General features: G+C 32.4%; 2 protein-coding genes across 3 annotated transcripts in view; one reads left to right on the top strand and one right to left on the bottom strand.

Annotated features, from left to right (window-relative positions):
• Positions 1 to 36,273: 36,273 nt before the first annotated feature.
• On the bottom strand, positions 36,274 to 53,379 carry LOC128174205 (uncharacterized). Its single transcript, XM_052839816.1, has 5 exons — positions 53,279 to 53,379; positions 44,185 to 44,374; positions 43,330 to 43,440; positions 36,589 to 36,646; positions 36,274 to 36,295 (listed from the first exon to the last, which is right to left on the bottom strand). Exons 1-5 carry the CDS (start codon positions 53,357 to 53,359, stop codon positions 36,274 to 36,276), a joined length of 462 nt encoding a protein of 153 aa, XP_052695776.1. The 5' UTR covers positions 53,360 to 53,379.
• Positions 53,380 to 65,520: 12,141 nt separating this feature from the next.
• The window catches only part of LOC128170404 (uncharacterized), a 12,410-nt gene continuing 5,841 nt past the window's right edge, over positions 65,521 to 72,089 (top strand). Inside the window, exon 1 of one of the 2 annotated variants that reach the window (XM_052836179.1) lies at positions 65,521 to 66,080. In XM_052836179.1, coding sequence (XP_052692139.1) covers positions 65,684 to 66,080 — 397 coding nt within the window. In that variant the 5' untranslated portion in view covers positions 65,521 to 65,683. Of the gene's footprint in view, positions 66,081 to 70,152; positions 70,762 to 72,089 lie in introns of those variants that run through there. The other variant, XM_052836178.1, reaches the window with a different exon arrangement.

Genomic DNA, 72,089 nt, shown 5'->3' with positions numbered 1-72,089 from the left:
AGTAGTGTATATGACCCATTTGGATGTATGGTTCCATTTGTACTAAAGGCTAAATGTATCCTTCAAGAACTTTGCAAGATGCAATTTGGATGGGATGGTAGCATTCCAGATGGGCTCGTAATTCAGTGGAATCATTGGTAGCAGGACCCCTAGAAACTCCAAAGTGTACAAGTGCATCAAGCCGTTTGGATTCGATGTTACTGACTGAATTCGACATGCCCATCGATCGTGTTGTATTCTGGATCGACATTATGGCAGTATTACGTTATATTCAGAACAGAAAGGCAAGATTTCACACTTTTGTAGCTAACAGACTAACAGTGATACAGTAAAGATCACAGCCAAGCAATTGGAGGTATATTAACACGAAAATCAAACTAGCTGATATCGGCCAACAGCCAATACTGGAAGAAAACTGGATCAAGGCCCCAAGTTTCTTTGGAACCAGAGGATCAGTGGCCCAAACATCCAATGGAGATCGCTGATACAGAATTATTGGACAATGACCCAGAGGTGAAAATATTTACTGTCAGAGCAGTCATTGCAGAACAACAGCATTCGGACAATTGCACAGAGTGTGTTAGCAAATTGATTCAACATTATTCTTTGTGGTATTGAATCAAAGAGTGGCATGGATTCTGAAAGTGTGGAAAGAATTGTTAAGGCGTTTGAACATAAAAAAGACTCAATTCTAGTACAGTATTACAAGAATCATATAATAAGAGTGTTCTTACGCACCAAGACCTTAAAGAGGCAAAAGTGTCTAAACTGAAATAAACTCTATTACTGAAAACAACAAGAATATGACACAGAATTCAATGCTCTTGCTTCGTTAAACTATCATGTGAATCGTAGAGGTCGAATCAGGAACCTGGATCCTTTTTTTGATGATGGAATTTTACGTGTCGGTGGACGATTACAAGTATCCCAGCAGAGATGAAACACCCAGTTATTCTACCCAAAGATCTTCATGTGTTATCTATCATTCTTAGACAAATTCACCAAGAGCTGATACATAGTAGTAGAAACAATATGTTGGCAAAGTTAAGAGAACAGTATTGGATTATTCATGCTCCGTCAGCCATCTGAAAGTTGATATCAAGGTGTCATACATGTAGTTGATTTAAGTCGAAAGTTGAAGACCAGAAAATGGCAAATCGTATCGTTCCAGATGAACCACCATTTAGCAGAGTAGGAGTCGGTTACTTGGGACCGTTTAAAGTAAAACGAAAAAAAAGTCGTGTGAAAAGTTATGGCGTAACATTCAACTGCTTGGCAAAACGAGCTGTACATTTGGAAGTATCAGCTTCATTGGACACCGATTCTTACATAAATGCTTTAGGTCGCTTTATTGCCAGAAGGGGGCACGTTACGAAGATACATTCTGAACAAATTTTGTTGGTTGTTCGATCCATACATGAATGAAATCAACACCAGATTCAAAAGTCAATGTAACAGAAGAATGTAGACTTGCAGTTTCACCCACCAGCTGGATCATATCATGGTGGAGTGTGGGAAAGAATAATTGGAATTATTCGTAAGGACATGAACACTGTTATGAAGGAAGAGACCTTGGACGACGAAGGACTTAATACTGACCCCCCCCCCTCCCTCCCCGGTTTATAAACTCTGCCGGAATCTAGAAGAAGATTGTTAGAACTGTTTGATTATTCCGAACTCATGTAAATTTCTGTATCATTATTTGTGTTCATTGAATGTTTGTTCATTGTTGACATTTTCTAGGAACAATTGCTAGTCAAGACACAAAATTGTTAAAAATTAGGTTGTTTGTAACTTAATGATGTAGAATATTTTCGACGTAATTGTGTCATATTTATTTTACAATTAGAGGGCTGGGTTGTTACTGCCAATACTAAAATTAACCATATTTATGCTAGTTCTGCAATTAATCATATCTATGTTGTGATATCATCAGTTTTTGAGCTCAGTATTTTTGTGTGTAGAGCCCGTGAACTGGTGTGAGGCGGGCTCATGTCTAAGATCACTTTGTACTGAGTTTTCACTAAAGGAAACTACTTAATTGGTGATTGTTGATAGGGCATTTCAGATTTGCATAACTATATGCATATCTTATTATGATTAATTGAATTAGGTTATACTGATATATCTGATAGTCATACATGTACATTTCATCATTGTTAACATATATTTGCTAGGATGAATTAGTGTGTGTGTGTGTTTTTGATTTAGTTTATTTACAATATTTTTTCTCAATTTTTTGTAGTAAATTGTCTTACGCCTTAAGTCTGTCATATTATACCTTACATCTATCATCTAGAGTCTATCAACATATTATCGTATACCATGTATTCATTGGTCATCAGTCTTGTCACCCTCCAAAATAAAGACGCATTTGCAAGAGTACCATACAGTTTCCTTATTTCACTAACCAGTACAAATATTGAAGCGAATTGTCATCAGCAAACATTCTACATATTGTTAACATTGACAGCCACATCATTTACATATATAAAAATTTTAAGTGGTCCAAACACAGATCCATGGGTTAAACAAGAAGATATTTCGGGTTAACTTGACGAAATATGTTTATGCATATCTTTCTGAGACCTTTGACAAATGTGACCACTTAAGAATATCAACAGATACTCCATAGTTTTGTAAGTTGAATAAAAGGCCGCTATGCCATTTTTCGTCAAGTGCTTTTGACAAATCACAAAAAAACATACATGAAAATTTACTTTTGTCATTATTTTAAACAATGCTGTGATAAGTTTTATATAGTCGATAAACTGTAGAATGTCTGTTAAGAATCCGGCTTGGTATCGTTAAAATAAATTGTTTGTATAAAAATAGTTGTACACATCTTTAAAAATGATTCTTACCATAATTTTACTAACACAAGACAACAAAGATACTGGTCTATATAGACTTTTACCTTAAGTGTTGGGGAAAATCGTTATCATTTATAATTATTAGTTTGTCTTTATTATCATTCAACATGGTAAAGAAAAGAGAAAGGGCTATTGTATTTTTTTGAAACAGTAACAAAAGTCGAAAAACTATAGAATAGTTTTTTTTCATTCAAGGTACACATTCTACAGAGAATGATGTAAACAAAATTTGATCAGTGTGGGAGTTTGAAATTATTATTAACCCAAAGAAGTGGCTTATTTAATATGTTAGTCTAATGAACAATACTCTACGGCAGTTTTCTTTCCCCCTTTTTTCGTATTTTTTTTGAGGTGATTTTGTTATTGTTTGTTTTTTGATTAATTGTGTCTTTTTGATGACTAAAATTACACGTTTACTAGAATTTATATTTCTAAATGTAATATGAGGAGATCAACGTATCATCTAACAACTTTACATGTTATTGATGATGTGTAAGAATGATATATCCTTTAATCGGCTTTTGCATTAATTCATTTGTTCGTGTATTGTGTAACATGTTAATACTTATATTTACATTCTACTGTGTTTTCCATAAAATTATGTGATCTTTAAATGCCTCTAAATGCAACAACTAATCACTGGGTACTCAAAGGTCAAAATGACGAGTTTTATCATGACAAACAAACGTTGAACGCTGTTAACTGAAACGTCACAAGCAAAAATCCATGCATGTGGCTGTTATTGTGGCTCTTCCATTAATATTAACTTACCCTTAGGATAAGATATCAATTTTAAGGTAAAAATCACATTTGCAGACAAGGCAAGATGTTACAAAGAATGTAAATATAAGCAATAAATCATGATTTTTTGAAGTATACAGTATCATAACTGCAGCGACGTGTGCATACAAATTTTCATAACGCACTAACTCGCGTCACTCAATTTGTATGCACAGACGTTGCCGTTATGAGACTGTATACTTCAAAAAATGCTGAATCAATGCTATAGTACATATCAAAATGTAAGCTAAAATTAAAAATTTGGGTTTGTGTTTTGCATCCATACTTTGGACTGTCATAGCCTTGTCTCGTGTACGTATTTTTTTCTTCATGCATTTCTGAACCCCCCCTATGATTTGTCATTATTATACCTGCACTTTCTAAAAAAAGCTCGGGTATATTGTTGTCACCCTGTTCTGTTCGTCTGTCCGTCCGTCCCTCTGTCCGTCTGCCCGTCTGTCACGTTTTACTTTCTCAAACTGCTCTTACATCTTATAAACCAGCAAACAGACCTCTTGGAGTTTGATTTGAGGTGTCATGTTGTTTTGTAAAAAGGTTTCAAAATGTTCTGGTAGTCCTAGGGGTCTAATAATTTGTTAAAACATGAAGTTTTTTCACAAAAAACCTTCTTCCTCGAACCCCTCCAACATTTTCAACAGGAGACAAATCATCTATTGGAATATGTTTTAGGATATCCTATAAATGTGCAATAAAGTTTCGGAATTTTTAATTTTGACCTGGGAGTCACTTAATGGCTAAAAAATAGCCTTATAGAATATGATTGGGGTGTCATATTAAAGTGTGTTCAGGTTCCAGAGTATTTTTTTTATTAAGGGGATCAGTGGGCAGCAATAAATGACGTTTTTTTGCAAAAAAGTATGGTTCCCAGAACTCCTCTTACAACTTTTGGAGTAGCTACGTCATCTCTTTCGGTATAATTTGGGCTGTCCAATAGTTGTGCCAAAAAGTTTTTAAAATTTAAATTTCATCCAGGGAGTGAAATAGTAGCAGAAAATTGACGTTTATCACTAACAAAAAAATCCAGAGATCCTAGAGCTCCTCTTTAGATGTGCATTACGGTTATTAATTAAATCTAACCCTGAGGCCTACATACCTACATACCGTCTGATGCCCTTTAAGGATCAAGAATATATATGGCTAACTTACCATCTACAATAGAGTTCATGATTCTTCCAATATGGTTCAATGTTAGACCCACATCTTTTTAACACCCCCCCCCCCCCCCCGAAAAGTGGTTTTCTAACCCTAAATGAGAAAAATAAAACTAGGGTGCACAACTAGATACGCAGGCCTATCGTATCCTAGAGGTTTGTACAATTCTGTTCAGCCATCTCTGAGAAACAAGTTCAGAGCGGGAGAGAAGAAGAAGAAGAAGAAGAAGAAGAAGAAGAAGAAGAAGAAGAAGAAGAAGAATGTAATAAGAACCGTACAAAAACAATAAGTCTCCAAATTTTATTTGGGAGACTTAATAATAAAGATTAAATAGAGATAGGATCATCAAACATCAATAACTGAAATTTAAAGATAATTGACAACTTCTGATTCTAAGGGTGTCAGGATGACTCTTTAGGGTCATGAATTACATACCATAATGATCTGATGCACCATGACCAAAGGAGGAATTATATCTTTGTATTAAGGTGGGAATCTCAATGGTTTTTATGTTATTTGATAATTTCAGAAAGAGCATTTAGGATCATGACCTACATACCATCTGATTGCCTTGAACAAAGAAACAATAATATACGTTCATGACATATGATTCAATTTAAGAACCCAGATATAGATCTATCATCTATGTTTTGTAATACTTCCTTTGTAGACATATATCTAGCTATATATCTATCCATCTATCCATCTATATATATATATCTATCTATCTATCTATCTATCTATCTATCTATCTATCTATCTATCTATCTATATTAGTTTGTGTTTTGTTCTATACTATTCAAGTTCAAGACTGTAGTATGGCTTAATCTTATTTCAAATTACATCAAAAAATTGTTAAATATATGACTTGGAACCCCCACCCCCAAACAAACTCAAATATAAACTGCCCCTGCCCCCTTTTCCCTTGGAAAGTTTTCTGGATCCGAGCATGTATTCCTCCTCAATCTATAGATAAAATGAAATTAAAAATCTTGCATTTATTTATGCTTGAAATGAAAAAAACCTAGCATTTACCCTTTTTTCATTATTGATTGATCTATAAAAATCAAAATATAATTTGGTTAACTGGTAAAAAATGTTATTCTTAAAACAAATCACATTACATCTTGCATAATTGGCAAATGATCTATTGAGATATGATCAGAAGTCATATTTCTATCTTGGGATCAATAACTAATATTCATCGACAAGTAAGAATTGATAACAATAAATGATTCAAATTATAAAATACTCCACATCCACTCACCACTCCCCCCATTAAACCTGGTTCTAAAGATTCAGTCCGTTTACATTCTTACATGTGTACAGTAGCAAATTTCAAATCATTTCTTAATTGCTTTTTCTCTCCTAATGCATAATTACGTTTTTGAAATTGCACAATTTAATTTTTGAGATTTATAAACAAAATGTTATATGCATGTGTAAACGCCTATTTGGGGCAATTGTAAAGTCTCTTAAATAAAGCAGTGTCATCCTTAGCTATGAAAAACCCACATGGATCAAACACTTCACATGGATAAGATAAAATACTTTATGATTTCTAGTTCTAGAATGTCAGGGTGTCTCCAAGGGGGCATAACCTATATACAATTTCATGCGCAATGACACAAAGAGCAAGAATAATTTATATGGTTTAGGGATGAGGATCTCAAAACATATCAAAATATACAGTGTATCATCATTTCCTCTTTCATAGGGGGGTGGTGTAAACACAACACATGGGGGTCATGTACACCATTTGATGCATCATAATGACATAAGAAGATATTTTGTATTTTCCTGTTTCATGGGGTCAGAACAATCCCATAGGGTCATGGCCTACATTGTATTTGATGCATTTTAATACATTATAAAAGAAAGACCCCTTCCTTCCTATTATAACTCATATAAAAATGATAAATCTCTACACATACTTATACATGTGTATGTAATGCACAAATTTAATACGAAATTGTTAAAGGGTCATTATGGGGTCAACTCAATAGTGTAAGTCTGACAAATTAAAAAAATAATTTTTGCAATTAAAATGATAGAAACTTTACGAATGCGATAGAAAAGGTAATGATGATAAGCTTATTTAAATATTAAAAGATGATGCTACCGTATGCTAGCAAAGGGAGATCACTTATTCAGAAAGTGAAAGTAATACTTAATATGTACATACCGGTGTCTCATAATATTGTGCTACTGTATGTGTATTATGCTTACCTATATTGGTCAACATCATAATGATAATCCAATTACAGCAATATAAATCACTTTAGCTGATCATCACAAAAGAAATGTTAATGCATGTTAACTAATCATTTTCTGCATATGAAAAACACATGTATGTATACATGTGTATTGGAATGAAACCAATTGTTCTGTCCATTGTTAAAGTTATCTTTTTTTAATTATTGATTTTTTCATTTTAGAACTCTCTTGTGTTTTTCGGTAAATTGTCATACGAAACCCGCCATTTGTTTATGCGGTTAAACACCGCGCTCTGTATATTTTGCTCAGTTTAGCCTACCACAGAGTAGGTAATGATTTAAAACTTGTTTATCATTCTGTATAGAGATGATTTCAACATGTTTATAGCTTTTACAGTAGCTATATTCAGTTTTATGTGTAATAATTGAAGCTTTCTTATTGGAGTGCTGTCGTCTGCAACTAATGTAAACATAGGCTCGTTTTGATTTGAACAACTTTCTGTGAATTATTTGCTAAACTTTATATTGATAATTGTACAAGTTCTTTTGAATGTGTTCTGATTGAGGTAATATTTGTGGTTAACTATATGTCCAAGTGTTATGCTGCAAATTTTATTTCTATGGAAGCCCATATGTGTCATAAGCTTTATGTATAGTGTTGTTACTGATAACTATATATTAGCATCACTTAATAACGGTGTGTAAATTTTTTTCGTATGAAATTCAAAGTGTTTTATTGTACCCTTTGTTTATATTTCAGTCTTTCACCCAATACACATTCACATTGACAATATTCCTGGGAGTTGTTGTTAATGTACATGTAAGAGCTCAAACATTCTGTGCAAGACCGGACCAGGGCGTCCTTAAGTGACAGAAAACCCATCAAATCGGAGAGCTGGGTAAAACTAGTACCTGTAGACCTGTGTTGCGTACGTAACTCCAGGCAAAGATCAGTTAGGTGTAATAGTCATGTATTTTTATGACATATTCTTCAAAACCCCTTGCACTATTTAATGAGGAAAATAACAGCTTTAAGGTGGTGCAGGGCACTTGCATATTGTGATGTATACTTCCTATTGAAATAAAAAATAACGTATAAATATAATATTTTCCCCAAAAATAATGTTTCCTTATATTGGAGCGCGATGGGTTGGAGCAATTACATGTCTGTAAAGGCATTGGAGTCTGAGGTGTATTTTTGGTAATTTAACTATTGATATAAATGAATTTTCATCGGGAAGGGGAGAGGGTCTGGACCCCTCACTCCCAATCATTTTTTTTAAATCCGTGCACACGATTATTTACACTTAGGCACACAGAAGCAAACCTAACGCGGCAACCGCCACGGAGAGATGGGCACAATTTAATTTTGTTTGTAATAATTATATCAACTATTATACTTTCCATGATATGAAATGTAAAGATTATTGATTAACTTAAAATTCACATGCAAACAGTTCAACCCCAGATTGCACATAAAGTACTGCTCATGTGTATTATCATATGGGAATGGATCTTATCCTTCAGTTATGTAAATTATAATTTTTAAACGCATTACTGGAACCTGCATGTGGCCTTCATTTTTAATTAAACTTGTACAAAACAGTGTTATTTAGGGGCAAACACTTGGTGCGGGTATTACTGTCTAATTACAGCATCTAGTTAGTCATAGCTTTTATTTCTTCGTTTTCACGATTATCTGTACCTTCAATAAAATGTCTAACATCATGGAGTAATGGTTTATTTTCTTCTTCTCTATACATATCTAAATCAGAGAGGATTTACTGTAAAAGAAAAAGTTTTACAAATCATAATGACTGTAATATAAAAGTACATACCTGTTTTGTTTTGAGGACTATTTATAGATTTATCGTTTGATTTGTTGGGTTGTTTCCGTCCAGAGCTTTTTACATCATCACACGTTCTGCATATTTGATATTCTAGTTACAGAGAGAAAAAAAACATTGTAGTATTGGCGTGTAACTTATTAATAACTTAGAAAAGTGAAAATTGGCAAGCGTGATGTAATCCAAATTTTTCAATTGTCATCATTTATAATCTGCCTTAAAATATCCTCGAATCACACTTGCTTAATCATTTGCTGTTTATTAATGTCAACATTTATTCCTTCAAACGTCCCTTAAGATGTCAGGTTTTAATACACAGCTATAATATAAAAATAAAATTCTACGAAGATTACGAAGTACAGCAGTACAACTATTTTTGCGGGGTGTCCCATGTACTACCGAGATGTAAACATTTCCAACTACACAGGTAGGTTAAGGCTTCCACAAACGATGTGTAGAGAGTAACTTGTCTGTACTTCATGCAAAATGACGCCATAATCAATTTTGACGTCACGATTTGCATTCCTTTCGATAAATCTCGTAACGTTATAAGTGAATTATATTAAAACTAATAAAACCGCTTGTTTCGTTTGCATAGATGCTGCCGTTTCTGCTAGATGTACAGAATTCATTTCTAAAAATAATTAGGATTAAAGAATCTGCTGATTTAAAGCTTCATTTAGAGTAAAAGACTATTTATTAATTAGTGCTTTTGATAGTCTCCCTCTAACATGTAAAAAACTGATTAAAGGATTTTAATTTTAGCGTGAAAACAAATAGCTTGGCGCAGGTGAAATATCAATACAGTTTTTGAATATTTTAGGTAAAATTGGTAAAGAAAACGGGTACCAAAGTGAATCATGCTTGATAATCCTAAAGATGTACTCCAAATTCATGTAAATCGCTTTTAATTAGTAAAAATGTGCCTTTTCGATGATTTGGCGAACTGTTTAAAAAATATCATTTATAAACAAAATATATATTTAAAGCTTAAACAAGAAATTAAAAGTGTATGGAATAACATAATAAATAACATAATAAAAAATGATTTTTTCTAATATTTCTGATTTAATGTTATTAATCACCTGCGCCGATGCAATTTAATCAGACAACAAGCAATGTTAGGAAAGGCACGTGACAACGAAGTAACAAAAAATGACGTCATAAAAATGCATCAAGTATTAAGTTTGACATCGTTGTCAATATATGATATAAAACTTTAAGAAATACTGGTCAAACTATTTCTTCGTTGATTTCCAGAATATCGTTCTTCAGACGTATTTTTACTCCAGGACACCTTAACATTGCTGCGTGTATAAATCTTTGTAACAAATTGTGGGTTTGTGTTTATCTCTATGAGTTAAAATTATTGTGTCAACAAAAGGTTTTCCAAATGTAACAATTTCATTAGTAAATGTACCTAACATAATAGACAAATTAGTGTATTCTGTTAAAATTTGTCAACATTGAAGAAAACAATAATCTGAGGCAATTTTTAACAAATATTATCACATACAACAATTACATCGGTTGTACTAATACAGCATCACTATTTGCACGTACATTTTAGATTTGGTTTTAAGCTACAAAGTAAAGCGTTTTGAGAAAAACATCGGTCAATTTAACTATAAAATTTAAAAGTGTTTCTATATATTTATACAGAGCTCTTTTTATCAATGAGTCTAAAATCATGCCCCCAAATATATAGAAACATTGCAAAGACTCTTTTATGTTTCAACGATTAACTAAGCATAAAATACATAATGCATTATGTCCATATTTGAAATCACAAATATCTCAAAGATCGAAGATACATAAACTGATCATGACAAATCTTCTTGTAATTTTGTTTTCAAATCCTGATATATTTTCAAGTTAAACTTCAAAATATTTTTCTTCGTTGATTTCCGGAATATCGTTCATCAAACGTATTTTTACTCCAGGACACCTTAATATTGCTGCGTGTATAAATCTTTGTAACAAATTTTGGGTTTGTGTTTATCTCCATGAGTTAAAATTATTGTGTCAACAAAAGGTTTTCCAAATGTAACAATTTCATTAGTAAATGTACCTTACATAGTAGACAAATTAGTGTATGTTGTTAAAATTTGTCAACATTGAAGAAAACAATAATCTGAGGCAATTTATAACGAATATCATAACACAAACAACAATTACATAAACAGATCATGACCAATCTTCTTGTAATTTTTTTTTTCAAATCCTGATATATTCCCAAGTTAAACTTCAAAATATTTTTTGGAACCTAATCGTTGTCTTGAAAACCACAGCTTAATTTATTACCAATATTCACCATATGAAGATTTTTCATTATTATATTGCAATTTGATACGTTGCAGTTTATATAAAAAACAGTTTTATTAAATCACTCTGTATTAATAATATGATATGCTGAAATGTGTTCCACTCCAAGAACCCTTAAGTCAAACTAAGATCACAAAACTTTAGAATCGTTAGTATGTGGTGGTGTTTGAATCATAAAATTACGAATTTAAAAATAAAGTTGAGTAAAAGATTGTAATAAGAATTTCCATTATATATGACCTTAGAAAATTCTTAATAACTGGCCGAAGATAATGGTTTGAAGAAGGAATTAAGGATTCATAATAACAAAAAATAATTATTGCTCATTTACATCAAGAATTGTATTGTTGTAGTTCTTGAGAAGATTTTGAAGGCTTTATTTCTATATATCTCTATATTAAATCTAAACGCCTCATTGGAACCTCTGTAAACCTATAGGGTTTGAGACAATTTTTTTAATTATTTTAATTTAATAATAATAAACATATTGATTATTTTTTTATAATATATTTACGATATAATATATTGACCTTTTACAATGTACTTACTATAAAGTACATTGACCTGGAATCTGATCAGGATGTGAACGTGCAAGACTTTTCCGAGACATTTCCGAAGAAGTAAACAAACTGTTAATCGGATTGAGGACAGTGTAAACAAAACCAGGATGTACATCTATTTAGAGGAGCCGATAAAGGAACAATAATTGAACATTACTAAAATTTATGTTAACATTATATTAATTTTTAAATAAGACTGTGACGTTCAATTAAAGACAGCAGAAATTTATATTATATTATAAATTATTTTGTGAGTTTTCAGGATGTTATCATGATCTATTATAGAACTTAATAGTACAAATAATTATGGAATTTGTTTACTTGAATATTAATTTGTTTATCTTGTACGTAAATGAGTGTTATGTATGTAATCATATAAAATATACTCGACGGCACTCTTGCGAGAGAGCCACTATACGATCCTCCATACGATCTGGACCTGTACCAAATAAACTATTGGAAAAGACTTTTGATTTGTCTTCTTGGCTTACATCTACTAAGTCAATTTGGCGAAGTGCTTTTTGACAGACCTTGTAGAAGCAAAAGGGTGAGAAACTGTTTTCTGTTCTACCTAGTTTATTTTAGCTGACCACTTTAGTTGAAATTCTAAATTTTTTTTTACAATTGAATTATAAAGTAAAAATTTGAATGGCGAAAGTACCATCTTTTGGGGATGAGTTATCAAAAGCAATAGATCATTTAACTAATCAAATGTCAAAAACTGAAATTTTGGATGATCAATGTAACGGAGGAATGAGTTCAAATTGTTTTCCGTCTACAAGTGGAAAAGGAAATGTAAGGAATGATGATGAGGATACAAATATTAAAGAATGGTTGAATTCTATTTTAAATCAGGTTAAATCAGTAACTGCTGCAATTGCTGTTCCTATTAATCAAGTTATTACAATATATGAGGAGGATCCAGGAAAATTTAAACAATGGATAAAAGATATAGAAAAATATGCAAAAATGTCTGATATGAATAATGAAGATATTCCAAAAATAGCATATGTAACTTGTAAAGGGTCTGTGGGAGATTTTATTAAAAGATATTTGACAGAAAAAAAAGCTTCGGGTGAATTACCTAGCTGGAATGATTTAAAACAGTTTTAAAAAAATAGATTTGCTGAAATAAAAGATTCACAGCATGCATTGGCAATCATGAGAAAGATGAGACAAAATTCCAATGAGAGTGTACAAATATTTGCTGAAAGAATTTTACAAGTTGCGGAAGATGCATACACGTCTGAAAATTTGGAACATGAAATTATTCAAAAACAGATGGTTGACATTTTTACTAATGGGTTATCATTTGATTTTTTGAGAATGAAAGTTTTGAGAGAAAATCCTAAAACATTAGAAAATGCGGTACAAGTGGCAATGAGAGAGCAAAATTTGCGCAAACGTTTCGCTTTAAGATCTCAAGATAACGGGGGTGACATATACTTTAATCAAAATTCCACCAGTACAGTAGGACATAATTTTTTATTTAAAATTCCTGAAATTAAATCAAACAATTTTCGAAGAGAAGAACCAATGGAAATTGATCATTTTCGAAATCAACGATGTCAAAGGTGTAGAAAAATTGGGCACAGAGCCAAATTTTGTCCTCTTCAAGTTTCAGCAAACAAATCAAATTCTAATCAGCAAAGACCCAGGGTACATGTAAGAGAAATTTCAAATGATTTAGAACGGGGAAGGTGTCATTTACAGTGTTGGCATTGTGAAAAATACGGTCATGTTCGTAGAAATTGTCCTGAAATGTATAAAGGGAGGAGGCCTTTTCGTTATCAAAATGCATGCAAAACTCCGTACAATTCGTGGCGACATTCTAAACATCAGGAAAACTAAGGGTCTCTCTTCATAATGAAGCCGATGAAGAGAGAATAAATAAATGTGATAATAAAATTGTATATAAAGTTAGTTTAACTGGGAATCCAAGTTCTTGCCTTGTTAAATTTGGGAAAAATAAATTTAGGGCTTTAATTGATACTGGGGCTGAAGTATCACTAATTAGAAGAAAAATGTACAACAGTTTAAGCTTTCCACCTAAAGTAAATAAAAATCAAAAACCTTATTTACAAGCGGCAAATGGTGAATCACTTTCAGTTGTAGGTAGAGTTAATCTTTCCTTCAAAATGAATGGGCTTCCACTGTCTCACAATTTTTATACAACGGAAGGGCTTAATAGATGTGTCATTTTAGGAAGAGATTGGTTAAGAATGAGTGGAGTCAGGATATACTTTGATTTGGGGTGTTTAAGAATTGGAAAAACATATGTTAAATTACAAGAAGATATTCATATTTCATCTTTGGTGAGAATAAATAAAAAACAGCAGTGGTCTGTCATGCAAAATTTAGCTCAGGTTTTCAAAGAAAATATGGTGATATAATCGAGATTCAAAACATTGATGAATGCATTAATGATGAAACAGGGTTATTTATAAAAGATTCAGTAGATAGAGTCAGGAAAACGCGTAAAGTTTCAATCTTAGTTGTAAATCGCTCTAACAAAGCGTACGCGTTGAAACGAGGATTTGTTATCGGAAAAGTAAAATCTGCGAACAAAAGCGAGATAAATAATATTAATTTATCCAACAATAATTCCAGTTATTCGGAAGATTTTAAAGAGATTGACGTGCCGGAAGAATATAAATCTTGCGTTTTGGACATAGTTCAAGCCAATAAAGTTTTATTTGCAAAGCATGATATTGAGTTGGGGCATACTGAATCTGTTAAAATGAAAATTGAAACTGGAAATCATCATCCTATTAAGAATAGACCGTATCGCACTCCGTTGAATAAAAGACAAACAATTGATAAAGCTATTGATGAAATGTTGGCTGCAAAAATAATCACCAGATCGCAGTCACCATGGTCATTTCCGTTAGTAGTTGTGGGAAAGAAAGATGGAACTCAGAGATTGTGTGTAGACTTCCGGTCATTAAATAAAATTGTTACACCTGCGTCATATCCGTTACCCCTCATTGATGATATTTTAAGTTTATTAGATAAATCTAAATATTTTACAACACTTGATTTAAAGAGTGGGTATTGGCAAGTTCAGTTAGATGAAGAGAGTAAAGAAAAGACGGCTTTTGCGTGTCATAAAGGTTTGTTTCAGTTTAATAGAATGCTTTTTGGTTTAAGTAATGCGCCAGCAGTATTTCAGGAGTTAATGAACATTGTTTTACAGGGATGTGAGAAATTTGCGACTGCGTATCTTGATGATGTTCTTATATTTTCAAAAACTGCCAGGGAACATCAAAAGCATATTCAGGAGATATTTCGTCGAATTCGTGAACATGGTCTCAAGTTAAAATTAAAGAAATGTAAGTTTTTCCAACAGAAAACAGAATATTTAGGTTTTGTAATAAGTTCCGAAGGTGTTAAACCAGATCAAAAGAAGGTACAAGCTATTCAAACACTACCAGCACCAGGTACAGTAAGAGAGGTTAGAGGTTTTATTGGTATGTGTAGTTATTATCGACGTTTTATACCAAACGTTTCTAAAATTGCCGAACCACTGATAGATCTTACACGTAAGTATTCTCGATTTAAATGGACAGAGCAATGTCAACTTGCTTTTGATTTTCTTAAAGAAAGTTTAATAGTAGTACCTTTACTCGCATACCCCGATGTCAACAAACCGTATGTTTTGTATACTGATGCTAGTGACAATTGAATTGGGGCTTGCTTAACACAGAAAACAGATGAGGGAGAGGAGACACCCATTTATTATCTTTCTCACAAACTTAGTAAGACACAAGAAAAATGGTCCAGAATAGAACGCAAAGCATATGCAATACACTATGCACTTCACAAACTTGATCGTTATTTGCATAATGCCACTTTTATTATTAAAACCGACCACAAACCCTTAAAATATCTATTGGATGCTCCTATGCAAAACAAGAAAATACAACTCTGGGCATTAAGTATTTCTGGGAACAATTGTAAGGTTGAGTATATTGAAGGTAGGTATAATTGTTGTGCAGACCTGCTTTCGAGAATTTTTGTATATTATTAACGTATTCTACTTTTCAGCTAACAATGAAGTGGTGGTTAAGACACATAATTTTGTTAAATATTATTGCTGTAATGAATACTACCATTATCGTAAATCAGAATGTAGTTTTTGAAAAAATTAAAAATATTGCTACAACTAGGTCTAAATGGATAGTGGCAACAGTTATTACCTTAGATCCTTATGACGAATTGTTAAATCAACTAAATCAAGGTTTAAATGTAATAGGAAAATCATTGAATAATATTATGAGCCAAGAAGCTAATCATGCAATTAAAAATGGATCATTGTTAGTGCAGTTCGGAAGAATGCTAACCATGCGTGATACTATAAGTAGAGACGTGAAACAGCTAAAAAATAGTTATCAGTTTATTCGACAAGAGTTTCAAGAACTTCGCTCTATATCCAATAATGAAAGTTTGGTAAGAGAAAAAAGAGCATTATTACCTATTGTAGGGAAAGCTTTATCATTTTTTTGTTGGTACCTTGGATGAAGATGATCTTACCGTTATTAGAAACAATATTCAAACTCTTGCTAATAATCAAATAAAAATAAAACATTTGATAAAACATAGCTTAACGATAACTGAAGCTATTCAACGTTATACTAAACAAAATCGAGATACTATTAATAAGGTAATTGAATCGTTAAATGCAACTTTAAAACATCAGCAAACCATTTCCAGGGAAATAAAAAGTATTCTTAAATACGAAGAAGTTTATGTTGAGTTTGATCGGGCGATTAGTGGAATTTCTGAAACAATAGGAATTGCTCGAGATCATTTACAATTTATTCGTTTACAATTGAATATGTTGTCTGTAGGACATTTGTCACCCTCGGTTATACCACCAGTAGATTTACGTCAATTATTAATGAATATTCAAAAACATTTACCTACTGAGTTTCGGTTACCTTTTCGTCCTGAGAAAGAATTGTGGTCTTTTTATAAAGTTTTACCTTGTACAACCTTGTTGGAATACGATCGTCTAGTCATTCTATTGTCAATTCCGTTATTAGATAGGGGAAAAACGTTTGAATTATATAAAATGCATACTCTTCCCATACCAAATCAAAATAATAATCAAACTAATTTATTGGCCAAATATGAGACGAGAGGTAACGCAATTGCAGTAGATGATATTTGCACAACTTTTGCTATTTTAAATAATAATGAATTGGAACAATGTACATGTATCAAACAAGACGGTGATTTATGTCCATTAGATAGTCCATTTTATCCTATCACCGCTAATAAAGAATGTATCATACAATTATTTTTAAGAAAAATGTCCCATGGATGTATCGTATGGATGTATCGTAGGATCCATGGGGCACGGAAACAACACCTACATGATGGAATAAGACAATATTACCTACGATACATCCATGGGACATGAAGAAAGTAAAACAGTGTATATCCGTATTTGAATGTATTATTAAAACTGTGTAATCCAAAAATGAATTTTATTCCTTCTCATCAGTAAGCACACTGAAAATTTACTACTAAGAAGAGGAAAACACAGAAACGCTAGTTACAACCGATGACCGTTATGAACATAATGCGATTATTTCAGTGAACCGTGTTTTAGTGATTTCCTATGTAGGAAGGATTAATATAATTGCTTCCTATTAGTGTAATTTATAATAATATAATTGTCTTATTTTCATTCAGAAATTTCTTTTCGAAATTTCTTATTACATGGGGACGAATGTAAACCTATAGGGTTTGAGACAATCATTTTAATTTAATAATAATAAACATATTGATTATTTTTTTTATAATATATTTACGATATAACATATTGACCTTTTACAATGTACTTACTATAAAGTACATTGACCTGGAATCTGATCAGGATGTGAAAGTGTATGACTTTTCCGAGACATTTCCGAAGTAGTAAACAAACTGTTAATCGGATTAAGGACAGTGTAAACAAAACCAGGATGTACATCTATTTAGAGGAGCCGATAAAGGAACAATAATTGAACATAACTAAAATTTATGTTAACATTATATTAATTTTTAAATAAGACTGTGACGTTCAATTAAAGACAGCAGAAATTTATATTATATTATAAATTATTTTGTGAGTTTTCAGGATGTTATCATGATCTATTATAGAACTTAATAGTACAAATAATTATGGAATTTGTTTACTTGAATATTAATTTGTTTATCTTGTACGTAAATGGGTGTTATGTATGTAATCATATAAAATATACTCGACGGCACTCTTGCGAGAGAGCCACTATACGATCCTCCATACGATCTGGACCTGTACCAAATAAACTATTGGAAAATACTTTTGATTTGTCTTATTGGCTTACATCTCATATTGGTCTAGGACTCGCGGTTTTTACAAATTTTAAATCTTGCTATACATAAAAATGTTACTTTGAATATCACCATTTGGATATAATTGGGTTTTTTTTTAATGAATATGTCAAAGAACAATAACACCTTTTCTAAAGTTACGACATGACTTCCTTTTAAAATGATTTGGCTCTTTAATAAAAAAAAAATGAGAGGACCATTCCCATCGACATGCTTTTTTAGACTGGGTCACGTGACCCCGTCTATTAATTTACTGTCAGCCGAAGTCTCAAACCGGAATGCACGCGTAGAACACATGAATTGAGTCTGCGCGTAAGAAAATAGTGCATACAGTTTCAATGTATTTCAGTAAATATATATTATAAAATCACGCATTAATTCTGTTTCAGTCCTCTGTATATGTTTTCTAGAAAATAAACAAATAGTTTTATTGATCAAAATATTCTTGCTCGGGTTCAAATGTGGAATGAGTTACGTAACTGAATGCACAACGCCGTTAACGATTCAGTTGGTGTACAAGCTCATTTATCAAAAGAAGAGGTTGAAGGTTGAATCAAAACTAAAGTTCCCAAATGCAAAGTGCCATTTTTGAAAAGTCGTGAATTTTATTTTGACAATCTTTCACCTGAATACTACCGAACTCCATGCACAAATCGAAGTTAAAATCAGGACGGGTTATACAAAGATGTCTTACATATTAAATAGGTGTTTTATCGGCTTTCAGTCTACCTGCGGTATGACTGCCGTTCGTCTCTAAAGGAATTTTATACATAGAAAATTAAAAAAGTCTGAATTTGCCTTTTTGTTCGTTGGATCTTTAATTAATTAAACTGGATTTAAATTTTGGACTGTTGGCAAAATCTATATACAATTAGATTATACATTTTGGGTGACCAATACATCAAATAATATATACAATCTTATCGATTGTAAAACCAAGTTAAGGTACTTCATTACACCGAGACTTATACTTTTAAAGACACTACGTCACAAGATGGCGATTTAAATGTTTTGTTGAACTATTTGTATTAATCGAATCAGATGTACCGTATAACAGGTAATTTTTACTGCTGTGAAGTTGTAACACACATACAAATCAGAAAATCGTTTTTCTGTTAGCTTCGTATCCCTGTCATATTTATTGACTGAGTGATTGAAATCTAGCTACTAACGTGGCATTATACGTAGTTTTAAAAAATACTCAAGACTGAATAGAAAGATCTGAACTGTTATCACCACGTGACCAAAAAAGCTCAAATATACCTACATGTACATGTACAGCCGACAGGGACTGAGCTGAAGGTCATCAGCATTTATCTCATACGTACGATGTAGAAAATTTACGTGCGGTGTTTTTCTTACTTTTGTCAAAATTTACGCGTTTAATTTTTACTGATTTACAAAACTCGTAAAAATTAGTAAAAATTAGCAACACGTAAAAAATACCCGTTATACGGTATATCGTCATAGCTCAGTGGTTAAAGTTTCAGGCTTGTGAACCGCAGGTCATGAGTTCGAATCCACCTGGGGATTGTGTTTATGTTTACTGAATGAATTTTTGAAAATATCATTTTTTATCTAAAATTGCACATTTTTTCGACTATTTAACATATATTCTTCTTATCCATCATAATTTTTATTATAATCCACAAATTTTCTGCTGATTTGAGAAACTATTTCAACTAGTGTTGTGAGGCACTTTAAATGTTAATGTTCATGTTGCCGGTTTAGATGGAATCAGGCTTGGGGAGAATGACATTGTAAATTAATGCATTACATTACCATTTTTCATGAATTAGGGCATTAAGTTACCATTATCATTACTTCATTTTCTTGAATTAATATATTACATTACCATTACATGAGTAAAGTAATGCATTACCATTACCATTACTTTGTGAAAAGTCAATAAAAAAGTAATATAAAAGCTAAATAAAGAGTTTTTGTAGTTGTTCCATAAATGAAACATGCTTAAACATATTGATATGTTCATGTTCAATATCAGGTTAAGATTTAATGACTTGTACAAGATTCATGTTGCACTTGTAGTGCTCAAAGTAAGGTTGGTCCCGTAACATTAACACCCTAATTGCGGGGTTGCCAATCTCTGTTTTTTATGTCTCTGATTTTCGGAGAATGCTTTTTAATGAACTGTAATGGCTGTATCATAATTCGTATAGGTGATTTACGCGATTACACAAAAAGTAGTAAGTGGCGAACGGATTTATCTTTACCTATTAATTTTGCATGAATCGCTGCAAGAAAATCGTGTCAGATAAGTCGGTCTAAAAAATCAAAATGGCGACCGTGACAAACCTTTTTATTGTTAAAGTACTTTGAAACTTATTGTCAAGAGAAATATTTCTAACGTCAGATGCCTGTGTTAGTTATCCGTATACAAATATTAACTGTGTTTGTTATTTCAGCAGTTTGAAATTTTTTGAGGTTTTAATAAACCTTGTATAACGGATACCGTCTGACTTGTGGATATTCTCTTGGATAACAAAATTGAAAAAAATATAATAGTCTTATGATGTAATGATAAAATTATCTTCCTGATATTGTTGTTTTGATCTTCCCGTTAGTAGTAAGTTTTTCCTGGGGGTCTTATTTTACATAAAATACCGTTGTGTCAATTTTCTACAATTACGAAGGCCAGGATTGAGTAGAATTAGGCAAAGTACAAAGTATCAGACAATTGCAAAAAGCCGAATTAACATAGATTGAAGTAACTAATTCAAACTCATAATTTTTGGAAGCATATTCGAGGAAATCAAGTACAATTACAAATTCAAGCTTTCAACACCCCGTCTTTCAGTACTCTCAGTATTTTGATTAACAAGTGTGGTTAAATTTGGCCCATCCAGATAGTAAGATTACATTCATCCAATGACATATGCTTGTAATTTTTGCAAGGTATAACAATTTAAAGAATGAAATTGGATCAACATCGGACCAATGTGATCACTGCTGGTGCATTGGCATTGTTCCAGTATAAGTCAAGCATAGTTTATCAAACATTGGTAGATAACCGTTGTACCAATGTTAGGCATGTATCAAATTAAAGGTCTACCGATCCTCTAGAACAGAAGAAAGTCACAACATTTTTAAATCTAAAGATGATTAAAACAACAATAAAGTCTGCCGTCGCAGGTGCTTTATACCCGTGACCTAATACAAAACTGATAACTGGCGAGATGCAATCAATACTAAAGTCATAAAAGTACTTTTCTGCAGTTATTGCCGAGATCAAAGAGATGCCGCGGACATTATTCTCCAATATACCACGAACGCCATCAGTAAATTATCAGATCAGAAATACCAACTTGTCTCGCACTGATCAGGGAAGTACAACTTCAAACCGTAAAAAGTTTTAAAACCATGTCAATTTCACGTGTTAGTTCCAGTCAAAACAATGTGTATTGCCTCAAATCTTTATTTTTAAGAGATCAAGGCGGCTGTTCCTAGGACCTCCCTAGCACATTTTCACTGCGTGTTTTTACATGAAATATATAACGTGTAGTAGTAATAATCGTATTAAATTGCCCTTAAAATATTAGGAATGTGATTCAAAGATATTTTATAAATAAATGAAGAGTATCAAAATCCTAAGAAAAAGTCTGTCGTCTGCATGTGATTCCTTTGATCGATACACATGTAAACATTACCAACAAAACCGTTGGGGTTACATGGAATAGCCGTCAAAATGACCTAGATCGTCTCTCTGTAGGAGAAACGACCTGTAGAAATACTGGGCTGTTAGTAGAATAGAAATAAAGTTCTTGTTTTCGTAAATGTTGCAGGATAACATCCTCGGTCTCGAAATGTTGTTTGAAATATAAAAGCCTCGGCTAACGCCTCGGCTTTTATATTTCAAAACAACATTTATCGACCTCGGAGGGTATTCTGTGAACATTCACAAAAACTCTTACTTTATTTCTTAAATATTCCCGTTTTTTACTGATAAACATTTACTGACAATGTACTGACATTACTGAAAAACTTGGAAAAGTAGTGACGTTTTAACTTACGGTACTGAGAAACTTAGAAAATTACTGACAAACGTAGACAGTACTGATAAACTTAGAGAATTACTGACAATGGTGTACAGTGTTGCTATCGTGAAAGTTGACAAAACTATCCTATCCTATCCTATATCCTGTATCCTGCATCCTATCCTGCAAATAAGCTCTATCCTATCCTATCCTATCCCATACCTTCAAAATATAGGAATGCAAGTTAAATGAAACGAAATTTAAGAATTAAATGATTTTATCAATTAATGCAGTACTCAAAATTAATAATTATATCTTAAAACCGAATATTCTTCGAGCAGGATAACTTACTTACCTGTGCAACGGTAAAATAAAATCGTACGCGGGATGGACACAATAACGTAAACAAACAGGTAAGCGATTCGATTTTTGATTTTATTATATTTATTGACAAAAAACAGATAAATAATTTCGATGCACTTATTGAGGAACTGTTGAGTCACATATTTTTATCAAATTATTTTCACATATAACTGAGCGTAATTATCATTATTCGAGCGATCCGTTCGGCGATAAATGTAAACACGATCTGGAAATGAATAATTTATTTGGAAAGTTTATATCGTTTATAGTTAAATCACTCTAAATCATTTTTAATGTATAAATTCTTAAGCATTTATAGCTAGCTAACATTTATTAATTCGATATGTTCAGGATAATATCGGACAGAAATATGACCACAACGCGGACTGTTTCCGAAGTATCATTTTCAAAAAAGGTAAATAAAGGTCAAACACCACAAATCCCTTTCAAATGGAATATCGTATTTTGTTGAAAAAAAAAAGTCATATTGATTATTGTTTTTAACCAAAAAATATTTGCATGTCTAAGATTAGTAACCATAAAAATTGGAAAGGAAATGAATTATTAATATGCTTTATAAAAGAGTTAGAATATTAAACTAAACTGTTAATGAAATTTGCGAGATAATATACATGTATGATTGAGCAAAAACGGTAACTTTTGATTTAAGATATGGTGAATATATCCAGTTAATTATAATAGAAACGGGTAGGCATTGAATGTCAATGTCAAGAAATTGTCTTAAAATGGAAGCGAGAGACCTGCGAGTCCAGGACTTGCAGTCAGGATAGCGATACTCGAGGGGAAGGCAATTTGACGAGAGCTTTCGTCTTTCTTTATTCAATGCTGTCATAGTAATCAATAAGTCGACTTGTCATTTCTAGACGGGGTCACGTGACCCCGTCTATTAGTTTACTGTCAGCCGAAGTCTCAAACCGGAAGGCGCGCGTAGAACACATGAATTGAGTCTACGCGTAAGAAAATAGTACAGGAACTTTTTATGCATTTCAGTAAATATATATTATAAAAACACGCATTCGTTTTAAGTTCTCTATGTATAAACCAAATTCTATAAAGAAAATAATCAAATAGCTTTATTGATCAAAATATTCTTGCTCGGGTTCAATAGTTGTAGTGATTTGTGGAATGAGTTACGTAACTGTATGCACAACGCCGCCGACGATTCAGTTCATTAATCAATAGAAGAGGTTGAAGGTTAAATCGAAAGTAAAGTTCCCAAACGCAATGTGCCATTTTTGAAAAGTTGTGAATTTTATTTTAGCAATCTATCACCTGAAAAATACCGAACTTCATGCGCGAGCCGAGGTTAACATCTGGACGGGTTAAACACAGATGTCTTACATATTAAATAGGTGTTTCATTGGCTTCCAGTCTACTTGCGGTATGACTGCTGGTCATCTCTAAAGGAATTTTGTATATAGAAAATAAAAACAAGTCTGAATTTGCCTTCTCGTTCATTGACTCTTCAGTTAATTAAACTGAATTTAGATTTTGAACAATGCATTGTACGCAAAATATATGTAGATTATACATTTGGGATGACCAATAGATCAAATAATATATACAATCTTATGGATTGAAGAACCAAGTTAAATGTTAATGTTCATGTTGTCCGGCTTAGTTGGAATATACAATCATGTAATTATTTTTAATGTTATGAGACATAGGTTTACACTTTTTTTTTATACTTTATCACGGACAAAACCAGTCATATTCATGATTTAAAAGAATTCTTCATCAATATCTTAATGTCTCTCATCAGAAACTCAGCTGATCTTTCTCCCATCGGTAAATATCTCGCACCAATATTAGACCTATGAATTCAGAGATAATGCATGGTTGTTATGTTTTAAATTTGTAATTTACCGTGTGGTAATATATGTAAATAAATAAAACTTCTCTCAATTTTAAGAAGATAAGTTTTAAGAAGTGTTTATCGTAGTTTTAAAATTTGATTAACAAATCCTTTAATGTACCTCGTAGTTCTTCGAAATAATTAAAATTCGAAACTTTCAAAATTTAAGTTCATTTTTTCAAAGACACGCATGAAAATGTGAGTTAATAGACGAAAGTGTATTAAAAGTTCCCTAAAACGACAATGTCCTACAACATTTGTTAATTTTGCTGTTAAAAGCGTTAACTTTGCACACATGTATATTAGAATTTTAAAATCAAATAATTATGAATTAATAGCTTAAATAAACAATTAACAATTATCATACAGTAATTATTGCTTGATCATTTGTCATTAAAACATATTACCGCCATGTGAATATTTTTTTTCCTAGACATGAAACCAACTCTCCTTCATTAGCACTAAGTAACTGATCTGGATATTTTTCTTATTTTTTTTTCTAACCAGTCCTTTAACTGACTTATCTCTGTACATTTATCAGTTAATTTCTTTATTATTCTGTTGCTTTATTTTTTAACGACATATATAACAGCCAATCAGGAAAGGTCTATCCCAAAATATGACGTGATTCATTCACTTTTGTTCTCCATTTTTTAGTTTTATCGATTTGAAAAAGAGTTGACTGAATTCGGAGTATGAGTTTTAATGAAAGAACTCTTCTATCGTAACTCGTGTAGATGATGCACGAGTTTACACAAAAAAGTAATTAATTTTATATTAATCGCTGCAAGAAAATAGTGACAGATAAGTCGGTTTAGAAAATCAAAATGGCTACCGTGGCAAACTTTTTTTTATTGTTTTTGTACATGAAATAGTCTTATTGTAAAAAGAAATATTTTTAACGTCAGGTGCCTTTGTTTGCTACGGTATACAAATTAATGTTAACTTTGTTCGGTAATTCAGCAGTTTGAGAGTTTTCTGAGTTTTCATAAACCTTGTATAGCAGATATTCGACTTGTTGATTTTCCCTTTGATCACAAAGTTAAATTAATCTAATGATTTAAATTATCTACCTTATTATATTTGTTTTGATTTTCCCGGTTAGTTGTAGTTTTTAAAACGTTTCCTTGGGGTTTTATTTTACATAAAATACTGTTTTGTCAATTCTTTTTACAATTATGAAGAACAGTCCCGACCGCGATTTAGTAAAATTTATACAAAGTATCAGGCAATTGCAAAAAGTCGAATTTTACATACTAGATTGAAACAACTAATTCAAACTCATAAATTTTGGAACATATTCGAGGAAAATGTGGACAATCACAAATTCAAACTTTCAAGACCCCGTCTTTCAGTACTCTCGGTACTTTGATTATGTTTACTTGTTAGAAAATGGTATCGGCAGGTTTGATATTAGAATGAGAGAGGAAATAAATCTTATTGTTAACCGCTAAGCAAACGTGTCAGATTTTTTTGTTATCTTGTCATAAATTTATATTCACTTGTAAGAAATTAAATGACATTTAGTGGATAAAAATAAATAGATGCTCGAATTCACATGTACTAGAATAATAATTGCCCTCATATAAGGTATCCCACGCCTCAATGTTCTTGCATGAAGAATTTCTGTAGAAGTATATAATTGAAATAAGAAGAAAAAAAAACAAACTTAAAAATTACAAAGAAAATGGGTGATCGGTGTTTATCCCTCTGACTTATGGTCAATATTTTACCCTTTGCACCTTAAATGCAATTTCAGCTTATTTAGGATTTGTTGTCAGTATTTTTTGTTCAATAAGCAAATTGTTTTCTTCAAATAATGTTTTTAAATTTGCACAATGGTCACAGTAAATAAAGAGATTACGAAACAAATTGTACAAAGCGGTGTTAATTTCTTTTGAACGTTTAGCAGTTAAAATAGACAATTTCAATAATTGTTGCAATTTGATTTGAAATAAAAAAAAATTGGAATATTAAGAATTTTATTAGATTAATCCAGTCTGCCTACATATGTATTCAGTATCATTTCGACATAATAAAACAATGGGGGGGAGGGGGGTTCAGTGATGTCAAATTTTAGATATATAGCTTCAAAGTTAAAATTCTCGCAAAATTTGGCTTTTAAAAATTCAGTCTTGTTCTATATATTTGCAAACTTTTATGTCAATCACTCTTTCAAGATTTGAGTATGTACATGTTAAACAGAACCTATAGAGTATATTACAAACCTATCAACTGTTGAAAAATGTGAAAAATTAATCAAGTATATAAAAGGAAAAGTATATTAAAAATTCATAAAATTGCTTGTTATTAATTTCGTATTAAAAATAAACCTTCCGCACAAAACATTCCCCCGAAAACTCGTTTGTTTCTCGAATTCAAATGGATTTTCAGTACAAAAGTTGTGTAATTATGAAATAGTATGTCCGTGATCATTTAATAATTAAAAATATATTCTTTTCCATTATAATGATCATCTGCGCAATGTTAGGAGTGAGATATCAAATAGATCAAAACGTTAGGAGTGAGATATCATAAGTATCTCTATGCATTTAAAAACCGTATGTTATTTGTTTTTATAAAAACAATCATGACTCTACTCTCGTATAGCCAGTTTTTAGTAATAATAATACGTTTCTGACCAGTCAACTTCAGATGGGTGGCAATTTAACATACAATTCATAGAAGTCACCTTTTAAAGCTGACACGTCTGCAAAAAATTCCAGAATTTGGCAAAATTTTGATATATGATAGTGATTGTGTGTTTTATAGGCGCAGCAGTCTACTATTCCTACTATCAGTTGCTAGTGGGTTTCTCCTTTAGCTCAGGCGGTAGAGTGCAGAATTTCAAACTTAAAAGCATTTGGTTCGAGCCTGAATGTGGACATTAGATTATTCTACTACAGGTTATTAGTTTCATACCTTCTGTAATTGATTCCATTCTATCAGGATGATTCTGTGGTATAAGTTGAGACGTCTCGTCTTCCAAATATTCTACACCATCATGTCGTTGGTGGGTTTGATTTTCTAGTATTATATAAGAAAATCCAGTGTTAAAAAAAATCAGATACAACTTTAATTCAAACATTATTTACTGGTGATTTTAGCATTTAGAATCATTTTTAGCACTCTATCAAATCCCATGGTACATTTGTGAGGTAAGAGTATTTAGACTTTGAGGTAAAGCAACTCAAAACATTTATAAGTAAAGATGCACACGACTAACTCAAGTATTTTAAACATCAAATACTATATAGATGAAGACATCCATGTTTAATACAAATGTTTATAAAAATGCGATATTTATCACTAGGCTGGTAATATCATCTTCTCTATTAGATTGTATAGCATATAATTTAAAAAGAATTCAGTTATAAAAATGTACATAGGTTTTTTCGGGGAGGGCGGGGGGGGGGGGGGTATTCATCGATTTTTTTTGTACATCAAAAACTACAAACAAGTGATATGTATGCAGTTTTTGCATTGAGTAAAATTAGATTTTTTTATTTATTTAAATAAATAAATGTATTTGTTGAAGTCAACCACAAAATCGTGATCTGAATAACCTAAAATTAATCGTAGACTATAAACAGGCTTACCTTTTCTATTAGAGACAAAGAGACATAAGGAAATAAAGATAAGCGGAAACACTCCAAAGATTGCTCCAGTTACGATCCATGCGATGTTCTCAATGCTGCTTTCTTGTGTTGTTTGTTGATCGTATGCTGGTGATGTGAGCCTTTTTAGGGAGAAAACATTATCTAATATAACACTTCATATTATATCATTCGATACCTTAAGCAGCAATGCATCATGATAAGTCTAATAAATGCATATATTGCGAAAAATCTAAACTTGTCTTATTACAAAGTAAAGAAGGTGCCTTAAATTTCAAATGTTGGCTAAATTGCATTTTTTTAGCAATGCATTAAAGCATTTTACATGTACAAGAATTCTAAGGAAATGATATGTCAAGAAAAAATATATATTGCATAGTAAATCCTTAACAATAATCTTAAACCCTTAAAACATTCAGTACTACTCGTCTAAAGAACCACGCAGAAGGCAATTTATTAAAAATATGAAATTTAGATAATTTATTTATAAACATGTTTAGATATAAACAGTGAATATCAATAAACCTCGTTTTGTTTTTAGACACTTTGTTGCTGGGATATACATGTTCCATTAAACATCTTATTTTCAGTGCTTAAACGCAATTCACTTTTTTTGCAATTAAGAATGCAAAGTAATATTCATAGATTGATAAATATTGAAAAGTAAAACCACAAGGTCATTTCAACATTTCTTTTTTAATTAAAAAATAACATTTTTTTCCATTAAACGAAACAATACCTATCTTTAATCATATTAATAAAATATTGCATAAAATCAAGAAAATATTTTTTCGACAATACCATTGAGAAATTACACCAGGTGCAGTTTTTAAACTGCAAAGAGATTAAAAAACACCGTATGAAAAAAAAAATGATATTGCATAACAATTTTGTGAAATGTTGCTCAAATTAATACAGACACATTTTCTAAATGTAAACATAAGAAATGCTTCATATCAATATTAATTTTGATTGTTAAGGGCATCGTTGCCATGGTAACATTGACTAAGAATAAATAAAAAATAAGAATTTATCTTCCATAATACCATTAATCATATTCCTAATAGAATGTTAGGCACCTATTTTTTATCAAGAGTCAAATTTTCTATTTAGTTATAATGTCAATTGACATATTTTAAACGAATGGTTTAGAAATATCTCAAATTTTGTTTATTTTTTTAAACGAAGCATGGGAATCTCTATGCTTAATAACCTCATTTTTGGTATAAATTTTATTGCATTTCAATTTGTTATGCTATTTTAATTTATATCAAAAACATTTTGTAGTTACCAATTTAATTTATATTCCTCCTATATTCATATTTCTTGAAATTTTGATTAAATTTGCGAAAAACAAGTTTTGTAAAGGACTATATTGGATACTATGCATTTCTCACCCCCCCCCCCCCCCCAAATTAAAGTTTTATTAGGAGCTTTTAAGATAATGTTGAAGTTACTTGAAAACAAATTCAAAGTGGATATGACACAGATTATTATCACAGTAATGTCATATTGTAGAAATGACGTCTTGAAGATTTTGATAAGTTGATTATTTGTCTCAAAATATTGGTGTTTTCTGATTGTTTTTTTTGACTGAAAAACATCAATGAAACTGCTTCTCAGAGTTAAGATAATGTGAAAGAGTTCCTAGATGGGGTTAACAATTAATGGAGTAATCTTCCTTTGCTTCTTCACAACAGAGTTATATTCCTTTGCTTGTCTATATTGAGTAATAACTAGTTGAATATAATTGTATTAAGAAAGTGTGTGATCAAAAGAGTTATGCAAGTATTTTTATCATGAAAATTGACAATAACAAACTGTAAACTATCTCAAAATCCCTTAAAAGAAATTAGTGATTATTGTAAATAATAACTTTTATGTGACGTGCTGCGTTTATTTGTTTGTTTATCTCACTTTACACTGTTCCATACTTTGTTTATGTAATCTCCTGAGGTCTATGTTTACCCTAACCCTTAATTTGTGCTTCTAGTCCAATCAGATGTGTTCAGTTTGTCACGTGACTCTTATTGATCTGTTTATTTTGAACAAGAAGCCACGCTATTGCTGTCAGTGAAATTTGTATCTTACTCAGTATACTAGCGAAGTTTTTTGTCCACCGTCTCACGAGGACTCTAAGAGAAACTTAGATGTTACGCTAACATCGTTGAGCCGAACACGGTGAGTGTTGGAGTAGTCATTTACGCTACATTGTTTTGGTTCGCCAGCTTAGTGCGCAATCTGGTTAGAACCGGATATGGAGATGGATCACAACATGGACAATTCGAGTTTCCTCAGTGTGTGCTTAATTGGGCATTCCTTCGTTACCCGTCTTCAACGTTATATGCAGACTAACTCGCAGTTGCGGAATTTAAAGTTAGACTCGGATTATTTTAATGTCTTCACATGTTCACGAGGAGGTTTACGAGTGGCGCAGCTACCAGCCTTTGTGAGTTTATCAACAACACCACACATGTGCTTTATTCAGATAGGAGAGAATGACTTATTGCGTTGTGATGTGAATAAACTGACCACTGATATTCTCTCCTTTGCGTCCTATTTACATGAAGGAGTGGGTATCCCAATCGTGATTGTTGGACAATTATTGCGCCGCCAGCCTTGGGCTTCATCAAGGGACTTCAATGTGAAAATTGTCGAGGCCAATCTTCTCCTCAAGGCACAATGTTCCAAGCACGAGGGAATTTATTTCTGGCATCACCGAGGTTTTTGGAGTGATCTGAATTTCCTCTGCCACGATGGAGTTCATTTACAATGCCCAAGATCATCCGTCCATGTTGTGACATCCTCTCCAATGCACAAATATTGGCGCAGCATACGCTCAGCAATACTGCACTTCAAACCAAAACTCAGGCCAGTATAAGATAACGTTTTCTGCTTTAATATACAAGTCTTAAGACTGGCTTAATGCGTAATCTTGTTTTTCTTGCACGATTATTTTAATTTGCAAAATGTGAATTATTTGACTTTACAGGACCATATGTATAGTCTTAAACTTTCAATATGTGTTAATAGAAATTCAAGAATTACAGCTTGCATATTTTTAACATTGTGGCATTTTTCATTATATATGCGGGACCATACGCAGAACAAAACATGAATTATGCTTTATAAGGCCTGTTATGATATCTTGTTCACTTATGCAGGACCACATGTATTATACAATTTTGTCTGTTCAATTGATTACTTCATAACTAATGCGGGACCATACGCAAAATACTCTGGTTATTGAACATGACTATATTTATTTTGTTATGCGGGACCATACGCATTTTACTTCAGATTTATGAGCAGTGTATTAACAGATCATATGTATTAAATTCTGTGTGGGACTATACACATGATTATATGACTATCATCTACTGCAGAATTCTTCATATCTGCAATGCTTTCGCATTTTCTAAAATTTTCTAATATTGTGTTACTAAATGGTTACTTCTGTAAGGTTGATGATGTGGAGCCATATGCAGGATACTCTGATTACTGATCAATGATTCCATATGTGTTCAATATGTCTGTTATTTCCTAGTGAATTAGAGGAAGTACTACATATGTTCACATCACACAGGAATTTGTAACCAATTGTTTTGTCAATTATGAAGAATTTATTTTTAAATTCTATGCATATAGTTAGGCTAAATGCTTCCTATGCATAACACTATGGTCTCAAGGTCTATTCGTACAATAGATACATGAATTACTATAACAAATCAATTTTTTCTAGGTCACCATCATGCCTCCAAAGCGCCAGTTAGCTGGTGATGCAATGAATCCATCGAGATCGAAAAGGAAAAGAAAAGTTCCTAACGCCACCGACAGTGCAGCCAATCCGGTTGAAGTTCACAGCCTTGACTCTTGTGACGTTCTTCCGCAGGCTGAAGCTTCCCCTGCAATAGACTATGACAAGTTGGCAGCTGCCATTTTGAAACAAACATCTCAGAAGCCTCCATCAGCAACTGAGCCTCAACAGGAGCTTCCTCCATCTGGACAACTGCAATCACCATTACTTCCATCAGACCAACCAGGACCCAGTACATCCGGCATTGGGTCCATTTTGGATCAAGTGTTTTTAGGTGAGCCAGCCAGGTCATCCACACATTCTCTAGACATTAAAGATGGCATTCCTTTGGGTGCCTCACTGTCCATTAAATTAAGACAGAACATTTGGTGTAATGAGTATATTGATTTAAAATCTTTACTAGACACCAAAGATGAACCCCTTTCTGTTACCATTTCAACAGGGGTTATCAATTTGCATCAGGGCCAAAAGTCCAAAGTTCCCATCTCACTCGGCCAGTGGACTGATGCTTTCCTCATTTTTTCAGCACTTTATTTGGAAAAATTTCCCACTGAAGCCCCCAACCTTCTCAAATACTGCCATATGATCCGGGAAATGCAATACTTACATGGGGATCAGGCATTTAGAATGTATGATGAAAATTTTCGAAAACTTAGGGAAACAGTTAATGCCCCTTGGCAAAATCCCGTTCAGGAATTACGCCTCAAAGCGGCAACTACAAAATTTCAATTTCAAAAGCCACAACAGAATCAGCCCTTTCGTACTAGATTTTGCTTTCAATTCAACAAAGGCGAACGTTGCAGCCGAAGTCCCTGCCCCTTTAAACACATCTGTATGCGGTGCAAATCAAATCACCCCAAGTCAAAATGCCCAGATGCCCAGAAATCAAACTATACTAAGCCTTCCTACACCAGTCAAGGCAGAAAGTCTGAGTAGAGTTTTAGAAGGTTATGACCCACAGAAACTGCAGTTTCTTATAGAAGGTTTTAGTCAAGGTTTTCGTCTAGGATGTGTAGGTCTACCCACTCAAACACTTTCAAGGAATCATAAAAGTACATCTGAATATCCATCAGTTATAGAAGACTTTATAGATCAAGGTTTAAATAAAGGTAGGATTGCAGGTCCATTTCCATCTCCCCCTTTTGAATTTTTTATTTCATCTCCCTTGGGAGTTGTACCAAAATCTGAAGCAGGAAAATTTAGAGTAATACATGATTTGTCTTTTCCAAAACACAATTCTGTGAATAGTCAAATCCCTCAAGAGTGTGCAACAGTTCAATATGATTCCATTGACAATGTAACATCCCTGTTAAGGCAGTTTGGTAAGGACTCTCTTATGGCAAAAACAGATATTCAGGACGCATTCCGCATTGTTCCTATAAACCCAGAAGATTACAAGCTTCTCGGTTTCTCCTGGCAGGGTCTTTATTATTATGATAAATGTCTGCCTAAGGGAGCTAGCAGTTCTTGTCAAATATTTGAATCCCTTAGCAAAGGTCTGCAGTGGGCTATGTGCACAAAATTTAATGCTGCAGGTATGTCTCATATGATAGATGATTTTTTCTTTATTGGTCCAAAAGATTCCGAAAGTCTTTTGCGAAGCGGATTATAAAAAAGCGTAAATTGCTCCAACCCAGGTTATACGAGTATAACTTGGGTAGATATTGAGTTCATTTCTTATAATTTAATTTTCTGGAATTTGCTGTACAAATTGAGTCCGTTTTACTTTTAAAAATGATATAAATCTGTTCAAAATTCAAACGTAACGTCAAGCGAATTAGTACGTTTTTGACGTTGGTGCATTGTGACGTGTCTTGTGACGTGCAAACCAGGTTATACAAATTTAACTTAATTTTTCTATCCAATCAAATGCCACGTTACAACCAGAATTAAATTATATACGTATAAATTCCTTCCGTTTTTAAGAAATATGGGTGATTATGTAAGCTTTCATCAGTATTGTACATGACAAGCCAACATTTGGCTGCTGCTGGAGTATCTAAAATATTGTGTGACGTACAGTTCAGAAGTTGTCTGCTGTCTTTTGATTCACAGTTCAGTAGTGGGCTGCTGTGAATTACAATTTTTTATTTACATTTACTTTTCATTAGGTACTCCTGTATATTACTAGTTGTCTTTCCCAATCGACCATTGTCAAAAGCCAAAAATTTGGTCTAATGTTTACTGCTGGTGGGTATTGACACCCAAATTATGTGCCCCTTTTACAATTTTCTGGCAATATTTATTTGTATATATGTGTCTGACCTTGCTGGTTTACCGGATATGTGACTGTCGTTCATGTAGCGTATGATGCTTTTAGTCGCTGTTCTGCTCTGTACAGAACACAGCTTTAATTTTGTCCTTTCAGGTACTGTGTAATTTTAATTTTGTGTTATTTACTGTTATTTGTAATTACCAATGTAAATCAAAGTAGACATCCTTAGTATGTATGGTCTATCTTTGTTGTTTTGGTTTGTAGGGCTGAATCAGTTCTATTGTGAATGTCTAAATGTATATTATTTTGCCCTCATATATTCTGAGTATTTGTATTATTTATTGAGAAGTCTCCAACTATCAATGTCAAAATGAAATTAGTCTGCCTTCATCGTTTGATTTTTGGTTTTTTTTTACAAATGTTATTCTGCAAATAGATTGTTATACTGGTTGTCTGTTTAGATCTATACTCCATCTTCACATCTTGTGTTCAAATTTTAATCTGGATTAATGTATATACATTTTCATTTTCATTTGCTGCTTTTGTTTTATTATAGTCCTTCATAGCAGCCTTTGGGTGGGTGGTTTGGTGGCCTAGTTTTTTGGTTTCTACCCACCTTTTTTGTGGGCAGGCAGTTTTTTGGATGCTTGTTTTTACTTATGTGTCTACAGTAGGGGGTCTGTCATGTATTCTTTGTACATGTGTTACATATTATTTCTAGTCCTTCGGCCCCCTATCTTGTGTTTTGTGTAGATATTTATTTTACATATGTGTGTATAATAGGGGGTCATGGTTGCATTCAGCACCACATGTTTTATTACTATGTAACATGTTTTTGAATGCCCCCTATTTTGTATATATCTTTTCGTCATTTACTAAATAAATGACAATTTTCATTCTTACACTTGTGTTCTGTCTTATGCCTGCTTAAGCAAAAAACAAGCTCAGTCTCCTTGGCTAGAACATAAAAGCTAAGGAACATAAATACGAATTTAAAGCAGAGCAACACGGAATTCTTTAAAGGTAGAAGTAGAATCAGCTGCCTAAAAGAACAAGCACCCCGCCGAGGGCTCTTTGTCATAATCGGGAAAAAACGAAAAAGTCCGTAGACAATTAGGCAATTTATTGTGATCTAACAATTAGCATGAAGAAGTCAGTCAGCATGCAACCTAGTGGAATATTGCATTTTAAATGAAAATAGTTGATAACTTTCTTCAAAAACATATGCACTTATTGATAGTTAAGTAATTATTGGCTGCTTAAAATCACTGATAAGCAGTATATGTAAAATGATTTTGATATCAATACCAGATTGGGCTGTAATGTCAATGAATGTTGAATAGCTTGAATAGAAGAGTGAGTAAACAATGATTGTTTTAAAAGTTTGTTGTTGTTGTTGTTGTTGTTGTTTAAATGACCACAGGGATAGTTTATATCTGCCCCTGACTGTTAGATGTTACATTCTCATCTGTTTTATAAACTAAACATCTTGCTTGCATAGTAATATAATGAATTGTAGCATTGTAGTTCTTGCGAGGAGGGAGATTTTTAAACATGTCCATTTATATATATTGTTATGTTAAACTTTAAACTCCTCTTGGGTCCCCAAATATCAGTACTGGGTCAGGATTTTAACAATTTAGAATTGAGAACACTGTGTTAGCATGATTGATTATTAATATCACAAACTGAAGCTGTTTTGTTCTCGAGAGGAAGATTTTTTAACATGTCCCCAATATGTATTTATGATACACTTTCAACACCTCCTAGGGCCACAGTATTATTTTGGGCTGGGGGCCACGGTTTCCACAATTTAGATCTACACTATCTTTGCACGTTTGTATCATAATCTTATAAAATGGCATTTAAGTAGTTATTAAAATATTTTACTTTTATAATTCTATGTTAAACTTTGCACCCTTTTTGGGGCCACAGTATTAGTCGAGGCGTCACGATTTTAACAATTAAGAATATTTACTATTTATACAAAAATTGATGCAAATATTGGTATTTCTGGTACAGTGGTTTTTGAGAAGATTTTTTAAGACACGCACCTCATTGTTACGGTTTTACAATTAGCTGCCTTTCGAGAGAAAAAGTTGTGGCTTTACTTTTGGATTTCAATTCTTATAAGGAATGCTTTGCACCAGGTTTAGTTAAATTTAGCCCAGTTGCTCTAGAGAGTAAGTAAAGAATGTGAACAGTTTCGAGACACACTGACGGACGGACGATCAGATGATCAGAAAAGTTCAGTCAAACCTTCGGTTTAGGTGAGCTAAAATGTCAAAAACATTATGAAAGACACTCAACATGTGCTTGGCATAACGCGCAACGACAAATGAAAACGGATATGTCACTCAAGTGACTGAGTTGACAAGAAAGGTATATTAGTTAGCATATATATTTATGCTGATCTAAAACGTTTAAAGTATCTTTTTTATAATCGAGTGCTATACAACATGTTTGAGTGTCTATATTTTATAAATCTAGTATCGTTTGCGTATTGATTAATATATAATCTATATAAAGTGAATCCAATTTACGGTATTTAAAATAAATTAATCTTACCTGTAACATGATGGTTCGGCTAAGAAACATCCATTTTTAATGGTCGTGCATTCTGGGTCTGTTAGAAAAAAGAAAAAGAAAAGTGTGAATATTTCATAGCTTGTGACAGTATGTTAATAAAACATTTAATTCATATTGTTAAATAATACTGCAATAAAAATGTTTTAAAAAATTGTAATGGGGGAGGTGGGTCGGGGGTTGACAAAAAATATTAAAATTCATCAAACTTTGCTATATATTTTGAGCATTACAAATATCAATTAATTCAATGGATTTTATCAGAAATAAGTGCAATGGATTTAATCAAAAATGGAAAAGAAACCCTGAGTACAACACAACTGTGTGTGTAACATTTTAAAGGCGTACACTTTTTTACTTTTTCTTTTGTGTTTTCTCTGATAACGTAGTCTTTAAAAATTTCATTTTATCGAAACGTCATTAAACAAAATGAAAAAGCTCCAGACAATAGAAAATCGTTAAAAACATTTTATTCTATAAATTTTTAATATTTTGAGCTGTATTTTGTTTACTTTCTTTTTTTCATAAATGGTATTTAAATGATTTGTTAAAAGGAATAAACACACAGTATTTTACTAGATTTTGCAAAAACATGCTCAATGAATACTAAAGTCGGCCACCGAAAAAAAGAAAATTTGCATAAAATGTGAGAGTTTCAAGCTATTCCTTAGTTAGGGAATATATACATTTTAAATGTGTCATACATACGCGGCTATGTTAAGGCTGCCCGATTAATTTCACAGCGCTATGTAGAAAGTCACTTGTCTGTACTTCATAAGATATGACGTCATAGTTAACTTTGACGTCACGATCTGCATTCCTTTCGATCGTTCTTAGGGAATGTATCGTAACGTAATAAGTGATATTCATTGTGCATAATAAAACCGCTTCATTCCTTTACATAGACACGGTTGTAAATACTCAGTAGTGATACTAAATTCAATATCACCGATATGGAGTATAAAAAAATCAACAGTTTTAAAGCTTCGTAATAGGTAAATAACTATTCATAAACTAATGGTTTTGAGACTCCCCCTGCTACGTGTAATCTAATGAATGGTGATATGTATGTGCATATAAAAAAACGGCTTGCCACAAATGAAAGATAAAAACAATCTTAGTATATTTTACGTGAGATCGGGAGAGAAAATAAGTACCACTGTGAATCTTGCTGGGGGAAACCTACCGATTGACCCGATTGTGTTTAAATCGAGCCTAAAAGGTAAAAATATGCCTAATTTCAATGGCGGTGCGAAATGTTTTGACAATATTTCAAATAAACGAAATATTTATATGAACCCCCAGCAAGAACTGCAAAATACATTACTTATCGAAGGATTTCTCATAAAAATAATTTTGATTTAATGTCAGTATTCACTTGTGCCGATGCGATTTTTATAGATTATTTACCGTGTTAGAATACACCCGTCACGCGCTTAAGAAAAATATATGACGTCACAAAAATACATCAGATATAGTGTTGGATGCCACTGTTAACTTATGTAATAAAAGTTTAAAGAAACTCACTCGGTTAAAGCATTTTTCGATATATAATTAAAATAGTATCATTTTTCGATATGTATTTAGCTTCGGACGGCCTTAACATAGCCGCGTAGATCACAGTGTGTAAATTGAAACTAAGAAGAGGTCCAAGGGAACCTGAGTAACATTGGTCAACATAACTTTACTTATCAAGCATCATCATTTGAGATTAAGGTGGCTCACTACACCTTGAAATATTTTCCAAAATCAGCAGAAAATTACTTGATTATGATAGATATTGTAACACAATTAGATACAACGAATTGTGCTATTATTATAATCGTTGTGTATGTTGCATTTATCTATTTTTGTACTCGTTTACTTAGACAGTATTTAAAACATGTGCTGGATTTATGGATGAGAGTACAAACACCCGATAACAACCGAGAATAATTTTCACCATGCCGTGATGGCCATAAATAAACATACCTTTTTTGCCGGATTAATTTGATAGCCAGGGAGACATCTAGACCATGGCGTGCTGATCATAAATGAACATTAAGTACTCAGTACCTCTTTTGGGTTTGATATGAATATCTTGACCATGGCGTGGTAATCATAAATGAACATGAAGTGCTTGATACCTCTTTTGTTTTTGATATGGACATAGACTACGTGAAACCCCATGGCATAAACATCAAACTAATAATGAATGTTCTTTCATCTATACATTTGTCCACTACGATATGAAGAGAAACCGCCCATTGTTTCCTCGGACGCATTTAATACCCGTACTTGGTCAAGAAGAGTCAGTCCTCAAACCACCATCAGTGAGGAATGTTCCTACGTGCAAAGACTCCCGGCTTACCCCGCAATCTGACAGTGACTTTAATTCCTTGATCATTTGCTTTGATTCCAAGGACAATGAATTATCAGTGAAGTATAATTGGATAGAACTGTGATATTATATCAGAACTATTAATCATAAGAAATATTATCTGTATTATTGGTTTTATAACCTTATTAAACTTATTTGCATAAGTACTCTGTTTTCTTTGTGCTGTGTTACAATATCATAATGGATAAGAAGCATTTAAGTCAATTAAGCAAAACAATCTGCAAATTTGGATGAAAAATTACATTTTCAAAAATGTCATTGCGTAAACATAAAAAAAATCTCCAGGCGGATTCGAACTCATGATATGCGGTTCAGAATCCCAATACTTTAACCACTGAGCTAGGACGATATACAACCCAATCGAACGATATAAACAGTTTATCAAAACATTTAAATCGCTATCTTGTGACGTAGTGTCTTAAAAAGTATGGGTGTAGTGAGGTACCTTAAAGGCATTATAATACAAACAATGGGATCTAAGTGTACAGTGTCAATCTATTTGTTTCAGCTAATAATAAGCCATCAAAAAAACTGTTTTACAATGTTATTTTAGCTCGTTCGTTCTAGTTTGATTCAATTCAATTAAATTAATCTACTTGTGTAAGTACCGAAAAGAAACATTCAATTTAAGGACAACAAATTTTGCAACATTAAAATGTTAATGATTTCCAAATATAAAAAAAAATAATAAACTCGATCCCTGTCATTTATTACAAGATGCTTGCACTTGTAATCAGTTACAGCGAATCAGCTAGCCATCTAGTCTTAATCAGAATATGTATGTGTACAATTTTATCCTGACCTCAATTGACTTCAGGTCAAGTTTTTTTTTTTTATCTCTAACCCATTAATGTATTTATTTGGAATAGATAATGCCACTAAAAACTCACCGTTACAAATCTAATCTACAAAAATCTTCAGATACTAGCTGTTTGCTTTAAAAGAATGTCGTCTACTAGTAGATGCAATCCCCTAATTCATCTCCAAACGGTTAACATTGAATTTGGTATTTCAGCTTTATTATTTTTTTTTTTTTTTAAATTATATTTTTTATGTTTCTGAAGACTTATACATGTGTTTTTTCTTATTTCTTTGTCAATTTGAATCAGTTAAAGCCATTTACCGACCTCTTGGGGCCATGACTTAAAATAATAAATCTACCATACATTAATAGGTAATAGACAAATTTGTTTATTACGGGATATATGATTTTGGATAAAAAAAAAAAATTAAAGTTTCTCATCGAATCTTCACTCTTTCTTAATTACCTTTCTTTTGAAAGGGGGCCTTCATATGAACAAACTAATAAGCCTTTCCCGAACGATACCCTGTGCCAAGTGTGGTTTGAATAACCACAGTAGTTCAATAGATGAAGAATATTTAGTAGACTATTTTATTTAGGTCGCCATTTACAAAGGACTAGCCCTTTCTTTAAACAAACATGAAACCTTTTACCACATGGATGCTTTGTCCTAAGTTTGACTAGTATTTGTCCAGTGGTTCTGGTGCAGAAGATGAAAATATGAAAAGTTTACGACAACAAGAACGACAGACAATGGACAAATTTTAACAGAAAAACTCACTTTATTCTTTTACTAAGGTAGGTTAAAAAGCCAAAGTAATGACAATAGTGGAGAAACCTGAATTTTGATAAGAATAAGCACACAAAATGATTAAAAGCTTAAAAAGAATGGACGCAAAACCAAACACAACGAAACAAATATAAACAATTATGGCATTTCATAAAATATGAACCTTCATGATCGATACGTACTTGAAAAAAACCTTGTTTTTAATAACTAGAAAGAGTATTTTCTAGCATAACAATACTTTTTAGATACTTTAAAGACATTTTATATGTTCTATTTGTCACTATCACAAGGATATTGATGGTAAAAAAAAATGTTATTACATGTAGTCTTAAAATAATCTAGAATTTAATTCTATGAGGCCGATTTTAGTTTTCATTCCGCATGTTTTTGCGCATTCCAGTAAAATATAGTGTATTTATAACTTTTATGGAATTGTTTTGATACCATTTATCAAACTGAACACAGCAAACAAAATGGAGATATAGATTTTTTAAGGATAATTTTATTTTTTTTAAATCATTTTTGCCGTCGATCGGTAGATGAGCGTTGACATGATCCTTGTATGACGCTATGATAAAACCAAGCTTTGTTGGAATACGTAATCAAAAATAACATAAAACAAAAAATAAAAAACCTTAAACATTTTAAACACATAATAATGTTATCTTCAGGGGTTTTTTTTTAATGATCTATTGTTAAAATCTACATTTGTAACACTCAAAATATGTTGCAAAATTTGATACATTTTGATATTTTGATATGACCCACTCTATTAACCAGATGGTAAAGGACTATGTGCGGTATGGTCAAATATCTGCCCCCGATTTCAACCAATTTTTAAATAGTATCGTATAAAAAAAAATCTTCACAAATCATTGTATAGATGATGCCTATAACTTTAATAATGATTTTAGTCATCATTCCTCATTCGCTGTGTATCTATTACGTCAGCTAAATGGCCAAAATCCCGCAAATTTGCAGACAAATGAAAATATTCTCATTTTTGCTATATAGTTTGGATTCGCAAGTATAGAGAGCAGGTCTGCTCACTTGCGATTTTAACATATGTTTTTTGTCAGATAGTTATACACATTATACTAAAATATGGTACTTGAGCAAGCCTGCGCTCGATGTTTCCCAGTCGAAAAACCGTCGGAAAACACCCATATTTCGCTACAAAACAACAATTTATCAAAATAATGCAATCTTCATGACGTCACTTCTACATTATGACGTCACTGTGGTGATAACCTTTTACACCTTTATTTCCAATATGATTTTAACTATCTTTCACCTTATTATAAAGCTCTTTCTAAAACTTTGATTTTGGGGGCAAAAAACGCATAAAACCGCACATAGTCCTTTAGTACTTTTAAATATAAGGTAGACAATGATATTACTAATCACTTGTTACTATTGTAACATCTTTTAATCTGTTTCAAAGTGCGGAATATGTCCCTTAAAAATAACCAAATGGTAAATTTTCTTAATGCTTGCAATTATACCAGAGTTGGTTTAAAGCTGTAAATATTGTTTTGCACTAGAACTATTCAATGCAAAAGTAAAGTAAAATACACATATTTTTTAAAACTTAATTAAACTGAGAACAGATATTTATTAGTGAGAGGTTTTTTAAATCAATTTTGTGAGAAAATATGTTTCATTCATTGCTTTTTTTATTTCCTATCAATTTATGATTTAAAGAAGGAGTCTTTTCTGGTTCTCGACTTGTCAAACGTAAATTTGATTAATTGTTAATTAAATAAAGATGAAAGGAAATCAAAATAGTATATTTTTCTTTCTTTTTTACTATCATACAATTTGGCATAGAAAAAGGTAATTAATGTTTAGAATCTAACAATGACTATATTCTTGGCGTAGGAAAATATCAAATGTTTCGCAATTCAGAATTGCTGCAGATTAATCAGTCTGTTTTAGCATTTTAAAAACAATAACATTAATGTTGGATTTTTTTACTAATGTGAACTAATGATATGATACTTGGGCTTCAGAATATGTTTTTAAAATATGATTTGCCTATCAAATTACATGTTTATAGCTTTTTAAAGCGCCTATTCTATACATTGATTTTTGTGAAAAAATCACTAAAATCATTTTTTTTCTCTCTTATAAAATGGTCAATATATTAGCTTTTCTGTCAATTTATATCTCGATATAAAGTTTTCATAATACATAAAAATCAGAAATATTTTATGATTGGAAGCATAGAAAAAATAATCCAAATTTCTTCAAAATTTAAAATTAGAGGAAATGCAGGCTTAGCGATATCAGTTTTAGTATGAATAGTTATTCCAATTTAGTAGTATAAGCTGAAAGACACTCTGATAGTCTATGATTTCATTGAAGATTATAATCTTCAAATCTTAAACAACTGTCTACAGAACTACAAAGAGCTACACTTATCTTTATCATCCTTTACGTTTAGGAAAAAGGTAGTGGCCTTGACCTGACCTTTATGCGAAAACAAAAAGGTCAAATTTGATTAAACTGATAGAATCAGTTGGTAATATGATCCGTCTGACTGTGTCAAAATTTCATGAATTTCTTATTATAAGAATTATGTTTGATAATAAGAAGACTCCTTCCTTAAAGACGGATTTATGCGTTGAACATTATTAAACTTTTTAAAATTTAAATCAGTTCATGCAGTGTTTAATGCGTTTTGACTAGAATGTGTTGTACAATAATTGTACAATTGTTGGTGTCGAAAATCTAATGTTTTTGACTTACTTTCAAAAAGATCAAAAGATTTATGAGTAGCATTGGGACATCCAAATTGGAACTGGCTGCAGTTATATGAAAGCACTATTGAGGGGCGCTTGTTCAAATACAAACAAATACCTGAAATAAATCAAATCATAAAAAAATTACTGAGCATAAACATTTACTATTTGCTCCAAATCACAGTTGTTTTAAATCACAGAAATATGAAATAAGTTAAATTATTGTCATGTGATATTTCTTGCTAAAACTCAAAGGGAGCTTATTTAGTCCTCCGGTGTCCGTCGTTTGTTGGTCTTTTCGTCTGGCAGTATTTTAATTGTTTACTCCATCCATCTAAATCTCTTTTGTCTAACAAACTAGCAATTTTTTAATAAATTGGTCTCAACATATTCTTAATTTAAGGTTTAAAAAAGAGAAAAGGAACTACGATAATCTAAACACTTAAGTGTCCATCTGACATTGATAAAAATAAGTGTGATTTAATGCTAAAATGTATACTTTGATAAATCATTTTAAGGTAATGTTTCAATAGAGAAGAAAATGTGATGACACACATTATTTAAACTTTTAAAAAGTTAGATTGTTGAACTATAAAATCAAGGCTACTTGATTTTTAGATTTTAGGTAAGTTTAATTATACTTCCCTTTTAAATTGAACTCTTTTAACGTTTGCTTTTCATTTCTAGCCGTGTAATCAACATGCATAGTACAAATTGTATTTGAATGTGAGGTTGGTTGATGCATGCATATTGGTTTCGGTGTGGCATTACTTTTTCCAGTGTAATATAATAAAGCAAAAACATTTAACATAAAATAAATGCTTCTGAAAACAGTTACTCAAATGCAACTTATGTTGTTTACCTTCTTCTATCCATATGAAAGGAATAGTATAACAGAACTCTAACAGCTCCGTAATGTTTTTGTTCGGTAAACATACGTATCCATTTTTGTCAGAACAGTTAATAGCAGTAGACCTCTCTTCCCATTCTGTTTCATTTCTGGGACAATATTCTGTTGAGTATACTGGAAACTCAAAGCCGTCCAACTTTCTCTGCAAAATATTTTTTAACTTCAGAGCCGTTTTATAGATAACTGAGATTCCCTTTCCTGATGAATAAAATAATGTGTAGCAACACTTAAATATTATGTTTAATTAAAATAATAAGGGAACTTTGTAAATGTGTCCTTGAAAAATCAAAACTGAAAAATAAAGTTTACTTGATACAGACCAAAAATTAAAAACTAGGTCAGCAGAAACAAACGAAATAATAATATATCAACATGTATACTTGTTTTTTATGATAAACTAGGACAATTATAAACTCTTAAGACCAGTTCTCTGTAAAAATCAAACATATTCAAAATAGGGTGGCTACATCATGTCTCAGAATTTCTTCAAACTTGTCATATGGTATCATTTTAGGTAATAACTAAAATATATGACATATTTTTTTCTTAGCAACGCCCATTACCATGGTAACAGGAATGCAAACTGTTTGACCAAATTGGCCGATTTTTGCATAGCTATTTGGTAAAATCCGTGCTTTTTACACCATTTGTTTTACACCTCTGCATCAAACTAAACCATCATTACTAATGTTTTTTTGAAACTACAATAACAACACTTTAAAATGAAATATTTTATATTTTGCATGAATATTTTGAAACATTGTAATACAAAGTAATAAAATTGAAAAAAAATGGTTTTTAAGATTTTGAAAAAAAATGAAAAATTGAATAAAGTTGGTTCAGAATAAAAGGAATATGCAGGATCATCAATGAATATCACTCATATCATCTGAAACTAGAGGCCACAAATAATAAAAATCATTTAAAATATTGATGGGCAAATAATTACAAATGTTGTTTGCACCCATTTGAAAAGTCGTCAAATTGGCAATCTGCCAAATTTAAGTTTTCATGCTTGGATTATGAACATCATACAGAATCTTCGTATAACTGTAATTAAACCAATTCAAACTTCACAACTGAAAAAATATGACAGTGTTTGAAACACACATTGAAAAAAAATATTATCATAAATAAAGATAAAATAGAATTATTCTGGAACAATCCAACTCCCCCCCCCCCCCCCCCCTAGATTCACCAATATGCCAAATACATTTAACAAATTTTTGTACATGTTTCATGTAGCGTGTCATATAGAATATTTCTATAACTAATTCAACAAGGTAAAGCTTCACATCTGAAAAAGTATGACAGTGACTAAAACAATAATCATTAATAAAGGTATAATAAAATTATTCTGGAGCACCCCCCCCCACCTGAATTCACCAAAACGCCAAATAACAGTTTTCATACATGGATCATGTAATGCAGCATACCAAATCTTTTCACATCCAAACAGCTATGACAGTGTCAAAAACACAGACTGAAAAAATCTAATCATAAATGCAGGTATAATAAAAAAATTCTAGAACACCCCCTCCCCCCCCCCCCATCTGGATTCACTAATATGCCAAATAACAGCTTTCATACATGGATCATGTAGCGCAGCATACAGAACCTTTCTATAACTTCATACCAGTAACTTGATAAACTACGACAGTATTTGAAACCCAAATCGAAATAATATAATAATAAATAAGGGCATTGTAAAGTAATTTTGGTACACACCTAAACCTCAGTAGATCAATTTAGAACATATATGTATAATGACTATCGACAGGAATTTGTACTCTGAAATACAAATAACAAAGGTACAAAAAAGCATATACTGATGGATACAATAAAATAGACCATTTCTGCTCTGTAAAATCAGTTTTGTTATAAATCTGAGTCACAATTACAGTTGCATTGATATTTATAAGGAAAATATTTCTTCCTATATTAACAAAACTAGAGCAAGATTTTTTTGACTTTTTTGAAATTTTTGACTTGTCAAGACTTCATATTTATGACATCACAATGATCATTGTTAAAGCTCATGGTTGTGCCTATAGACTGTTGCATGGAATGGCTTTATTTATAATGTTGCATACTATGATAATTCCTCAAATATAAACATAGCTAATAAATGACAACTTTAAAAGTTCATTAAGATGTGAATTGATCATACTGTAACAACCAAGTTTATATTCTATGAACTTTTCAATATAGCTGTTCAATTCTAAATAAAAGACATGAATATTATGAAAGGTCTTTCAAAATCTCATTTTTGAACAGAAATAATATTTCCTTTTCTGCTGCTGCTAATACATTGTCTCTGTCCATTTTGTTCTCCTTAATTGTAATTCTGGAGTAGAAACTGGAAATTTGCTTGCTTGTAAGTACTAGAGAAACATATTGGTTAGCTTTTGCATGGTATCTTTTCTGAGTTCTTTCACTTGAGTCCTGCATTCTATTCAACATACATTTCACCGGACTTACTCCACACACAGAAAGTCATTTAGTTTCTCAAATCTTTCTTCTTGTTGAACTGTTGAGTCCTCTGTTTCCTGGCTCCCTGTCAACTGTTGACCTGTCTGACTTGACTGACTTGATGCATAACTCACATTCTACAGAATAAATAATATCAAAGTGCTGAAAGTCTGTGAATGAGTTAATTTGTTAAGTAAACGTGATTGACATTCTGAACATATATTTCATTGATATTTAAAAAAGACATATGGCTTTTCATTTTTTTCAGCTTACACAAGTATGATTTTGCATTTTACTACTATTTTAATATATCAGAGAGTCAGAGAGAGATAGAGAGAGAGAGAGAGAGAGAGAGAGAGAGTTTAGTTTTTTGAATTCAAATGTAACTCTGAACCCTTAGTTATTGCTTCTGGTAGCCATGCACTATAAGATCCAATGCTTAATTGGTTTGTTTTTGGTCACATACAATTCATCTTTGTTAACCAAGTATTAGATTCATAGTTTTCCGATGAGAATAACTTATCAGGCACTTGGCTAGCAAAGGAAGACACAAGTTATTGACAAAAACACTATAACCATTAGAAAATTAAGAAAGAAAGCAGCTTTCCATTGAAATTCTTTGTATGTATTTGTTTTTTAGCCAAGTAGATAGATCTGATTAACAACTAGATCTTAACAAATTGATAGACAAATTGAATGACATTTAACCAATGCCTTAAAATAAAGTTATATATACATGTAACAGATATTACCTTGCTATTTATAGCTTACACCCAAGTAGGGGCCTATGCAATTATTCAGAACAATGTCAAATAGATATGTTTTTACAGTACTCACTATTGTCATTAAACTTTTAGGTGGTATGTCATCTAAACTGCTTTCCTTTCTCTTAAGATCAGAGGTTGAGCACTCCAAATTCTGTAATGATTTATTTATGGTTAAAATATGTAGCAATAAACACCATTTTATGTAATAGGTGAACAGCCAAAAGTGTTAAATGAGCAAGTTTATGCACCTAAAATAACATTTAAAAATGTTATTCCTAATGTGAATTGATGTGATGGTTTCTTTGATGGTCATAAAGTCATATTCCCGGTTGTGATGTCAATCGCAACTTCTCGGACCTATCGTGCAGAGCTCGAAAAAACACCTTGAATGTATCAACATTAACATATGCAGATGTTAAATTTTCATACAAAATGGAGTCACTCCCAATCAATTAGATATATTGACTAGTCAGTGGCGTCGGAAGCAAATTGAAAGTGGGGGGTGCTAGACTGATCATCAGAAATCTTGACAAGCAAAAATTGCTAATTCCCAAAATCATAATCATGAAATTCCTCATCTGTTTGGGGGGGGGGGGGGGGGAGAGGGGACTACTATACCTATGTCTTCAAATTTCATTATCACTATCAATTTTTTTAATGGTAAATTTAGGAACAATTTTGTTTGCTGCGAGAAAAAGTAGGGGGGGGGCTGGCCCCTCCCCGATGCTATGTCTGTGATGCTTAGGTCTAACTTTGCAGGTCTTACTTTTAGCCCCCCGGTTCCGACGCCTATGGCTTTATATATATTAGCTTCTTCTGGGGTATAATTTAGAGTATACCATTGAATTTAATGAAATCAAGCTCGCATCTCAACAGCATGATCATAAAATGTGTTATATTTATATTTAGTTTTATAAAGGGGGGTTGTCATGAAGTCCTATATAATACATCTGAGGTGTTTTTTTAGCTCTGCTGGAAAAGTCAGAAAAGCTGCGATTATGATGTCATTGCAATGTGTGTTTATAAATATACATGCATATATTTGGCCTGACTGAAAACAAAAACCAGATATTTTTTTTTATGAAATAAACAATCAACATTATTCAAACTATATATTAAAGGGAAGTCATTATACTTGTAGTATGTATTAGTAAAAGACACAATTCCTAGACCTACATATGCATGTACAGACAATGTCTTACTCTTTGGGGGTCATTTTTTTTTGGCCTACAATACTGGTTTTTATTTGAATATTATCTATTTTGATTAATTTTTGTACCATCCTGTCTTACATTTTATTACATGTATCACAATTCATTATAAAATATGGAGTATAATGTTACATATGGTTACATTACATAAGGGATTGCCTGGGAAAGAAAACATTTAAAATAGAGTCTATATGTTTGCAGTAGTACAGCTAGACCTAGGATAATTGTGAATGTGTTCAAGAACAAGTAATTGTAAATAAAAATTACCTTCTTTCTTCATTGTGACTTCTTTCATGTAAACACCGCAACAGACGACAGGAGAAATGTCAAAATGTCAAAACACATTGTTTACAACTACAATTTGCACCTCTAGACACTGGAGAGTTTGTAAAGGGGAGTAACTAGGTATCAAGAAATACTTCAAATATTGAATAATTATGAATATTTATGTCTGTATATTTTTTACGGCTTTTATTTGCCCACCAATAATTTACATGTTTTATAATATTTACATATTGGTCTTTCATATCTAATTGTCACACTTTATTAAAACGGCTGCAATTTTTTTGTTTTTTGTCTTTGAATACTTATCAATATTTACCCCATATGAGAAAATTTGGAATTAAAAATATTACATCTAATAGATTTGAAATTAAAATAATCAATGCAATTTAATAATTTCCAATTTAAGTTGTAGAAAATAACTGTTTTGACATTTTTGAAATCTTGTAAATATATTTAAACACTACATTTCATCCTAAATACACATTTTTCAAAATTGACAATATGGCGGAAGTTTGTTCTCCGTTTCCATAACAACGGAGGACTAATATCAAAAACCAATTTTACATTTTACAATCATTGACCTATCTTTACAAAATTATGTCATAAAAAACTATATTTTTCTCTATGTGTGGCCAACCTATTTTGATAGTTACAGAGAACTGGTCTTAATAGATACTGGTCGGCAGGTTTTTTTTTTTTTAACTTTATTTAAACATCATTTTAAGATTTTATTTAAAATTCCAAAATAGTTTTAGAGGAAAATGAGACTCTAAATAATCTCCACTTTAAAGAGAGATTGACTCGATAATGGTTTCTGCCAAGTTCGGTTTAAATTGGCCAAGTGATGTTGAAGAGGACAATGACAACAACAATAACGACGACGACAGAAAACTTTGAAAAGAAAAGTTTACTTGAGACTTTTGCACAAAGCTGCTAAAAATAATTTGTTGCAGGAACAAACAATATCTACTTTCTTTACGATTATCATGATAACAATCATTTATAACATTTATTTAATCTGAAATCAAGTATGCTTACTCTCTTGCTGAAATAAATCATCTTTACCATATTATTTTTTTTTCATTTTAGTGTATCCGAAACTGAGATCCTTTACCGTTTTGAAGCAACGTTACCAAAAAATAAGTATTTGGCTTATTAAAAAATGTGTTTCATTTCGTTAATAAACATACCTTTCACTAACAAATGAAAACATGGGCGATTGGATAATACAATATGTAGTTTGGCATATTCATTTATGTCAGTTGATATCCCACAAACTTTGAAAACGCTCACCTAAATAATCCCTGCATACAGTGTTCAAACATTTTTTGAATATTTCAACACTTCAAAAATACTAAAAAAAAAAAGTACGATTTATTGCATTGGATGTTAATTTCTTGCTTTGTTATAGGATATATATAAAATTAGTTTCTACGTTTTACTGATTCCGTTTCAATTCCGTAAATTTACTCTGTTAAACAAACCATTTTTTTCTATTAACTGTAACAGAGAGAGTACTTAGTAACATAGAATTGTGTATGATATATTACAGGTATGGGGACCAAACAATATGTATTAAACCAATATATTTAATTTGTATTTAAAAGTCCGAAGGAATGGGTTATCTAAACATTTCCTCCAAAACTTATCTTTTCAATGTACTGAAAGGTATTTGCGGAAGGTTTTTATCAGTATTAACACTCAGAAGCTTTGTCATTTGAAATACTACTTTGTGTACATATGTAACTATATGCTTTGTACAGTTTTTTAGTCTACAGTGCACGGGTTTTGAAGTATTTTGTTTTACGGTGGAGGGGGTATTCGATGCGCATATGTTCTTAATAACTTTACAAGGTTTGTATCTCAATATTTTAGATCAACGAATTGGATACATTAGTTAACGTAACGTGTTAAGTGACAATAAAGAATATGAAGTTTATATTATGGGTGACAGTGTCTTTAAATCATTAAAAATTCATCAGGCTTAGGCTATTTCAAATACTTCCAACAAGAATTCATATTTTAAAGTAACTATTATTTTTCAAAAAGGATAATTATTCAATAAAGAATTAAGACATAGTTAATCTTCCGAAGTACAAATGTGTGCTTGTCCGTTCTAGTATCTAAAAAAGAGTTATCTTAACATTGTTTTGACTTTTAAAGCTTTTTTGCTATTGATTTTAAGTTAAGTCTACTATGAAACAAATTTAAAAAATACACCCAAGTAAGGAATATGACTATCTTACAGATGCATTGTATAAAATATGTGTTGAATTTGTTCTTTCTTCTTGATATTATAAAGCTTAATGCATTAAGTAAAAATTTATATTGTGCTAATGTTTGTTTATTTTATGTTGGGTATTTACAAAGCACATAATATTCTGATCTTTCTTTCTCTTGTTAAACAATTTTTGTAAAAACTGAACTATTTACATACAGCTATTTAAAAGTATATGCAGTCTGACTCTCTACAGGCGAAAGCAACTAAACTTACTCTTTCGACTTCTTTATTATTACGACCAGATCAGATTTCTTTCAAACCTATCGGTCTTCTCCTTTTAAACTTTTTTGTGAAATCTAAACTGCATACATACAGATGTGTAAGGGTATGTGCAGTCTTACTGTCTAGATCGGAAAGGAACCAAACTTACCCTTTTGACTTCCTTATTATGACGACCATATCAGATGTCTTTAAAACCTTCCCGTCTTCTCCTTTTACATTGTTTCATAAAAAACTAAACTGAATACATACAAATATGCAAGGGTGTAAGCAGTCTGACTGTCTAGATGGGAGGGCAACTAAACGTACCATTTTGACTTTCTCATTATGACGACCAGATCTGATTTCTTTAAAACCATCCAATCTTTCCCTGTTGCACAGTTTTTTAAAACCTAAACTGCATACATGCAGATGTGTAAGAGTATGTGCTGTCTGGCTATCTAGATCGGAAAGCAACCAACCGCAACACCATGCAGGGGTGTTAAGGAGGCATATGATATCAAAGTTACATGTTATTCCGCTAAATAAAAAATCTTAGTTATCAAATACCTATTCAAATATTAAAACAGCAAAACATAGACCAAATTCTAATAAAACATATCAGAGATAATTTGTTTGTTTGTTTTTTTAATTAGACTGTATTATCTCTGGTATTGCGTAGATTTACACATTGATGTCGTCATGACTGACAGTGAAATGTTGTGTAAATTTGATCGTAAAGCATTGTATATAGATTAAAAATAAAAAAAAAAATCTAACAATTCTAATAAAGTATTTTGGTGTGATTTGTTGAGAACAAAACATTTGGATAATAAACACGTCAACTTTATCAATACCTGTATTCGCTAAAAGATATGAATTATAAATCTATCTCTCAGCCAGGCTTTCCGTTGTCGTTGTTGGGATATAAACATCCCACTGGGCAACACTACCCCGTATATTTTGAACTACACATTTAATACGTATCAGTTTGAACATTGCTTAACTTGAAAAGTGCTGCAAGAATCCCATGTTATGTGTGATGCAGCAAGCCATTTTCCTTGCAAAAAAATTGGGAAGGTTTTTAAACAAACTGAACGATAACTATTTATTACAGGAAATTATAGGATTCTAGCAGCATTTAAAAAAATGAGATGGTTTTCTTTACTTGATATGTTTATTGTTTTGTGGAAACCACGGGGTTGTGTTGTTCTATTTCATTTTAGATTAAGGAATGATTGTAAGCTATTTGTAGTTAATATTTGATTATGCACCGGGATGGCAGTAATGTACTTTACGATAATATTCGAGTGGCATCTACTTTATCGAAAAATAAGAAGTTTTCACTCTGATTAAAAACAGTAATTACCATTTTATGTATACAGTAATTACGATCTATGTATAACAGTCAAATTTGCTAAATATGGCGACCAGATTACCTTTAAACCTTCCCATCAGATACATGTATACCTAGGATGACTGAATGAAAAAATAGATACACCCTGCTTAATCCGTGCATAATGCACCGATGTTCTAGCATCGAGAAATAAACTTTTATAGCATCTCGTACAGGCATGTAGACGACAATATTTTTTTTAGAATTTAATGATTGGTTTTAATCGCCCCATTTGTGCATTTTGCAGAGGCCAACGTAAGAATGACAGATAGTCCTTTAAGTATTAAAATAAATCAACTGTAGATCTTATATAATTAAAATGTATCAATTTTATTTGCAGATTACTAGTTTAACAACATACATGATTATGTCCAATAATTGTAAAAGCTTATTTATTTTCTGCCCTGGCTAACGCTTGTAAAATGATATTACTTACAAACTCGTGCAGATGGATAAAAGAGGACAAGAATATTCCAAAAACAACAACACACAATTGAGCCTGTAAAGATAGTCCCATGTTGCTTTCCTTGAACAGCAAACAGTTCACTTTGGTAATTTACTTCAATGGATCAGCGCATTTATATGTTATCCGAAACTGATACCCGTTTAGGGGCGCTGTAAAATGTGAGTCACTTATCATATTTCGGAATACGATTAGTGTAAAGCATTTCAAAATAATACTAGTTTGGGGGTGTCTCTTTCTTTAACTGTTTTCTACTTGGTGATGAAAATGATTTTCGATTGGAAAATTCAGTGGTTTTATTTCGGATGTTAAACAATATCCACTTTAGGAAGGGAATGGCTGTAATATACATTTGTCGTGTTGATTGGTTCAAATATCTTATTTAAGATATCTTCCATTTGTTTTCATTTCTGCGAAACTTCCAATAAAAAAATTAATGTCCGCTGATAAAAACTTGTATTGCAACCAGTTCTAGAATAAAATTTTCTTCTGGGTGATGTGTTGTTGTTTTTTAGGCACTAATAAGCAATAAAACAATATAATGTGAGCAAAACATCATCATTTAAATATGTTTTGCTGTTGCAATTGAAGATTTTAAAATCAAGTATATTTGTGGAGGCACTCTTTTTCGACACAGTTATTTGGTCAGTAATGTCCAGTCAGTCTTGTGGTCGTAGCAATTTATACAAGTTTATTTTTTTTAAAATCCAGATGTAAGTAATTGTGTTGTGTTGGGTGTGTCTGTTTTGAAAGCTTGATAAGTAAATGTAAACACAGCAGCATAAGGTAATTTCTAAACTAAAAGCCACAGCTGCAACTTAATACCAACAGAAAGTTTCATGTTCAGTGGTATCGAAAATCTGGGTCCGCTATCAACGGTTTCAAAAGGACGTGACTTTTTTAGATGTTTTAGAAGTGCAGAGGGTGTTCAACAAACAAAATAATTTAAGAATACAAGAAATAACAACAATTATAATTCACATGAATTTTCGCTCTAATTTTTAAAAATATCGATATTAGTAGGACTGACGATTACGCATAACATTAATGAACCTATTGGTTTTTTTTTCCTTTAAAAATGCATTTGCATAAATATGTAACTATCTGTTACGCATAGGAGGCATGTGCAATTATATTTCAAACGGGTTGTGGAAGGCTTGGCGGATTTTGTTTGCCGTTGGAGGGGGAATTTGAGGCCTGTGTTCGGTAACTTTTCTCTGTGAATTTTATTAATTTGTATCCCTGACTTTTAGATCCGCCTATGGGATACATGAATCTACCTGTCAATTACCTGAGTAAGATCTGTGCAATCTTCCAATCATAATTAAGGTATCTATATTTATAGTAAACATTCCTTTGTTTGTTTGTGTGTTTTTTTATTGAAAAGATTGTCCCATCTTTAGTGTTGCAATTACCATTTTATTGTTTCTCTGTTATTTTGTTTTTGCGATGAAAAAGATTAAAACTTATTTCAAATTCAGAAATATATATGACTCTTATGGATGTAGTCATCCGCAAACGGTGGGTTAAATCCTGACCCGATTTTTGGGCAGAGGAGAAAATATGCAGATAATACTTGACATTTCATGCAAAACACACATAGTGGGGACATTTAAATGACTTTATTGTTCGCTTCAAGAGGCTTGGTATAAAGAATGTAACATTTCGTCGGAAGTGGCACATTGCCAGAAAATGTTTAAAACAAGATAAGTTGTAGTTGCCTTTAAACATTGTCATTTCGAAAGAATCCATCATTTAAATAGGAAAAGGTATAGCTATAGGTTGAAATCAACTATTCTGAAGTAACGACAATAGAACATTAAGAAAAACGGAATTACTATTTTCTTATTCAGAAATTATCATTTTCTCTTGGAATACTATTTTGAAAGGTTACTATTTTACCGCTCAGTTGGGACACATAAAGAAAATGTGTATCACTTTGTAGTGAAATGATCTATATGTACAATGATGCATCGATGTAACTTGATTGTTCTAAAACTTCTCCTAAATTTGGCACCAACATAAAAATCTTACTTAGAACTTTCATGCTTGAGACTGGTCATTTTGTCTGTTCGTCCGTTTGTCCCTTCATCTGTAAACTTTTCTTCATATGTTTACTTCCTTTTTAGAACCAATGGGCCATTTCTAACCAAAACTGGTACATAGCATTATAATAAAGGGGGAATGGGGTCTAAGTTGATCAAATAAAGAGCAAAAACCTTTTTGAAAAGAAGATAATTGCAAAACAGTAGAAGTTGCGTAGGTGTCTTAATAAATTTTTTTCTCAGGAACCATTGGAACTGAAATGCCAAAATTTCAACAGCTTGTATTTATAGTATAAATTCCATACCGTTAAAATCCTCACCCCCGGACTTATACTTGAGCTCAAGAAGGCTTCCAAAGTTTGAGATATAAATATACAAGGAAAATATGTTAAAATCTTCATATTAAGAACTGCAATGCTATAAATTATGAGATTTACTACGCAAACATTCAAAAATAGTGTTTATTCTAAATGGTTAAAACCTTGACCCTGGACCAATAATGGAACCCAAGGAGAATTTCAAAATTTTTCGTTTTAGCTTTAATGTCCCTTTACAGCTAATATAAAAAATAATATTCTAGTGGATCTTGTAATACCCGCGCAATTCACTTTTAAGAGAAACATGTACATTCTGAATCAGACAAATGTTGTTTTTTTTTCACTTTTTTCACACGCAAAAGTCTTATCAGCTCGTAAAAACGCATTGACTTCTTAGCTTACTTTAAAATCGACAGCGCTGGGCAAACATGCAGGAACTGCACCTATGCACCCACTGACGGCGTTACTGACGGTCGGGGTTTTTTTGCGTTAAAGGGTGAAATTTGGTCGTTTTTCATTTTTATTTGTTTCATTATCCTAATAGTATATTTAGTATGCATGCCAAACACTTTACTGATTGTAGTCAAAATTAACGAATTTAATCGTAAAAATTAAGTAAAGTAAAACTAAACGAAAACATGCCACAATACGATCGCGGCTGACACTACTTGGGGTTTGGTCTCATACAGCAGTAGTTCAACTGGTTCAATAATCATGTTAATTGGAGCTATACATAAAACGAAAGATACATGTACGTCTCTGCAGAGGATTATTTGATAACGCACAAGTAATATACGATACAGACAAAGAAGCACACCACACATTGATGACGTCATGACTCATAGTGAAATGTTGTGTAAATTTGATTGTAAAGCATTGTATATAGATTTTAAAAAATCTAACAACTCTAATAAAGTATTTTGGTGTAATTTGTTGAGAACTGAACAATTGGATAATAATCAATACCTGTATACGCTAAAAGATATGAATTATAAATGTATCTCTCAGCTAGGCTTTTCGTTTTCATTGCTAGGATATAAACATCCGACTAGAGCAACATTACTCCGTATATTTTGAACTTTACATTTAATACGTATCAGTTTGAACATTGCTTAACTTGAAAAGTGCTGCAAGAATCCCATGTTATGTGTGATGCAGCAAGCCATTTTCCTTGCAAAAAAAATATGGACGTTTTTTTTTTTTTAATCTGAACGATAACTATTTATTACAGGAAAATATAGGATTCTAGCAGCATTTAAAATCAAAGTACTGAAGTACTGACGGGAGTTGATTTTATCGATTATTATTTATCTTAAAATCAACGAAATGTTATTTTGTTTATTGTTTTGTGGAAACCACGGGGTTGTGTTGTTCAGTTTCATTTTAAATTAAGGAATGATTGTAAGCTATTTATAGTTAATATTTGATAATGCACCGGGCAGTAATGACTTTACGATGATATGTAAAAAACTACTTTATCAAAAAATAAGAAGTTTTCACTCTGATTAAAAACAGTAATTACCATTTTATGTATACAGTAATTACGATTTTATGTATAACAGTCAAATTTGCTCAATATGGCGACCAGGTTACCTTTAAACCTTCCCATCAGATACATGTATACCTAGGATGACTGAATGAAAAAATAGATACACCCTGCTTAATCCGTGCATAATGCACCGATGTTCTAGCATCGAGAAATAAACTTTTATAGCATCTCGTACAGGCATGTAGACGACAATATTTTTTTTAATTTAATGATTTGTTTAATCGCTCCATTTGTGCATTTTGCAGAGGCCAATGTAAGAATGAAATATAGTCCTTTAAGTATTAAAATAAATCAACTGTAGATCTTATATAATTAAAATGTATCAATTTTATCTGCAGATTACTAGTTTAACAACATACATGATTATGTCCAATTATTGTAAGAGCTTATCTATTTTCTGCCCTGACTAACGCTTGTAAAATGATATTACTTACAAACTCGTGCAGATGGATAAAAGAGGACAAGAATATTCCAAAAACAACAACACACAATTGAGCCTGTAAAGATAGTCCCATGTTGCTTTCCTTGAACAGCAAACAGTTCTACTTGGCAATTTACTTCAATGGATCAGCGCATTTATATGTTATCCGAAACTGATACCCGTTTAGGGGCGCTGTAAAATGTGAGTCACTTATCATATTTCGGAATACGATTAGTGTAAAGTATTTCAAAATAATACTAGTTTGGGGGTGTCTCTTTCTTTAACTGTTTTCTACTTGGTAATAAAAATGATTTTCGATTGGAAAATTCAGTGGTTTTATTTCGGATGTTAAACAATATCCACTTTAGGAAGGGAATGGCTGTAATATACATTACGGTCATCAAAATATGTTTGCCGTGCTGATTGGTTCGAATATCTCATTCAAGATATCTTCCATTTGCTTTCATTTCTGTGAAACTTCCAATAAAAAAATGAATGTACGCTGATAAAAATTTGTATTGGAACCGGTTCTAGGATAAAATTTTCTTTTGGGTGATGTGTTGTTTTTAGGCACTAATAAGCAATAAAATGATATAGTGTGAGCAAAACATCATCATTTAAATATGTTTTGCTGTTGCAGTTGAATATTTTAAAATCAAGTATATTTGTGGAGGCAGTCTTTTTCGACACAGTTATTTGGTCAGTAATGTCCAGTCAGTCTTGTGGTCGTAGCGATTTATACAAGTTTATTTTTTTTTAATCCAGATGTAAGTAATTGTGTCGTGTTGGGTGTGTCTGTTTTGAAAGCTTGATAGGTAAATGTTAACACCGCAGCATCAGGTTATTTCTAAATTAAAAGCCACAACTTATTACCAACAGAAAGTTTCATGTTCAGTGGTATCGAAAATCTGTGTCCGCTATCAACGGTTTCAAAAGGACGTGACATAGTTTTTACCCTTGAGTATATTTTAGATTTTCGTGTTTAGAAGTGCAGAGGGTGTTCAACAAACAAAATAATTTAAGAAGACAAGAATTAACAACAATTATAATTCACACGAATTTTCGCTCTAATTTTAAAAAATATCGATATTAGTAGGACAGAAGACTACGCATAACATAAATGAACCTAATTTGTTTTTCCTTTAAAAATGCATTTGCATAAATATGTAACTCTCTGTTACACATAGTAGGCATGTGCAATTATATTTTTAAACGGGTTGTGGGAGGCTTGGCGGATTTTGTTTGCCGTTGGAAGGGGAATTTGAGGCCTGTGTTCGGTAATTTTTCTCTGTGAATAATTTGTATCCCTGACTTTTAGATCCGCCTATGGGATACATGAATCTACCTGTCACTTACCTGTGTAAGATCTTTCCAATCTTCCAATCATAATTAATGTATCTATATTTATAGTAAACATTCCTTTGTTTGTGTGTTTGTTTGTTTTTTAAAAAGATTGTCCCATCTTTAGTGTTACAATTGCCATTTTATTGTCTCTCTTTTATTTTGATTTTGCGATGAAAAAGATTAAAAATTATTTCAAATTCAGAAATATGACTCTTATGGATGCAGTCATCCGCAAACGATGGGTTAAATCCTGGCCCGCTTTTTGGCAGAGGAGAAAATTATGCAGATAATACCTGACATTTCATACAAAACACACATAGTGGGGACATTTAAATGACTGTATTGTTCGCTTCCAGAGGTTTGGTATAAAGAATGCCACATTTCGTCGGAAGTGGCACATTGCCAGAAACTGTTTAAAACAAGATAAGTTATAGTTGCCTTTAAAAATTGTCATTTCGAACGAATCCCTTATTTAAATTGGAAAAGGTATAGCTATAGGTTGAAATCAACTTTTCTGAAGTAACGACAAGAGAACATTAAGAAAAACGGCATTAATATTTTCTTATTCAGAAATTATCATTTTCTCTTGGAATACTATTTTCAAAAGTTACTATTTTACCACTCAGATGGGACATGTTAAGAAAATGTGTATCACTTTGCAGTGAAATGATATACATGTACCATGATGCATCGATGTAACTTGAGTGTTCTAAAACTGCTACTAAAATTGGCACCAACATAACAATCTTATTTAGAACTTTCATACTCGAGACTGATAAATTGTCAGTTCGTCCGTTTGTCCCTCCATCTGTAAACTGTTCTTCATATTTTGACTTCCTTTTTAGAACCAATGGGTCATTTCTAACCAAAACTGGTACATAGCATTATAATAAAGGGGAGGGGGGTGTAAATTGATCAATTAAAAAGCGAAACCCTTTTTGAAAAGAAGATAATTGCGAAACCGTAGAAATAGCGTAAGTGTTTTAATAAATTTTCTTCTCAGGAACCATTGCAACTGAAATGCCAGAATTTCAACAGCTTGTATATATAGTATAAATAAATAAAATCCTCACCCCCGGACTAATACTGGAGCTCAAGCAGGCTTCCAAAGTTTGAGATATAAATATATGGGGGAAATATGTTAAAATCTTCATATTAAGAACTACAATGCTATAAATTATGAGATTTACTACGCAAACATTCAAAAATAGTGTTCATTCTAAATGGTTAAAACCTTGACCCTGGTCCAATACCGGGAACCAAGGAGAAGTTCAAAGTTTTTTGTATTAATGAATAGAGAATATAATTTAAAATCTTCTTAAGAACTGCAAAGCATCAACTCCTGAGACAACTATGCAGACATTCTAAAATAGTGTATATTCTCAATTGTTAAAATTGTGTCCCCTTGACCAATACTGGGGTCCCAGGAGTGGTTTAATGCTGAACATATTAGTATACCTTAAAACCTTGAAAATTAGCCGTGGGTTATTTTTGGTTAGAAAGTGGGGACTTATAATCTAAACCGTCTTATTTTCAAATCGCGGCTAATTATCAATGCAAAATTCCCGTAAACAATGAAATCAAAATCACTGCTTATCAACAAAACAATATAAATTGTAATTGATTAATTGTGAACTATTTGACTTTTCTACAAATGATATTTCCAGGTAAACACCTGTAAGAGTAAAATGAAAAGTGGTAAAGTGTTTCTCAATTCACTTTTTTTAATTTATTAGAATAATTACGCACTCTGACCACTGTTCCTTGCATCTAAAAAGTTTTGGCCAGTATATTCGTCATTACGAGTCCAGCCTTCCGTTGACTCGTCGCGTGGCCAATGAAGCATGCACTGTCCTGTCGGACTTCACAGTTCATATGAGCATAGGAAGGTAAGCAATAACTATGTTTTGAATAAAAAATATTTACTTTATGTCCTGTTATGCTGAATTGTTTGCATCCTGATGGAAACTTTAAAAATTGACCGATCATTTGTACGACTTGATAATGACAAAAAAAGACATGAAAAGACGTTTCTTCACAATTTTTATTTTACAATTATCAAATAATTATATTTAGGCACGTAGAATCATAGGCGGGGGCTAGGGGTCCTACTTTTTTTCGCAGTAATTTTCTTAAATTTACACAATAAAAATTAAAGTATCGAGGAGTCCCCCCCCCCCCTACACTTATTTGTGAGTATGTAAAAAATCAGATAACATGACGAAAATAAGAGTGAAATTGAAGTACCCTTCCCGTGGATTAGGATTTTGAATATTTTAGAACGTCCCCACCCCCCTAAAAATGTTTTTAAAAAGGGAAATAACGAAAATGAGGACAATTAGCTTTAATGTCCCTTTACAGCAAATATAAAAAATAATATACCTGTGGATCTTGTAATACCCCCGTAATTCACTTTTAAGAGAAACATGTACATTCTCTGAGTCTGACGATTTTTTTCTTCACTTTTTTCACACGCAAGAGTCTTAACAGCTCGTCAAAACACATTGACTTCTTAGCTTACTTTAAAATCGACAGCGCTGGGCAAACATGCAGGAACTGTACCTAAGCACCCACTGACGTCGTGACTGACTGTCGGGTTTTTTTGCGTTAAAGGGTGAAATCTGGACGTTTAATTTATTTGTTTCATTATCCTAATAGTAGATTCAGTATGCATGCCAAACATTTTACTGATTGTAGTCAAAAGTAACGAAGTTAATCGTAAAAATTAAGTAAAGTAAAAAAAACGAAAACGTGCCACAATACGATCGCGGCTGACAATACTTGGGGTTTGGCCTCATACAGCAGTAGTTTAACTGGTTCAATAATAATGTTTATTGGAGCTATACATAGAACGAAAGATACATATACATCTCTGCAGAGGATTATTTGATAATGCACAAGTAATATACGATACAGACAAAAAACCACGCCATGTTTATTTATTGAATCTCATAATTATTCAATATTTCGGTAAACACTACATTGTAGGTTGTCCTTAATGGAATCCTCATTAGTTTACGTCACGGACAGTAGGATGTATAACAATAACCACTGTTCGATTACACGCAATTGCCTGTAAACCCCAAACATCATCAATATTCTTAAATTCATGCATATTCATACTTACTGGGCCAAAATTTACGATAGAAATTATGTTTATTAATTGCCATTTGTATATATAGTTCTATTTATTGTACATTTTGTAATTGCTGATAAGTTATTTATTTAAATAATAATATTGAAATATGAATCCTTGACAAATTTTGCCGCTATGTGCTGTGGTGATCGTCGAATCCACCAAGTTCATTATCGACGTCACATGCAATCTGACCGGTAGCAATAGAGGAGGTTCATAGAGCCTCCATCTAAAAATTACATAAATGGTAACATTTTTTCAATCAAATAACGTAATAATATATTATTTGTAGAACAAACTTTCCATCAACATGAATATACATTACGGTTAAAAAAGAAATTTTAAGGTATGAATCACATTTGCAGACAAAGCAAGAAAGTAAAAATATAAAAAAAAAAAATATAAAATCATTATTTGTTTTTATAGATATAGTTGAATAACTGCGGCGGTGTGTATGTACCAATTTTCATAACGCCCAAACACACGTTACTCAATCTGTACGCAAAAGCTTCTGCAGTTGTGAGTCATTAAAAAAATGTTTCAATGCTAAAATCGCCTCTCATTTTACCTAAATATATGTTTCAGAAATGCATGCCTCCTTTGAAACATTATGGTTGAATGGGCCAATGTGGATAGGTAGGTGCAGAATTAATTTCATCTAAAAACAAAATCCAAACCAACGTTACCGTTTACTTACTTACCATAGCCTATACACACACCTGTCGAGAAATTTCATATATGCATTTAATTGAATTTCATTCTAGAGTAAAACAAAATAAGCTAATGACCATACCCTCCTTACCTTAAATCATTCAGAAAGGACTGTGGTTCTGGTTAAACAATATATGGTACAAGGCCTGATATTGAATAGGTGTCAAACGCTGATAAAAAATAATAATCCAATAAATGTTTACTTTGAAGATACCTTTTAGTTGTGTGTGTATGTGTATACATTTATACGAGGCTAGTATTCATGTTTTATTTCAAACAGCTCCCATCCCCATACAAAATCTTCCTCCTGAGAATTCTAAAGGGACAAGAGGGAATTAGACCTTAAATCTCATTTTTGTACCAAAGCCCATACACAAACCTAGCTGTCAAGAGGAGTCTCATATATACATTTCATTTAGTTTCATTATAGAGTACAAACATTATCACTCCGCTCCCCATACACCCTTGGCAGATTTCATTACGAAATCTCGGTGGCAAGATTTGCTGCAGCTGCGAGTAGCTGATCCAATCGCAGCGTTAAAACAGGCGCTTGTAAAAAAACATGTGTAACATATTTTTTTTTTTTTGGTGAAACATTCGGTGCATTTAACAAGGCGAGACAGAAGTGCTCGAGCACAATGCCCCCTCAACGATAGTCTAACCAGATCACTTTAAATAAAATATATACTTCACAGCATGGGAGGAACATAAAGAATCTGGGCGCACAAGATAGTGATTTTGCAGGAACCATCGACACGAACCAATTGGAGTTTAAATGTCTATACAGTATCCTCGAAATGCTATGTACAAGTTTGAACAAAAATTGATTACTCAAACTATATTATGTTGAGAGTTTATGTACAAGTCTATTTTGGCTATTGAATAAAACTCACAAGCTTTCTGAAAAGGGAAATGAGGGGTAAACCGATAATACTTTATTTTATTTTATTTAATACACATGCATATATATTTTAATTGAATTATACTGTATATCATAATAAACTAGTAATAAGAACAGAAAATAGTGTTCATATGGCAGAAATCAATAACGACCTATTAAAATATACCGGTATTATAGTATAATTCAACATAATGTTATACCAACATACATTTAAAAAGGAAAGGAAAACAATAATAATTTGAGTCTCGAGCAGGATTTGAACCCAAAACACTGCGTGAATGTCTTCAAAATCCAGAACGAAACCAGTGAGCCATGCGAGACTTTGAAATTGGGTATAAAGTAAGTGTTGGAGACAATATTGTCATATCTCTGGACTTTGTTTTATTATCCTCCAAAAATATTTTTAAAAAGTATATAATTCTTCATCTCTGGGTCATCTCTCCATCTTTTTTTAAAAAGCGACGTTTTTATTGTTGAAATATGTCATCTTTACAAGTTTTAAATTTGTGGAGAGAAGACCCACAGACATCAGAATCATTTAAAAACAGCTGTAAATAAGTACGATTTTGCATCAATTCCGCCGTGTTGCTATATTTAGCCCCATATTATGACAAAGCCTTTTGTATTTCAAACATTTTTCTACCCATTCTACGTCCAACAGAAACCAAATAACGGTAATAATTCGAAAAATGTGCAAAATTAATCAATGAAATTTTCACTCTTCTTGTGCGCCCAGATTCCTGCCGAATCTACATCTTAAGCGCCCACTTTCAAATTTACTTACTCGTCAAGGTTCGCGTTTACAATACTCTGGGATTCCCGGTATAGTAAACATGGCGAATGTAGAGGTTGTCTTTCCTGTTAATGTATACATCTTTACTTATAGTTATTGCTTTTATATGTTCAATAAGCTGTATGTTTTTCAATTACTTTTGTCCGCAATATTCACGACGACGATAGGCCTACCTGGCTGTATGGCATCATTGCCCTCATATATCGGCGTCATTCGGTGACTTTTTTACTCACAGTACAGGCCAACCTCCCTTTAAACAATATAAGGTAGCTATAAATAAAAACATTCCTAGCTTTCTTCATTCCTATTTAATAGCACCGTTAACTATGTTCCGATTTTCGCTTGTCAACATCTTTTCAAATTGCATTTAATGCCATGGCGTGTATATACTATCCGTTGTTTCATTCGATTAAAATGCAAATATTATTATATGCAAGGGGCCTAGCTAACTCAATTTGCTGTCTAGATAATTTTCTCACTTCTCTTGTTACAGCTTTTATATATTCAACCTTCTCTGTCGTTTAAATACCATCTTGGATTTATACCGAAACCCTGCAAACAAAAAAAAAACCCAGACTATACACAAGGAAAACGTGACAGACTCTAAGGTCGGTGCACAGGATAACGAGGACACCATGAGGTCTGCCCCCGCCCCCCCCCCCTTTTTAAAAAAGCGATGCTTCCTGCTTGGGATTAATTATCATTTAAATGATTATGATATGTAAGCATGCATATGAACTAGTTTCAAGCCTTGCTTATTATTTAAAATCAGAGTACTATATGAAACTGAAACAATAAAGGATGTCATATAAAAAAAAAGAAGAAATTTTTATATAAAAATTCGAAAAAAAGAAAGATCGAAAAAAGAATCATGAAAAAGTTCGCAATAAAGCACTACGTGTATGCCGATACTGAACTGCTGAATGAAGTGACGCTTTGACCGGGTGTCGATTAACTTTATGTCGATTTGACATTCAATCGTGCAAGGAACGACAACTCGGAATCGAAATCGCAAACTCTAACTTGACGGATTTCGTCTTCGTTAAAAATTGTTGTAATTGACTTTGCACGTTGGGGAATTGTATAAAAAGTTTATATAGATAATGATGTTCGATGGAATTACTGCAAAGCCTTTCGATTCAGTATTGTAAGTAGACAATCATGTTTTCGGTAAGAAGATTGTTGAGATCGGCCCAATGTTTACAACCAAACCATCCATCATTTAGACATGTGCACGTGGATTTAAAGAAAACGTTGCAGTCATCTTTAGAAAATTACACGGATTTAAAACTATTTCCTCAGCGAATTTCGAATTGTGGTTTTGGAAGAAGTTTTACCAACACATTTGTAGATTATGAAGATTATGTGGGTCCAAATGAAAATGTTCTATTTCATGTGCAATTTTCTAGTGTTTTCAAAAGAGGATTTGACTGTTTGCAGCAATATCTGAAAAATGATGTTGGTCTCTTTGACAGCTTTCACTTGGACGGTGTTTCTAATGATGATAGAGACCATTTCCATGCATTAACTGCTCTGAGAATTTTTCTAGAAAAGCTTGGTAAGTGAAAATTAATTGAACTCAGGATTACAACCTGTGCACTGTACTGGTAAACGACCAATTCTCGCCAAGGACCATTTCTTGCCAGCGCATTGTTATGTCAATTTATTGACACGTAAAATTATACACAAAAAATGATGTAATAATGCACAGGTCCAGTACAATCTCCAGATTTAGCTATATAGTTTGAATAAGCTAAATAGCTTTCTTTAGCTATTCAGAGTAGCTTCATTAAGCTATTTTGTCAAACATTTTTCTTAAATGTGTAATTATTTGGGTTACTGTCGTATCGCCCCAAAGCCAAAGCGCCCCATGCACGAGCGCCCCAATTTTTTTTTGGAGCGCCCCAATTACGTTTCACGAGCGCCCCAAATGTATTCAAGAGCACCCCAAAGTAAAATTATCATTATACCTTACGTCTTGGAAAATTTGCACGAGCGCCCCAAATTGGATTTTCTAATATTGTACTAAAATCAGGATCGTTTTCACGAGCGCCCCAAAATAATTTTCTTGATTATGTCTTTCTGCATATAATCTTGTATCATTACACCTTAATTTGCCCGAGCGCCCCAAAATTGGATTTTCCAATATTGTACTTAAATCGGGATCGTTTTCACGAGCGCCCCAAAATGATTATCCTGATTATGTCTTTCTGCATAGAATCTTGTTGGATTTTTTTTTTACGAACGTGCCCTGAAGTTGCCTACGATTTGTAAGAAAACTATCCTATGATTAGGAAATCATTTCCACGAGCGCCCACAAATAACTTTTAACTTTGCTCTCAAATCAGCATTCTATGTTGCTATAAAGTTAATATTTGACTACATGTGTAATAAATATTTGAAACCTGATTTTGCTTTAAAATGTATGTTGGAGAATCTCACTTTTACCATGTTTACGACGTCACATGCAATCTGACCGGTAGCAATAGAGGAGGTTCATAGAGCCTCCATCTAAAAATTACATAAATGGTAACATTTTTTCAATCAAATAACGTAATAATATATTGTTTGTAGAACAAAACTTTCCATCAACATGAATATACATTACGGATAAAATAGAAATTGTAAGGTATAAATCACATTTCTAAACAAAGCAAGAAAGTAAAAATATAAATGTAGGCATTAAATCATTATTTTTTTATAGATATAGTCTAATAACTGCGGCGGTGTGTATGTACCAATTTTCATAACGCCCAAACACACGTAACTCAATCTGTACGCAAAAGCTGCTGCAGTTGTGAGTCATTAAAAAAATGTTCCAATGCTAAAAACGCCTCTCATTTTACCTAAATATCTGTTGCAGATATACGTGCTTCCTTTGAAACATTATGGTTGAATGGGCCAATGTGGATAGGTAGCAGCAGAATTAATTTCATCTAAAAATAAAATCCAAACCGACGTTACCGTTTACTTAATTAACATAGCCTATACACACACCTGTCGAGAAATTTCATATATGCATTTAATTGAATTTCATTCTAGAGTAAAACAAAATAAGCTAATGACCATACCCTCCTTACCTTAAATCATTTAGAAAGGACCGTGGTTCTGGTTAAACAATATATGGTACAAGGTCTGATATTGAATAGGTGCCAAACGCTGATTAAAAATAATAATCCGGTAAATGTTTACTTTGAAGATACCTTTTAGTTGTGTGTGTATGTGTATACATTTATACGAGGCTAGTATTCATGTTTTATTTCAAACAGCTCCCATCCCCATACAAAATCTTCCTCCTGAGAATTCTAAAGGGACAAGAGGGAATTAGACCTTAAATCTCATTTTTGTACCAAAGCCCATACACAAACCTAGCTGTCAAGAGGAGTCTCATATATACATTTCATTTAGTTTCATTATAGAGTACAAACATTATCACTCCGCTCCCCATACACCCTTGGCAGATTTCATTACGAAAACTCGGTGGCAAGATTTGCTGCAGCTGCGAGTAGCTGATCCAATCGCAGCGTTAAAACAGGCGCTTGTAAAAAAACATGTGTAGCATATTTTTTTTTTTTTGGGGTGAAACATTCGGTGCATTTAACAAGGCGAGACAGAAGTGCTCGAGCACAATGCCCCCTCAACGATAGTCTAACCAGATCACTTTAAATAAAATATATACTTCACAGCATGGGACGGAACATAAAGAATCTGGGCGCACAAGAAAGTGATTTTGCAGGAACCATCGACACGAACCAATTGGAGTTTAAATGTCTATACAGTATCCTCGAAATGCTATGTACAAGTTTGAACAAAAATTGATTACTCAAACTATATTATGTTGAGAGTTTATGTACAAGTCTATTTTGGCTATTGAATAAAACTCACAAGCTTTCTGAAAAGGGAAATGAGGGGTAAACCGATAAAACTTTATTTTATTTTATTTAATACACATGCATATATATTTTAATTGAATTATACTGTATATCATAATAAACTAGTAATAAGAACAGAAAATAGTGTTCATATGGCAGAAATCAATAACGACTTATTAAAATATACCGGTATTATAGTATAATTCAACATAATGTTATACCAACATACATTTAAAAAGGAAAGGAAAACAATAATAATTTGAGTCTCGAGCAGGATTTGAACCCAAAACACTGCGTGAATGTCTTCAAAATCCAGAACGAAACCAGTGAGCCATGCGAGACTTTGAAATTGGGTATAAAGTAAGTGTTGGAGACAATATTGTCATATCTCTGGACTTTGTTTTATTATCCTCCAAAAATATTTTTAAAAAGTATATAATTCTTCATCTCTGGGTCATCTCTCCATCGTTTTTTAAAAAGCGACGTTTTTATTGTTGAAATATGTCATCTTTACAAGTTTTAAATTTGTGGAGAGAAGACCCACAGACATCAGAATCATTTAAAAACAGCTGTAAATAAGTACGATTTTGCATCAATTCCGCCGTGTTGCTATATTTAGCCCCATATTATGACAAAGCCTTTTGTATTTCAAACATTTTTTACCCATTCTACGTCCAACAGAAACCAAATAACGGTAATAATTCGAAAAATGTGCAAAATTAATCAATAAAATTTTCACCCTTCTTGTGCGCCCAGATTCCTGCCGAATCTACATCTTAAGCGCCCACTTTCTTTACTTACTCGTCAAGGTTCGCGTTTACAATACTCTGGAATTCCCGGTATAGTAAACATGGCGAATGTAGAGGTTGTCTTTCCCGTTAATGTATACATATTTACTTATAGTTATTGCTTTTATATGTTCAATAAGCTGTATGTTTTTCAATTACTTTTGTCCGCAATATTCACGACGACGATAGGCCTACCTGGCTGTATGGCATCATTGCCCTCATATATCGGCGTCATTCGGTGACTTTTTTACTCACAGTACAGGCCAACCTCCCTTTAAACAATATAAGGTAGCTATAAATAAAAACATTCCTAGCTTTCTTCATTCCTATTTAATAGCACCGTTAACTATGTTCCGATTTTCGCTTGTCAACATCTTTTCAAATTGCATTTAATGCCATGGCGTGTATATACTATCCGTTGTTTCATTCGATTAAAATGCAAATATTATTATATGCAAGGGGCATAACTCAATTTGCTGTCTAGATAATTTTCTCACTTCTCTTGTTACAGCTTTTATATATTCAACCTTCTCTGTCGTTTAAATACCATCTTGGATTTATACCGAAACCCTGCAAACACAAGAAACCCAGACTATACACAAGGAAAACGTGACAGACTCTAAGGTCGGTGCACAGGATAACGAGGACACCATGAGGTCTGCCCCCGCTCCCCCTCCCTTCCCCCTTTAAAAAAGCGATGCTTCCTGCTTGGGATTAATTATCATTTAAATGATTATGATATGTAAGCATGCATATGAATTAGTTTCAAGCCTTGCTTAATATTTAAAATCAGAGTACTATATGAAACTGAAACAATAATGGATGTCATTTAAAAAAAAAAGAAGAAATTTTTATATAAAAATTCGAAAAAAAGAAAGATCGAAAAAAGAATCATGAAAAAGTTCGCAATAAAGCACTACGTGTATGCCGATACTGAACTGCTGAATGAAGTGACGCTTTGACCGGGTGTCGATTAACTTTATGTCGATTTGACATTCAATCGTGCAAGGAACGACAACTCGGAATCGAAATAACAAACTGTCTCTCAACTTCGTCTTTGTTTAAAACTGTTGTAATTTAATTTGCAAGGCCGACAATTGGATTTAAAGTGCATATAGATAATGATGTTTGCTGGAATTAATGATGCAAAGCCTTTCGATTCAGTATTGTAAGTAGTCAATCATGTTTTCGGTAAGAAGATTGTTGAGATCGGCCCAATGTTTACAACCAAACCATCCATCATTCAGACATGTGCACGTGGATTTAAAGAAAACTTTGCAGTCATCTTTAGAAAATTACACGGATTTAAAAGTATTTCCTCAGCGAATTTCGAATTGTGGTTTTGGAAGAAGTTTTACCAACACATTTGTAGATTATGAAGACTATGTGGGTCCAAATGAAAATGCTCTATTTCATGTGCAATTTTCTAGTGTTTTCAAAAGAGGATTTGACTGTTTGCAGCAATATCTGAAAAATGATGTTGGTCTCTTTGACAACTTTCACTTGGACGGTGTTTCTAATGATGATAGAGACCATTTCCATGCACTAACTGCTCTGAGAATTTTTCTGGAAAAGCTTGGTAAGTGAAAATTAATTGAACTCAGGATTACAACCTGTGTACTGTACTGGTAAACGACCAATTCTCGCCAAGGACCATTTCTTGCCAGCGCATTGTTATGTCAATTTATTGATACGTAAAATAATACACGAAAAATGATGTAATAATGCACTGGCCAGAAATGATACTTGGCAAGAAATGGTCGCATGCCAGTATACTGTTTTAATGTTATTGTGGGTTCAAACGCCGGCGCCAGACAGCCCAGTTGGTTGAGCACCAGACTAGAGATTATGGGGACCTTTGTTAAAATCCCAGTTTAGTTTGTTGTTGTTTCTCACATCCTGTTACTATTTGATGCCATGCCAAACTCTGTAGCTGATAGGTTACTAGTAACTCATGCCAGGTGTGTTGATCAGCGAGGGCGATGATCGTTTAAAGGGGGGGGGAGGAATGTGATGGTCAGACTGGTTTGAAAACCGGCTCCAGATACATGTAGCTCAAGGCATATTTTCAGTAACTTAATAATAAGAAGAGGGGAGGGATGGGGGTCCAGACCCAGAATTTAATAAAAAGTTCAAATTTACATTGTGGGAGGATTGGGGTCCAGAAATTCTAAATTCACATATTGCAATTTTTTTTTATAAGCATCTGTCACCAAGGGGGAAGGGCACCATAGGATAAGGGGGACTAACTCGTATAGGCCCAACCCAAAAGACAGGGGGTCAGCCTAAAGACCATAGTCTTAAATTGACTTCTAAGTCAGATATGCATAAAGCTATAACTCGAAGGCAGGTTTTACACAATTTATTGATTAAGTGATTTGAATTTAACTGAATTATCAAAAATAATCAAATAGAGCAAAGTAAAATAGAACAGGATAAAAATAATTATTTCTTAAAATGCCAAATGTGTTAGATTTGAATTCAGCGCAATGTTGCTTAGTCTACTGACAGACTGGAGGACAGTCGACTAGATCGTTTTTCACTTGAAAGAATTCACAGAAACGAATACAGATTTTATACAGGGGAATGTTTACATCTTTTCTCTATTCAGAAGTATTTCGGAATACGTTGCACAATTTTTTAACATTATCATCTGGGTCCCTTCATAAAAAATCCTGTTGACTTTTAATTTTTAGATGTGTATTGAAACCTAACAAGCTAGAGGGGGTGTTTCAAAGGGGAAATCTTTGGATTTTTTATTCTCTTGAATGAACACCATTTGAACCCAGAGGTATTTATAAATATAGAACAATTAAAGAAAATGTTTGGCTTAAATATCTTGGGACAGACTACTGTATGGATTTTTTCAAAAACTGAGAATACTAATTGACATTATGAAAATTAGCC

Source organism: Crassostrea angulata, chromosome 2 (genome assembly GCF_025612915.1).
Source record: "Crassostrea angulata isolate pt1a10 chromosome 2, ASM2561291v2, whole genome shotgun sequence".
NCBI classification, from domain to species: domain Eukaryota; kingdom Metazoa; phylum Mollusca; class Bivalvia; order Ostreida; family Ostreidae; genus Magallana; species Magallana angulata.
This window is presented reverse-complemented; position numbering and strand designations above follow the sequence as displayed.

Bases quoted from the DNA above. Each gene is read 5' to 3' on its own strand.
- LOC128174205 (XM_052839816.1), bottom strand. From the start codon at position 53,359: ATGGGACTATCTTTACAGGCTCAATTGTGTGTTGTTGTTTTTGGAATA. The intron at 44,375-53,278 runs GTAAGTAATATC...AATATTTTGCAG, and splicing joins TTATCCATCTGCACGAGTTT to AGAAAGTTGGACGGCTTTGA. The intron at 36,296-36,588 runs GTAAGATTAATT...TTGACATTTTAG, and splicing joins GCCGAACCATCATGTTACAG to CTCACCTAAACCGAAGGTTT.